Raw genomic sequence first — 72,089 nt, forward strand, 5'->3', positions numbered from 1 at the left:
AAAGGGGAGTGGGAATGGGAACTACAGTTGCCACCCAGCCTGTATTATGCTGTGTTGCCAGTTTTTTTAGTAGGAAAGACACCATCAGGGCTGGTATTTTTTCACACACCCCTGTTGTATCAGGAAGACTGAGACTCAGATGATGCAGGGCCATCCACAGACTCAACCAATGCTCAAAAAGTGACTTTTCAGTGGACGGACACTTTTTTGTTGTGTATGTTAGATGGCAGTTATGTTTTTTGCACCATAATACAAATGACCATATGAAAGCAAATTCTCCATATATAGTTTTTATTTAAAATCAGACATGAAGAGAACAAACACAAGGATATCACAAAGAGGACACACGAATTACACACTGGTGTGGTATATTTACTTATTTAAAGACATATTATTTCTTTTTGGCAGTGTTATGCTGTAGAGTTCACAGGTCAAAAGACAAAACAGTTTTTGCTACAAAGGCCCCAGAGGTCTTCAGTATTTTTCCTATCGTTGAAATACGTGTGGGCTTATTTATTGAAACAGCACAAAAATAATGGTTTGTGGAAAACACAAACTAGTCCAATCAGACCATTTATAGCTATTTTGAGCTTGGCATCTGTTAGTCACTGCTTCTTGGATTTTGGCTTATCTCAAAAAAGTGAAAACTCTAAAGCCTGTAGCCACCAATCAAATTGTTCCTTTCGTTTCAGAACCTGAGCTAGAGAAATGAACAGAAGAATCTGATTGGTTGCCAAGAGGGTCAATGTTTTGGATGCTTTCTGTCATGAAGCATTAATAAGAAACTGGTTTAGAACTGCATTATCGACACCCAAATGCTACATGGGTTTGACCCCAAGCACCCTAAGGAATATCTGTCTCAGGAAACAAGTAGAGAGCTCTAAGTCAAAAGTGGACAAAAAGTAAAATGTCAGTGTTGGCTTATATCATATATTCCAGCTGAAAGAAGGAATTTGATTGGATGGCTGTCATGTACAGCAAAGACAGGTATATTTTTTAGAAATGTCTGATAAGTAAACTGGTAAATGTGGACTTAGCCAGAGGCAACCCTTGCATTAATAGATGCTCATGATTGGCAATTTTAAGGAACCAAAACCTTAAAAAAGTAATAAAAAACCTGAAAGCTAAGCCTTAGCAGTTATAAAATCTGAAATTGGGACTTCCCAAATATGACTGAATCCTGCCCAAATGTGATGATACTTTGTAAACCAAACAAATTGGTTTAAAAAGTTCAAACACGAGAATGTTGCTTTAATACTTGTTCAGAAGTGTAGTTAAAACGGTTAAGAAACAAAATAGTCTTTAACTAATCCTATGTGCTTTTATCAGTACAATGTAATCATTCTCCGCTTTACTCTGAAGAGCCGGTCCATCCAAAAGTACTATATCACCTACTGGTTTTTATACCTCTTGGGTACTGGGTACTCCAGTGGTGAACTCTTTTTGCCATCATTCTTGGTTTTCTTCCTATCTATCGTAGGGTTCTCCTGACCAGTTTGGCATATTTATACTTCCTCTATAGCGTTCGTAATGTAGAATAAATTATACAATAAGATCAAAGGAACTCCTCATGAAGATCGTTAAACATATGCTGGCTTGAGAACCCGGTCATGTAAACCTCATCATTGGTTGACCTAAGAGTTATGAGATCTTTAGTAGGTTCAGTTCTCCAACATCTGCCATAAACTGAAATATCAGTTTTAAACAGCCTGACCCTTGAAACATCTGTCATAATACTATTAATACAGTGATTTCATATTCATCATCAGCATAAAAAACAATACAGTTCAGGTTAGTTTCTCCAAAAAACATCTTTAATATTCCTGTAAAGAAATTTGTTGGGTATTTACGTGTAAAAGTGTACAATCTGCACAGGTTTTGCCTATAGTAGACATAGACAAACTTGGTCTGTAGCACTCTAGCAGGCAAAACCAATGTTTTTGGAGAAACAAGGGTCTTATAGCCTGGTCTACGTCAGAATCTGATCTATAATTATTATATTTATAACCAACACAACAATTCCCAGATAATCAATGTACAACATGAATAAATATATGTATAGACTCTCTTTAAATATTAGTTTCTCTATATATACAAAATAATTTACTTCCCAATATTCACTGACAATAGCATTTATACCTCCCCTATACAAAGACATTGCTCAAACATTTTTGCCTGTTTGCTATAGGCTAGTCCATGTTATTGGTAAGCTGAAAGGCATACCTTTTAAAAGTACCTCATAAAGGCAGTAATGTTGAGTTCTCATTCTGTATTCTGTGAATAATTGTTCCAGGTAGGGTTTCCACCTGTTAGTAAGGCCAGGTTTTAAGTTTCCACTGTCTGGTTTTACAGTTTCTATGGAAAGTATTAGTCTGGGCAAAACGGGACCAATCCCCTGCCACCATGCTCAGTCTGTTTGACTCCCACTCCCTGAATCAGGAACACTGGCAGTATCTTATCTGTGAATGAAGTTTGCAAACTTTTGCAGACTTCACTCATAAATCCATTAATACAATCTTGTTTGTTATTTAGGTCAGGTTTTTTTTTATCTGCATGTGTCAGTTCTGTCAAACCTGCAAATGTAAAAAGAAACTTTTTTTTTTAAATAAAAGATGTTTCTTTTTAACCCATAATTACTTCTTAGTTAACCCTATTTATCCCTTAACATCTTACTAACCTTTTCCTTCAGCCTTTTATGCAGATTTTAACTTTTTTTTTTTACTCTTTTGCATTTAAACTCTGTTTTTTGTACATGTTGTAGTATTGCTTTAAAAAAATTAAAGACAAAAGTTTACATAATTTAAAGGGGAAGATATCTCAGAATAATATTTGCACTTTTGCAAATGAAACGGAGACTATAATTACTTTAGTTTCCAGACTGCAGAAAAAAAAGTTTATTATACTGTTAATAAAACCTTGTGCCTGTTTGGCCTCGCTCACATGCTTTTTATGACTATATCACATTTGTTTATCCCACTTTAGGTAAGCTACATCCAGTGGTCACTATGACATGCATGGACCAAAAGATAGCAACCCTAGGTCCATCCAACAAAATGGCTTCCTTCACAAGTAAGTAACTCTGACCTTGCCTAAAATGTTTTGGAATTAACAATAGTGCTGTAGTGCATGGCTCTTGTTTAGTTTGCAAGTACCGGTGTTAGTCTTCTAATCAATACCTGTGTCTCTGGGGAACCAACTTGAATACAAGGTTCTAGCTGCACATGGAGCCTGAGCTCCTGCCTAAATCAACATTATCCCCACCCTGGTATTAAGCCTTGCCCTTGTAATTTATCAACACTTTATCATTAGATGTTCTAGCATTTGACTTTTGAATGACAGTGGGTGGTGCTTAATCTTGACTTGGACAAAGTGCAGCCTTGGCCATGGATACAAGGAGCTTACAAGGTATGCAGGAATTAATCTGAAGCCTAGCTCAGGGACCTGTAGACACAATAAGATGCGTGCACTTGAGCCCTGTTTTATGTTTATGGAACGGTCATGTTCACATTAATACAAGTGAGAGACCTTTAATGAAAATGTTTTTTATTTACCTGTATAGTGGTTTTTTTTGGGGGGGGGAATAGGGATCTTGTCAGCTGCTGGGTTTTAAGTGCACAGAGAGCCCATAGTTCTAGGTTTCCCTTCCAGCATGACAGCTGGTGAAATCTGGTATTGCCATGAACTCATCCATAACAATGGGTCGTTATGGGTACTCATTCATTACAATGGGTCATTATGTGTACTGCTGTCCTTTTGCCTTTTTTATATCTAGTAACTCAAGCAATGAAGGGACAGAAACGATGGTCCACCTGTTGTTTACTAAGGGGCTATGTGGGCCCTACATTTCTACACCCGTGTTCTTATGCAGGGAGTCCCGAAATAAATCATGATTTTTAACTTTTCTTTAACCCCTTTATCCCACCTTTCATAAAAGGCCATATTTAGAAAAGTAGCTGAATGAGGAACATTTTTAGATGCAACCAGAATCTTCCTTGCATAGTGCGATTCCTTGCTCTGTTCCCCATTTAGACAATGATCTATACAGCCCAATGTGCCAAGCCTATTCACCCAGCAAAGATCAATGTCAACAAACCCTCCATATCTGCTTTGAATCCCACAGTTGCCCTGCCTATCCAGTTGGACAATATTTTAAGCAAATGTCTACACATGTCAGAGTCTACAACACAATTCTAAAAGAAAACACTGGAAAAAAATATGGTACTTATAATGGGGTATTTACCAATTTGTAAGGATGAGTGCTGCCTGGGGCAAAATGAAAGGCCAACACAAACGGATTAGAAACTACAACTCCTAACATGCTCTGCTTGTTCTTGGTCTTATACTAAAAAGATGACTCCCAAAGTTTACATTGCAGTGCAACATCATACAACTTTTCACTGAAAAACGTCTTAATATATCTGTTGTTTTTTTTATGGTTGTTCATTTTCAACACACAACCTTTTTAAACTCTTCTATAACCAAAAACTGGAAGATGCAAACCATGTGTAGGACGGAATAGTATGCAAAAGACATTTGAAGTGATGAATTAGCTGTATTTCCTTTTAAAGTGGAAGTTCACCTTTTGTTAGGATAACACTTTGCTATCAACCTTGCTAGGAAGGATAAATAAAGAATAATGCAACGTAGAAGGACCAATTTCTGACCTTTCTTGGGGAAAAGGCTGTTACTGGTTCTGTTTAGTGTTGGCCACAAATATCGGGGCCTAAGCACTGGGTCATGTGACCTCTACTGATGGACAAGGTCAGAGTTCAGGTTAAATGATGCTTTACTTACTTTATACAATATGTGACATTTTAGTATACTGTAGGTCTACTTTATAGGCCAAACTTCTAATAGACTTTGCTCTTCCATACTTTAAAATGATATATGCTTGGGTCTGTTCTATTTTTTATATTATGTAATTATGGGTAGGCCTTAAATTTTTGGCAAATTACACAATCGTATTGTGTAATTTCTTCTTTTAGAGAACCGGCCTTTAAATAAACATTCAATTATTTAGGGCTAGCTGTGGCCAACTTTAGTGTAAAATAAAATCATCACATTTTCCTGCAAGTAATATTTCCCTCTTGAGCATTTACAGTCAGGTCAGGGTGATTCCAAAGGCCGTTTTTTCTGCGCATACAGGAGCTCCATGTACTGATCCCCTACTGCGACCAGCAAAATTTAAAACCATTATGAGAAGAACAAAATTACTTGGTATGAAAAAGGAGATAAAAAGGGTAATAATCCAGAACTGAGATAATACACGAAAATTATGTTGCAGGTAAAAAGATCATAAAAGTGAACTTGCCTTTTTAAAGGAACCTTTGGCACCCTTTAATACAGCTTATCACCCTTTCATAAGCTCACATGTGCAGTTGATAAGCAGGAAAACTGGAGAAACTCCAGAATATTAACAAGAGAATGGAAGAAATACATGGTAAAAAAATGCACATGGTAACAGTTGATCAGGTAGGAGTTGTGTAGAATGAATTACAAGATGGGTAATATGGGGGAAAAGGGAACATCTAAGTTGTACCCAGATGTCTGTCCATGTTTTATACACTGCTGTCTGGCTCTGAGGTCCTAGAGGTAATACGAGGACATTCGGTCATCTAGTAGACCCAGCTGACGGGAACCCACTGGGGCTCAGTGCGCAGTTTCTCAAGAGCCACCTGCAGCTCATGGAAACTTTTCTCCAGATCTGAGTTCACCAGACTAAGGTCAAAGTAATGGCCATAGGCTTGCTGGAGCCGTTCACTTTCCTCCACAATGCGTAGGAGCTCACTATCCTGTAGGAAAAGGGAAGGCATCACCCAGTATCACATAAAAGCAGGCATACACTAAACATCTCAGAAGCATCAAAAAAGGGTTCACCAAAAGCACGTTTGTAAAATATCTCTTTTCTTGGGTACATTGGTGCTACAGGGGAGATACTTTAGGCAAAATGAAGTCACGGATTTAGTTTGTAGATAATAATAAGACCATCAGGGTTTTCACAGTTAACAGTAATAGATGATCCAACCCGGGAGCTTCATAACTTATGAAATTTACTTGGACATCCTGTAGCTTCATATGTAAGGGGAAAAATAACAGTTAATCGGGTAAATCCATTGTGATAGGACCATTTGAAGTTTCCACTTACTATTTTCTTTCTGGCATAGAAAAAATAATACCTTGACACAGTTCTAAGGTGTGTACTAAGCATTAATACTGAACAAAAGACTGAATTCCACCCTACTGTAACCACAATTGTCAACTACAAGTACCGTATATACTCGAGTATAAGCCGACCCGAATATAAGCCGAGGTACCTAATTTTACCACAAAAAACTGAGAAAAACTATTGACTCGAGTATAAGCCGAGGGTGGGAACACCAGTGGGAAGCATCCTGCCTCATCATTGGTGTCAGTGGGAGGAATAGTGCCCCATCATTGGTGTCAGTGGGAGGAATAGTGCCCCATCATTGGTATCAGTGGGAGGAATAGTGCCCCATCATTGGTATCAGTGGGAGGAATAGTGCCCCATCATTGGTATCAGTGGGAGGAATAGTGCCCCATCATTGGTATCAGTGGGAGGAATAGTGCCCCATCATTGGTGTCAGTGGGAGGAATAGTGCCCCATCATTGGTGTCAGTGGGAGGAATAGTGTCCCAACATTGGTGTCAGTGGGTTGAATAGTGCCCCATCATTGGTGTCAGTGGGGGGGAGGAAAAGTGCCCCATCGTTGGTGTCAGTGGGGGGGGGAATAGTATCCCATGATTGGTGTCAGTGGGGGGTGGAATAGTGCTCGATGATTGGTGTCAGTGGGGGGTGGAATAGTGCCCAATCGTTGGTGTCAGTGGGGGGGAGGAAAAGTGCCCCATCGTTGGTGTCAGTGGGAGGAATAATGCCCCATCATTGGTATCAGTGACACCAATGATGGGGCACTATTCCTCCCACTGACACTTGCTGACCCCTGTTCCAGTATGGTGCTGCTGCAGCCTGCATATGTGATTGCAGCAGCACCTAAGCACGGCACACTTACCTGCATCTCCTTCCCTCGATTTTCGCGGGGCCGCTCAGCTCCGCCTCCTCGGTGATTGGCCGCCTGTGTGCCTTTCCTGAGCTACAGTTCTGGCGGCCAATCACCGGTGAGAAGGCGGAGCCGAGCAGCCGCACGAACATCCAGTGGACGAACCGAATGAAGGAGCAGCCGCGCTTCCTGGACCGGATCGTCATGGGACCGGAGCCAGGTAAGAGACAGCAGCCCCCTGCCCACCGCTGTACTTACCGTAGTTTCCCTTCTGTTGGAAGGGGGGGGGGAGCCATCTGCAGACGTTGACTCGAGTATAAGCCAAGGGGGCCGTTTTTCAGCACAAAAAATGTGCTGAAAAACTCGGCTTATACTCGAGTATATACGGTATCTTATAAAATTGCAAAACCACCATAGTGGTAGGACTGTGCATCTTTTATGACCCAGACCATACTAGTTTACGGCTCAGAGTGAGTTCCTTTTTTTAGCTGGACACTATTTGGCATATTTTGACTGGAACCATATTTGGCAGGTGTGTTTTCTGCAGATTTTAATGAGTTATATCTGTAAGGGTATTACAGATGTGTTTAAATAGCCTTAAACACAGAAGTTGTTTTACTTTTTTATATGACAATTGTAGTTTATCATAAAAAATTGATGTTACGTATATCTATGCAGTGATGCATTTTTTTCAGGGACAATTTTAGTTGTAGTAGTGTACTTAGCAGTCATTGTTCTGCTAACTCAGTTGTGCCGGTTAATTTTTGGTATTTTTTTGTAATTTAAAAGACTGAATTAAACAAGACAAATAAGAGCAGTTTTTAAATCAAACACTGAGACCAGAATCCCTGCATCTTGTAGCATTCCCCAATGGTATGAAAGAAAAAGCTAAATATTCAGGGGCATTTATATTATTTTCCATAATCACTGGCCCCTGTTCTAACAGCTGCACTGGGGTATGTCCTATCCTAGTTACATCTCTTTACAGCAGTGGTTCTCAACCTGTGGGTCGCGACCCCTTTGGGGGTCGAACAACCCTTTCACAGGGGTCGCCTATGACCATCGGAAAACACATTTCCGATGTGTAAAGAGCAGCTACTGTGTAGAAAGCAGCTGCTGTGTTGAAAGCAGCTACTCTGTTAAAAGCAGCTACTGTGTTGAAAGCAGCAGTATTGGAGGTAAAACGACACTCATGAATTATAATTACTGGGTAAATAATTTTATGGTTGGGGGTCACCACAACATGAGGAACTGTATTAAAGGGTCACGGCTAGAGATGAGCGAATCGAACCAGGCGAACCGGAATTCGAGTCGAATTTCAGGAAATATTCGATTCGCGGCGAAACCGAAATTTTGCCTACTTCGGGTGCGCGAATCGAACATTTCCCGATCAGCCGGCAAAAGTGTCCCTGCAGTGAGCTCCGCTATTTCTGACAGTTCTCTGACAGAAGGAACACATGTTTAGCGGTTGAAACATTGTATCTATTAGTTTACATTTAGGATACAGATGTTTCAACCACTGTTCATGTGAAGAAGCTGTGAGAGAACTGTCAGAAATAGAGGAACTCTGCACATACACTTTTTGCCGGCTTGGAATTATTCTTCTTTTCATCCTACTTCTTCTTCTTCTTCATCTTCATCCTCAGAGGAAGAGGATGAGGATGAGGATGAAGAAGAAGAAGAAGAAGTAGGATGAAAAGAAGAATAATTCCAAGCCGGTAAAAAGTGTATGTGCAGAGTTCCTCTATTTCTGACAGTTCTCTCACAGCTTCTTCACATGTACAGCGGTTGAAACATCTGTATCCTAAATGGAAACTAATAGATACAATTTGTATCTATTAGTTTCCATTTAGGATACAGATGTTTCAACCGCTGTACATGTGAAGCAGCTGTGAGAGAACTGTCAGAAATAGAGGAACTCTGCACATACACTTTTTGCCGGCTTGGAATTATTCTTCTTTTCATCCTACTTCTTCTTCTTCTTCTTCTTCATCCTCATCCTCATCCTCTTCTTCTGAGGATGAGGATGAGGATGAAGAAGAAGAAGAAGCAGTAGGATGAAAATAAGAATAATTCCAAGCCGGCAAAAAGTGTATGTGCAGAGTTCCTCTATTCTGCAGATACACTTAGAGGAGCTCTGCACATACACTTTTTGCCTGTTTGGAATTAATCTTATTTTCATCCTACTTCTTCTTCTTCTTCTTCTTCTTTATCCTCATCCTCAGAAGAAGAAGAAGAGGATGAAGAAGAGGAAGAAGAAGTAGGATGAAAATAAGAATAATTGCAAGCCGGCAAAAAGTGTATGTGCAGAGTTCCTCTATTCTGCAGATACACTTAGAGGAGCTCTGCACATACACTTTTTGCCGGCTTGGAATTAATCTTATTTTCATCCTACTTCTTCTTCTTCTTCTTCATCCTCATCCTCATCCTCAGAAGAAGAAGAAGAGGATGAGGATGAAGAAGAAGAAGAAGAAGAAGAAGAAGAAGAAGGATGAAAATAAGAATAATTCCAAGCCGGCAAAAAGTGTATGTGCAGAGCTCCTCTAAGTGTATCTGCAGAGCTCCTCTAAGTGTATCTGCAGAATAGAGGAACTCTGCACATACACTTTTTGCCGGAAACCGCTGTATGGAGGGAATGTCATGGAACTGTCAGAAATAGACTATTAATGACAGTTCTGGGACTGTCCTTCCATACAGCGGTTGAAACATTGTATGTATTTGTTTCCATAAATGGATCCATTTATGGAAACAAATACATACAATGTTTCAACCGCTGTATGGAAGGACAGTCCCAGAACTGTCATTAATAGTCTATTTCTGACAGTTCTATGACATTCCCTCCATACAGCGGTTGAAACAGCTGTATGGAGTGAATGTCCCAGAACTGTCAGAAATAGACTATTTATGACAGTTCTGGGACATTCACTCCATACAGCGGTTGAAACATTGTATCTATTTTTTTCCATAAATGACATTCTGCAGATACACTTAGAGGAGCGCTGCAGATACACTTTTTGCCGGCTTGGAATTATTCTTATTTTCATCCTACTTCTTCTTTTTCTTCTTATGAGGATGAAGAAGAAGAAGTAGGATGAAAATAAGATTAATTCCAAGCCGGCAAAAAGTGTATCTGCAGCGCTCCTCTAAGTGTATTTGCAGAATGTCATTTATGGAAAAAAATAGATGCAATGTTTCAACCGCTGTATGGAAGGACAGTCCCAGAACTGTCATAAATAGTCTATTTCTGACAGTTCTGGGACATTCACTCCATACAGCTGTTTCAACCGCTGTATGGAGGGAATGTCATAGAACTGTCAGAAATAGACTATTAATGACAGTTCTGGGACTGTCCTTCCATGCAGCGGTTGAAACATTGTATGTATTTGTTTCCATAAATGGATCCATTTATGGAAACAAATACATACAATGTTTCAACCGCTGCATGGAAGGACAGTCCCAGAACTGTCATTAATAGTCTATTTCTGACAGTTCCATGACATTCCCTCCATACAGCGGTTGAAACAGCTGTATGGAGTGAATGTCCCAGAACTGTCAGAAATAGACAGAAACTGTCACAGAACTGTCCTTCTTCTCATCCTTCTTCTTCTCATCCTTCTTCTCATCCTTCTTCTTCTTCTCATCCTTCTCCTTCTTCTCATCCTTCTCCTTCTCCTTCTTCTCATCCTTCTCCTTCTCCTTCTTCTCATCCTTCTCCTTCTTCTCATCCTTCTCCTTCTCCTTCTTCTCATCCTTCTCCTTCTCCTTCTTCTCATCCTTCTCCTTCTCCTTCTTCTCATCCTTCTCCTTCTCCTTCTTCTCATCCTTCTCCTTCTCCTTCTTCTCATCCTTCTCCTTCTCCTTCTTCTCATCCTTCTCCTTCTCCATCTTCTCATCCTTCTCCTTCTTCTCATCCTTCTCCTTCTTCTCATCCTTCTCCTTCTCCATCTTCTCATCCTTCTCCTTTTCCTTCTTCTCATCCTTCTCCTTCTGCTTCTCCTTCTCCTTCTCCTTCTTCTCATCCTTCTCCTTCTTCTCATCCTTCTCCTTCTTCTCATCCTTCTCCTTCTCCTTCTTCTCATCCTTCTCCTTCTTCTCATCCTTCTCCTTCTTCTCATCCTTCTCCTTCTCCTCATCCTTCTCCTTCTTCTCATCCTTCTCCTTCTCCTTCTTCTCATCCTTCTCCTTCTCCTTCTTCTCATCCTTCTCCTTCTCCATCTTCTCATCCTTCTCCTTCTCCTTCTTCTCATCCTTCTCCTTCTCCTTCTTCTCATCCTTCTCCTTCTTCTCATCCTTCTCCTTCTCCTTCTTCTCATCCTTCTCCTTCTTCTCATCCTTCTCCTTCTCCTCATCCTTCTCCTTCTCCTTCTTCTCATCCTTCTCCTTCTCCTTCTTCTCATCCTTCTCCTTCTCCTTCTTCTCATCCTTCTCCTTCTCCTTCTTCTCATCCTTCTCCTTCTTCTCATCCTTCTCCTTCTCCTTCTCCTTCTCTTTCCTCATCTCCAAGGGCATTTAAATTAAAGGTACAGTGTTCTGCACTAATTTAAAGGCTCTCTGAAGCCTAGAAACCCTTTTTATAAGTCATCTTCGTAGCGAAGAAATTCGCATCGAATCGAATTTCACACTGGAATTCGCCGAATCAGCCGAATCGAATTTTTGAGAAATTCGCTCATCTCTAGTCACGGCATTAGGAAGGTTGAGAACCACTGCTTTACAGAGCTTTCTTGACTTTAAAGGGCAGCAAGGCTGATAGACAGCATATGAGCCCTTCTGCATCCCAATGAAATTTACCTTTTTTGACATGTCTGTCTGTTAGCAGCCCCATTATAATGATCCAAACAGGTGTGGAAGCCATCAACCCTATAAACCTATGTAGATTCCCTTGTCCCAGGGGCGGACTGACCATTCGAGTACTCGGGCACTGCCTGAGGGCCCGGGGTCAGTAGGGGGCCCCATGAAGTGCCCCTGGCACCTTTTTTATAGGCTTTTTGGGTGTGCTTTGAGTGTGGGAAAGGACACAGGGGCCCCATGATCCCCTATTGCCAGGGGGCCCCTTGAGTTGTCAGTCCGCCCCTGCCTAGTCCATTAAAAAATAATCAGATTAACACTTACAGACAATTGTTTTGCTGTCAGACCGGCATGAACTGCTGCCTGGTTGTTGGTTTTTAGGGTTTGGAAATCTGGAGCTCCAATGAACACAACATATGGCACAAACTCTGCAGTCCTGAGGACTTTCACTGCCTGTTGAGAAATCCAAGAGTTAGAAAAGCTAGATCACAGATCTACAGCTACATATTTGTGTTTTCTTGTTTATTCCTGCTCCCTAGCAATGCAGCATATTCAGTTCAGGTCGTAAAACGTGTATGTGCTACATGCGATAATGCTAAGACATTGAATTGGTAAAGCCCAGCTACAGCCAAAACTTGTTCTACTTTGGGATAGAGTAGTGAAGATATACATATAACCTCTATATTATTTTTATTTGTATGTTTATGTTGGTTTAATCAGGTCTCATTGTATCATAGTTGTGGTTATCCTTTTATGGAGGAGAGAGCGAGACACTGTGTGCTGGCAGCCTTATAAGTAATAAAACCTTTAAGACACAAGGATCAATTCCTTGACAAAGATGAACTTCTATTTGTAGTGTATTTACAATCAGGCTAGGATTATATTGTATTTTATGGGTTTTTTTTCTCACCTGAGGGTTGACATCCAACACACACATCTTTCCTGATGCCACCACTTCCTGTATGGAGCTAATTTTGGTGCCGTACAGATTGCTCTCATATTCTCCATGCTCCAGATAGCGGCCAGCTTTTATGTCTTGTTCCATCTCTGCACGCGACACGAAGATGTAGGACTGACCATCCCACTCTCCTTCTTTCCTCTTCCGTGAGGTATCTGTAATGAGATCAGAAAGTCCGGATGAGCATATGTAGTTATTGTTATCCTAGTACACCAGCTGGTTCTACAAAGGCGTCATTTTGAAAGTTTAAATGTTGATCCAAGGTTTGGCCTGTCCGTTTAATGAGAATAGAAGTAGAGTCCCACTCAGGTGATATCAGCATGGGTGAAAAGATGTATAGTTTGATTCCCCACTGGGTCCATGTATCCCCACTCCCACCACAGCACAACTACAGGCTACACTTGGCCAATAGGATGAACTTGCAAGTCTGCAAGACAAAGTGGGTTCTCCATATATTCCTTAGCAAAATCGACATATGTTCCAATAAAGATTTCACTAGAGGTCTGGTGATACAGCGCCGGCATTCAATTCTCTCTTCAAGAAATATTCACCAAAAGTGAACATTCTCTTGAGGTTATACTGTAAATATGTTGCATCACAATGTACAAGCAAATATGGGCCTACAGAAACTCACATGGTGTTGTGGTGCCATATCTCAATGGGTCCGAAGTCAGCAGTTTATTCTTCAGGCTCCTCCTCCCAACTCCCTGGGCACCAATAAGAATAAGGGTCTTTCTTCGAAATGGGGGCATTTTTGCTACTTCTTCGTATATGAGAAGCTCATGGCGGTCGAACTCTACAAAACAGGAATCAGGTGATATTTTTATTGCTGTGTGTTTGATTAGAACAATTGATGCCCATTCTTTTGGTGAAGTCAATGCTCATTAATGACATTCTAATGCTATCAAGGACACATTTTGAGTAGAATTAGATTTTTTATGTGGGCTCTTATATTTCCTTTCACAAACCAACATTTTTTTAGGAAGGTCAGTCTAGTGTATGTCTGTATGACTGTAAAAAGAGAAGGTAAAGGAATATAATATACAGGGTGCCAACATCCCTAAAGAATACAAGGAGGGGAGTCCTCTTTTGGACAGGACTTTAACGGCACAATTCTCTTATATAATACATTTAAACAGTTCAATAAATATTTTTTTTTATAAAAACAATATGCAGTTTTATTATTAGAATCTTAAAAAAAAAAAAAAAAAAACCCCAAACATAGAGCTACAATACAGATTGCGGCGGTGTCATTAAAGATGGTATTGCAAATCTAGTCATGGATCATGCGTAATTCGCACTTGACGTGTTTCAAGATCAACAGAAATCTCTTCCTCAGAAGTGCTCAGAATTGTGCCATCAAAGTCCCATCCAGAAGAGGACTCCCCTCCTTGTATGACTGTAAAAGGATGTAAGAAGGAAAGTCCTTTCAGGGGAGAGCCTGAAATAAATGTCTCTAATTGGCCAGCTTTGGGTGGAATGATACATTTAAGGAATTGATAAGACACGATATATTCTCAGGGCTGAAAGATTTTGTACCTTATTCATATCCCCCGTACCCACATATATACCTATGAATACAATGACCCCCTATGTTTATGAACATTTTACCTGCATTTTTGGTGGTTACATACATTATCCTCTTCTTTTTTTTTCCTCCGATACTTCCGCAAAGAGCACCTATCAACACCAACAATTTGTTACAAAATTCAGGTCCATAATTATATACTGTACATATAACTTGTATAACACACTAGCAGTAATAGCGCACTATTACTGCTTCTGAACTACCTTCAGATGCACATAAGGATTTTTTGTTGAGAATGATAGGCAATTAGAAATGAGCAAATCACCTGCCGTGCCTTTTTTTCCTAATTTTGCCAGAATCCAAATACAATGCATGCGTGAAAAAGGGACTATGTCTTCTTTGAGTGAATAAACCCTTTACCACAGACTTAACATGCATTGGAAGAGAGAAAGTCAAGGCAAATGTACTTATGGAAAAAAAGACTTGGGGTTGACACCTCAAAACTGGACACATACAAACTACATAAGTTCTATAACTAATTAAAAACAGGTAACTGAATCTAAGTTATAGGTTATAGGAGGATGTGGCAACCCAAGTTGAATTCCATCAGCTAAACGCACATTTGAAAAAGGTATTTTACCTGGCAAAGGATTTGTGCTGCTGGTCTTATGATCTGAGAACTGCTGCTAGCCAGTTTCCTAAACTTCCCAGTAGTAGCCCAGCTTGGTCAAGAACCATCCCCAGCCTCCTGTTTGAGCAATGAAGGACTAGCAGAAGACTATAGATTTCAGCATATGTGCACAGCAAAATCTGATTGCTTATGGCTCTCCCTCCCCTTTCCAGCCTTTTCAGCCTTTGCAGTGCTGCTGGACATGGGATTACAGGAGGCTGACATCTATACAGGTTTAGATACTTAAATTAGCTGTGTTTTAGATATAAATTGTTTTAATCAACCCATAACTACCACTGATAATTTTAGATCTGCCTGGAGTTCAACTTTAATAGGGTTTAAAATGAAATGTAAAGTGCAGTAACCTACAAGAACCAATGAGTAACCTTTAAACTGATGAAAGTTGAAAAAAAGAGTGCTTGTGTGTACAGCACGTCAGTGCTGCCCAGGCATACCTTACTAAAAAGGCCCAGTGTGCTCAAACTGCATTTAGGCAGAAGCGGAAGGTTACTCACTAGAGTTTGGAGTCAGCTCACCATCTCTTTTAACAAATGCTTTTCTTTTCTCCTCCAGTAGCTGGCTGGGAATGAGACCTGCAGAGCCACCTTTCACTAGACACGCCTGGACAAGAGAGATAGTGAACAGAGAAATTTCAATAAGCCCTGAAGTGGCCCTCTGCAAAACAGTTGTATTCTAGCACAATCAGGACTGCTGTTAGAAACCACGGGATCCCATACAGCCAACTTGACAGTAACCCCCCCCCCCAAAAAACAAAAAACAAAGCACATTTTATGAATGAACACAGTGAGTGATTGGTGCTTGTCACTCATTGTGTTCATTCAGCAAAGGAAGGGGCTGGTAAATGTGACATATTTATCAGGCCTTCCTCCACTCTCCATCTGTGAGGATCCTATTGTATGCTTGCAACTGCCACTGGAAAGGAGAGGAGGGAAGCCGGCAGTACTGTGGGGTGGGGGCACATGGGGGCCTGGGCAGCAGAGGGAAGCATATGGTGCACAGGGAGGATGATAGATGAGGTGAAGGTCAATTACTGGAAACAATCCCCTGTATGACTTTCTCTGCAACAGCTGAAAGCCAGTGGGAGGGAGAGGAGAAGAAGCCAGCTTTCAGCTGCTGCAGATAGAGCCATACAGGGGATCAGTTTCAGTAATTGACCCCTGCTGTGCTGATCAACCTCCCTACCCACATCCAATTTACCCAGCTGCATGCCCCACCCCCTGCTGGCTTGGGCCCCGTACAGAAGGACTGGTGGTACCCCCTTATCCACGGCCCTGAGCACAATACATCTGATCGAATTTCAGATGGTTCCTAACGAACTGGGAAAATTTTGCTTAGTGGGTCTTCTTTTCAGAGCCCTCTTGCCTGACATTCTTCAACTGAAAAATCAAAGGGGAAAAATGATTGCTTGAACAGCAGCTGCATCCAGTCAGATGCAGTCGCTATTTAAATATTCTGACCATATTTGTCCATCTGCACTGTTTACCGTGGATGGAGTAATCCATTTCATTTTTTTTCATTCACCATGCAGGCTGAATGCAAAAATCTAATATTGCATGGCCAGCATTGCATACAATATGTTGAAAAAATATGCATCTATTGATTTTAACCAAAAATTAAAAAAAATGCATCCCCTGAACCCTCAACCTGCAGTTGGCCCAGACGATTCTTATAAAACCTAGAAAATTTGCAGTAACAGGGAAAAAAATTCTCCCTGGTCCAAAACTCATACTCCTGGGATCAAGAAAGATACCCCTTGGATCAACAATCTTATTTTTTTTATAACTCTAAATAACCAGTTGTTTTGCATTTAGAAACCTATCCATCACTTTTTTGAAGCAATATACTGAGCTGGCTCGAGCCTCCCCTGTGGAAGGTGTTTCTGAATATTCCCTGCTCTTACAGTTTCCGTTGTGGAGGTTAAACTGCTTTTATTCCAGGTATAAGAAGTGTCCCCTTGTCTTTTGCAACATTGTGAGATCAGATCCAGCATTTCAGATTTGGATTGTCTGAACCATACAGTGGCAGGCAGGAAGATATCTGCCTGTCATGCAGATCTGAGACCACCACCATACTGGGCCAATGTGAGACAATAATTATATTCATATTAGCTCTTTGAAATTGAAGAGAGAAAGATCAGAGCTTCTGGAAAGGCAATTTTACAATACACTGCAAAATCAGTGTGTGTGATAACATCTGGTGGCTGAGCTGCTCATTATGACCTTCTAGGCAGGTCATAAATGGTCCAATTATTGCATATTTTTTTTACTCTTGAACATTTCTTGCAAAAATTACTCTTTCTGGCCATACTTGTGTCTGTCAACTCTGTTAATTCTTTATATCCTAAAAGCCATCCGATGTCTATGGGTTTAATATGAGAGGTAGAACACATCCATAGATGAATTTTTGTTGTTACTGACCTGCCACCAGTTGGGGTCTTCCTGGTTGACAATCTGCAGGAGGTCCCCTGCACGGAAAGCCAACCCTGCCTCCTTACAAGGAATCAGACTGTCATTTGACGGGTCGTAGCTGAAGTGACACTTCACAAACACCTGAAACGTAAGAGACGTGTTTTTTATTATGTATGTTGTAATGAACCTCAATTTTCTTACAATATGTAAATGAATAAACATGGATGTAATGAAGGTGGGCTGGTGATATCAGGTTCTTCATGCACAATGAAAGTGTAAGCAACATTGTAAATTCTATTAGACCTGTACCAGATCCACCAACACCACGATGCACCACAGAGCAACACAAGTCATTTTTGCCTATGGCCATCCAATGATATAATTCTTCTCTGTGAGCGCTAAATGTGAGGATTTCATCTGGTCTATGATCCAGATTTTTATGAATTTTTTACAGTACGTTGGTATTAGGTTAATTATGATTTTGGGTAATGCTAGAGAAAGTGGTGTACTGTGCATTTTGGTAGTTGGATTTTCTCAATCTGTGTTATTTATTCTATGTTGTATTTTAGCAGTATGGATGTTTTAGTAGTAGTTTAGTAGTTTTATTCGGTACTAATTGTTATTGGTAATATTTGTGTCATTTTGGTGTCATTTTGTTTGTTATTTTGCTTATGTGTTGACTTTGTTGAATGCAACTGTATCTTAATCATTTCCCTTTGGGATTACTAAGGTTTTCTGAATCGGAAGAGATCCTTGCTGTATGTACTTCTGGTTTTCTTCTGCATACCTGTCTTAGAGGATGCTGCTCCTGATAGCTTGGGAGTATTTTCAGCACCACACTCCCGCTGGCCTCCCGCAGCATCTCCTGTAGAGCTTGAGGGTCGCTTCCTACCTCCCGTCCATTCACCTCCCTTATGACATCTCCCACATGAAGAAGACCTTGCTGATCTATAACACCACCATGCAGGATGCGTGCAATCACCAGCTCACCACCCTCCACACGGAAAGTCACACCCTGATGGAAGAGATGGAAAAAAGGTACTCTTAACAACAAAAAGAAAGTAATGGCAGCAGTAGAAATTGGCAAAGAACAGGGATTATTTTCTAGCTTACCAAATGCTCCCCTGCATTCTTCCTGACACCCACCATACGCACAGCATCAGGTGGAACGGGCTGGTTGCTCAGGGTAGGATCCAGAAGTGGGCTTGGTGGAGGAGTCTCATAGTTCTTGGAAGCCACTGAGTCATGAGTTTGTAAAAGAGACTATAAAAGAAGAAGATAAAAACAACTAAAAGTTCATTAGGATTCATTATAGCCAATACTTGATAATGTGTTTATGCCTCCACTGCTGTAATTTCAGATGAAATATGGAAACATAATACATACAGTGGCTTTAAAAAGTATTCATACCCCTTGAAATTTTTCACATTTTGTCATGTTACAACCAAAAACGTAAATGAATTTTATTGGGATTTTATGTGATAGACCAACACAAAGAGGCACCTAATTGTGAAGTGGAAGGAAAATGATAAATGGTGTTAAAAATTTTTTTACAAATAAATATCTGAAAATTGTGGCATGCATTTGTATTCAGCCTCCTTTACTCTGATACCCCTAACTAAAATCTAGTGGAACCAATTGCCTTCAGAAGTCACCTAATTAGTAAATAGAGTCCACCTGCGTGTAATTTAATGTCAGTGTGACCCAGGAGGGGGTGGAACAGAATACATGCGGAGAGCAGTGGGACACACAAGACTTTTATTGACTGATAGTGAGGGCACACGATTAGTATAGCAGATTTCTGGTAGAAAAAAAGGGTTACGTCCGTAACGCAGGGTGGGGCACACAGCAAGGATAACCGAGTTCTGGCAGGCAAAAGGGGGTTAAATCTGTAACACAGGTTGGGCACGCAGCAGGGGGCAGAAGTCCAGTAGACAAAGGGGGTTAGTCCGTAGCACAGTCTGGGCCCACAACAGGGAGGCAGGACTCTAGCGGGCAAGGGTTAAGTTCTCGGTACAGCAATTGGCACACAGCAAAAAGGCAGAACTTTGGTGGGCAAGGGTTAGGTCCTCAGCATGGGGTCAGCACAGCAAGGAGACAGAAGTCTGGTGGGCAAGATTTAAGTCTGGGTTAAATCCTCAGCGCATGGGTGGGCATACAGCAAAGAGGCAGAACTCTTGTGGGCATGGGTTAAGTCCAGGTTAAATCTTCAGTGCAGGGATTGGCACACAGCAAGGAGGCAGAACTCTGGCAGGCAAGGGTTAAGTCTGGGTTAAATCCTCAGTGCAAGGGTCGGCACACAGCAAGGAGGCAGAGCTCTGGTGAGCAAGGGTTAAGTCCGGGTTAAATCAGCGCAAGGGTCGGCACACAGCAAGGAGGAAGAACTCTGGTGGGCAAGGGTTAAGTCTGGGTTAAATCCTCGGCGCAGGGATCGGCACACAGCAAGGAGACAGAACTCTGGCGAGTGGTGGAGAGAGCAAGGGGCCAGTAGCAGTGGCAGGCCAGCCAGGCCTCTCAGAGGTCCAAGGGTCCGGGGATGGAGAGGGGGCTGTAGGATCTGGCTGCAGCACAAGATCTCTCATAGCACAACAGCAGGGGAGGAGAAGAGCGAGCAGGGGGGGAGTCCCAGTGTCCAGGAAGCCACATAGACAATATGAAACTACAAGTCCCAGTAGCTTAGAAAGCAGAGCACAGCCCATACAAGACGATCTTTCTCAGCAGTTCTGCTTATCTTCTAACTTCCTTCTAGGAAGACATGCAGCCCTCAGCTCCTGTGTGTCCATCACAGGAGTAAACTCAGGAAAAGGTCTGAGCCTTTCTGCCAAAATATAAGGCAAAATATATTGTCCCTTCAATTCAACTAAACCTCAAACACCCGGTGCCGACACATCTGGCTTTATCCAGCTACAGGACTCTGTGCTGTCTGTGCCTTCCGCTGAGATCAACCTCATCTCCAACCCCCTGCGGGGCACAGGAACTCCTACATTTAATTAAGCAGACAAGCTGACTGCTTGACACACTGTTGAGTTCAACAAAACAGCACAAAAATAAAATAATAATTCTGCTGTCCGTCACAGTCAGTATAAATACAGCTGTTCTGTGAAGCCCTCAGAGGCTTGTTAGAGTACATTAGTGAACAAACATCATGAAGGCCAAGGAACACACCAGACAGGTCAGGGATAAAGTTGTGGAGAAGTTTAAAGCAGGGTTAGGTTATAAAAAAAATCCCAAGCTTTGAACATCTCATAGAGCACTGTTCAATCCATCATCTGACAATGGAAAGAGTATGGTACAACTGCAAACCTACCAAGACATGGCCGTCCACCTAAACTGACAAGCCTGGCAAGGAGAGCATCAATCAGAGAAGCAGCCAAGAGGCCCATGGTAACTGGAGGAGCTGCAGAGATCCACAGCTCAGGTGGGAGAATCTGTCCACAGGACAACTATTAGTCATGCACTCCACAAATCCGCCCTTTATGGAAGAGTGACAAGAAGAAAGCCATTGTTGAAAGAAAGCTATAAGAAGTCCCATTTGCAGTTTGCAAGAAACCATGTGGGGGACACAGAAAACATGTGGAAGAAGGTGCTCTACAATGGAATGGTTTACACCAAAGCATATTCATGTGTTAGAATGGCCCAGCCCAAATCCAGACCTAAATCCAATTGAGAATCTGTGGCAAGACTTGAAATTTGCTGTTCACAGAGTCTCTCCATCCAATCTGACAGAGCTTGAGCAATTTTACAAAGAAGAATGGGCAAAAATTTCACTCTCTAGATGTGCAAAGCTGGTAGAGACATCCCCAAAAAGACTTGAAGCTGTAATTGCAGCGAAAGGTGGTTCTGCAAAGTATATACTCAGGGAGGCTGAATACAAATGCACACCACACTTTTCAGATATATATTTGTAAAAAATGTTGAAAACCATTTATCATTTTCCTCCCACTTCACAATTATGTGCCACTTTGTGTTGGTCTATCACATCAAATCCCAATAAAATACATTTACGTTTTTGGTTGTAACATGACAAAATGTGGAAAATTTCAATGGGGATGAATACTTTTTTCAAGGCACTCTATTAGACATTAAATGTAACTGTATGGATATCCCATAACATTGGCGTTAAGGAACCACCAAAACTGGTTGTGCTCCGGTCAAGAGATGGGAAGGAGAAGCTTTGTATAGGTAAAATTGGAATTTTTCTTCCAAGAGGATTTCCTGAAAAAAAAAATGTGAAAACTGCATCATGGAGGGGTTTACTCCACCTACACCTCTTTCCAGAGATGCTTTTTTATTTTACAGTGCTGCCAGGGGACCGTAATCCAAAATTGGAATTAGATTTTAATTAGTCCCCCCAAAAATGATGTTTTTATTATATGTAGGACAATGTCTTCTATCTCATGGAGACTATTGGTGAGACCTCCACTCTGAGTTCCTGGGTCTGCACACCTGCCGTGATCCATATAAAGGGTTCCCACTTTCTCTGCTAGATTACTTTTATATTATGAGTAAAGTACCAGGAGAACCTGGAATACAAAGAGCTGGGCATGAATACGCAACATTTACAGGTGAAATAATGGTAGAAAGATCTTACTGTTGGCGTATTCAAGACATATAAGAAGCCAGGGAATGACTCACCAGGCCCCAGCAATATCAGTTTTGGGTGGACTGATCCTGGTCACAGCCAGTGCATAGATATTAAACATGTTTAAATGATTATTTTATAAATATAAAAGGTGAAAGTGTGACAAATAAAATGAAAAGAAGAGATGTTAGTGCTACCTGGAAATGTGGCTCCTGCAGAATCTTTTTCAGCTCAGCTGCTGTTCCACTGGGATCTCTGATTACAGTCTGCAGATCTTGGAGGATCTCCTGGACCAGCTGCAGATTATTTTCCCTTACAGCTTCCAACCGGGTTTCCTCAATTCGCTCATGAGGCTATGGCAGAGGAAAGGGCAGTTTTGGTTAAATAACTGAAAACACATAATAAAAGAACATAGTAGTCAGTGAAAAATTATGTTACTGGAAAACCACTAGGGAGTTAATTTGTTATATACAATGCAAATGGGACTTCAAGCAGAGCAATTCCAGGCAGCAAGTGAAACCGACCAGTGACATGCTTTTTCTGTTTTATCTAGCAATTGTGCTAAACGTTAGAACGTTCATTTAATATACTTACATCAATTCAGGGGAATCCATGCCAGCTGGAATGCAGGGAGCACCTCACATGGTAACTGGGAGTGAAATTCCTGAATCCTGCACAATTTAGCTTCCTTTATCTGCTCTTTCTTGTCCTTTTTAGATTTTAACGTTCACCATGGTTTGGACATTCCTCATTCAGTTTACTTACATCTGAGTTCAGGGTAATCCATGTCAGCTGAAATGCAGGTAGCACCTCACATGGTCCCTGAGAGTGGAATTCCCAAATCCTGCATGCTTTAACTTCCTTTAATCTGCTCCTTTGTGTTCCCATGAATCACTATGGTTTGGACGTATCTGTTCCCCTAAATTATTTATGTGGCGCACCCCCTAAAGATCCGATGGTGAATTAAGTCCTGTTTCCCCTTACAGCACACACAGCCGGATATGCAACGTTTTTGGTATTCTTCCTCTGGCTGAAAAGATTGGTCTAGAGGTTTCTTTTTGTGTTTTTATTAGGGAACAATGAACTTGGATGGGGATAGGGAGCATGGGATACACTGGATCTGTAAAAAACAGAACAATTTGAGGACTGCACTACACAATTCTCAGTTGTATTGAACAACTGCTGGCTATGCTGCACAACTTCTGGCTGCACTTTCCCAAAGTAATGTCCCACAGGATCTCCTGGCTGTCTGTGACCTGTACTCCTCCCAGAGTCTTAAAGTGCCACACTGTTACACTCTGCAGCAATAGGGTCTTGTACTCACATTGCCACAGGATCATCAGTTGCCTCCTGCCAACATTCACCAGGTTCTTCCTAGTGAGAGAGATGTAGACTCACACCATCTCTGAATAACTTGGGCTCTCTCCCACAGCTTCCTCCCAGCTCCTTCCCATGACTTTTCTTCTGACCCAACTGGATCCTTGGACTGGATTTGCGAATATGCCCCTAAGCTAAGCCTAGCTGGGACCTTGTTGTCTTCAGACTGGATTCCTCCAAGACTTCTGTCCAAGGGGGCAGAGGCCCTCAACAGGGGTCTCTTCCTGCAGAACTAGACCCAGGAACACTGCCTCCAGGCCTCAAACTATTTATGGGCTCTTCACCACCTTTTGGGCACACCTCCCCAGGGATTGGCTGGAGTCCCATAAATATTGAGGTTGCAGGCTCTGTGCTTTCTCCCACTATGTTCTAGGAATCTCTGGAAGACAGGGGGAAGTAACCTGTGAAACACTAAGCTAGCCACCCCTGCCCCTCAGATTACAGTGGAGCTAAACTAAATTTGGCCTAGCAGCCTACTCTAAATTAGGAGGGTGCTACATTTATGTCTAGTATATAATTTTAGAACCCTACTTATCCTGATGTCATTATGCACCCAGTGCCAGCACTAGGTCCTCTGGCACACAAGGCTAAGATTTTCAGAGGGCACCTACCCCATTACTTGAGCTGAAAAAGATGGCGCTTATACATCTAGTGGTGCGACCAGTGCAGGGTGTAGAAATGGCAGAAACTGTCCACTTGCACTAGGGTTACTACCATTTGGTCCAAGGACAGCAGACTGGGATGGGGGTTGGTGTTGCGACATGGTAAAGCCATTGTGATTTAGTCATAATCATCATGTTAAACCAGAGCCAGATTTACATGAACATTATACTAGCAAAATTTTGTTTCTCCATCTTGTAACTCAAGTAGCCTATAAGTCATCATAAGTCTCAATTTTGTTTTGTGACTTGTCCTTTTATTTACAAGTACTAAAATGATATTTTTGAAAATTTTATTTTTTAATGTGACCTTAAACTAACAAATTGAAATGTAAAAAAGAAAAGCAAACAAATGAAAATAACTAAGGGATAAAAGGGTTAATAAAAACGAATTAGCTTTAACTTAATAATGGCCCCAGCTGCCCCCCTTCCTCGCCAACACCACAGAGCCTGAGGCTAAAGCCTTTCCTGTCTGTGCATACATCCTATGTAACATCCAGCACAAGATAAACTCTGCTATTTGGGAAGCCCTCTAAGCGCCATATCTTGCTATGAATGTTTAGTCGATCTATCTGAGCGACAGAAAAAAAGGAAGAGGATTATTTAATGGTGGGGACACAGGTGTGGCTCCTGACTCAGGATCAAAGTTGAGATTTTCATATGGAGCTTGCTGATTTCTCAGGAAATTTAGAATTCGAGGAATAATAGTTCATGTACAGGACTATGCAGCCTTTCAATTATCTTAAGAAACCCAGATCTTGCCGGATTTACCTGTCCAAGACAAAGATCTACCTGTTTCCTATAGCTCTCATACTGTAATCTGCCTTCTTCAAAGCATTCACTATATCTCATCTCCAGTTCTTCATCCTTATTACTTACCGTAGGGCTTTCCATGATGCCTTTGAGGAAAATGAGATCCAGATCAGAGGATGGAGGGAGATCAGAAAACGGCTGCAGGACTTGCTGCATCCCTAGAAGACAGACAGCATTAGAAGCATCTCAGTGACTGCAGCAACGCGATATGACCAAACATTTGTGGACATCATCACATCTCTATGAGCTTGTTGGACATCCAGTTCTAAAATTATAGACATTAATATGACGTTGACCCCCTTTAGAGGTTATAATAGCCTCCACCCTTCTGGGAAGGTTTTCCACCAGATTTTGGAGTGTCTGTGTGAATAAATGTAGAGTATTCAGCCAAAAGAGCATTTGTGAGGACAGGTACTTGGAGAAGATGACTTGGCTTCTTCTGCAAGTGATAATTGACTCATTTTGCTTTTTCTATGGGACTTTATACCATGGCTTTGGTTATATTCATGTGGGTCATGGTGGCAATTTAAATCCTTTCAACTTGCTCTGGATTTATCTATTAGGTAGGGTGTGCCAACACTACAACCATAATTGATGTGAATCTTCACCCATCTACTATATAACTTTTCGCTTTTCTGGGCACTGGGGTTACTTTGCAGCCCATTCACAATGAATCGGAAAAGACATGTTCCATTAGAAAGAGTGTCAGGCTTAATGATAAAAGAGTCCAAAATGATTTATTGGTCTGCACTAAAAAAAAATCTGACACGTTATGGGGTCAGAAAACACTCTGCTCTTCATCAGGGCTACATCTGTACTGCTGTGCACACAGATGCTGCTGGTTAGTAACTTCCATACATAGGCTTACACAGGAAAGTCCTATTTTCTATTTCAATGGTTTTTATTAATTTTTTAAACAATATAAAGCAGAGGCAATAAAACACGCCCACGCAGGGGCTATCAATTGCACAGATAAAAAAAAATGCAAAATAAAAAAAAGGAAAAACAGTGCTCTAACGCCAACAGGGCAAAAGGTACGCCCGCGCAGGGGCTATCAATGGCACATAAGTTGCAAAACATTAATGTAACTGTCTATAACCACTAAATGCAGCTGTCCAGTCACACCAAAAACAGAGAGAGAGAGAAAAAGGAAGAAAGAGGAAAGAAAAAAAAAAGGGGGGGGGGCAAAGAGCAGGGGTCCAAGAGCGCCAATACCGAACGCCATTACATCCCCAGACTAGCCGGGGGGGGGGTGAGGGAAAGGCATATCGCAACCACGGCTCCCATATTTTCAAAAATTTATGTTGGGAGTCGTTGCAGATACTCGACATCTGTTCGTTGAGCATCATAGTGGTCATACGATCCCGCACCCCCTGAAGAGGAACAAACGGACTCCTCCAGGCCTGGAAAGTCCTATTTTAAGTCCAATCAAGTGTCTTACTGCAGCCCTGTTGAAGGGTGGAGTGTTTTCTGATCCCTGAAAAGCGTTAGCTGTTTTATTTATTTATTTATAAACCAGTAAATCAGATTGGACTCTTATCATTTGGTATGGAGCTTTTCTATTGGTACAAGTTTTTTTTTTCTAGTAACCTGTTATGCACCCACTGGAGGGTAGCCCTGTCTGTTGCAAGCAGCCCAACCTGAGCCAGTGAGCTCTCTGAATGTTTTTTTTTTTTTTTCTATCTTCTCACTACCTTCTATGAACCAAGAATAAAGTCCCAGCAACTCCTGGGTTTGTTTTTTGTTGGTGCATTAAAAATGAATGGGTCGTAGCACAAAGCACGTCAACGCACAGCGTAACTCACGTTACCATGTGTATGTTAATGCACCGCACAGACGTGAAGCCAGCTTAGAGGATAGGCAGAGCTATTACCTGTCCCTACATTTCCACCTTTGGTCACTTGGCCCAACAAACAGTTAAGTGGAACTGCTGGCTGCTGCTTCAAGTAGTTGCCCTAGGAACGTAGGGTGAAACTTGAGTGGCTTTTCTAATGTTTTATTAGTTTAACCAATTTCTGCAAAGTAGGCAAACATTTGTAATATCTAACTACCATTCTTAGAAAAAAAAATTACCTTCCTGGTGTAAATCAGACTCCCTTGTAGAATCCATAGGTACCCCCTCTTTGGGCAGCTCAGGGCTGTTCATAATGTCTCCTCTGCTCTTCCCTCTTACTGATCTTCTCTCTGTTGCACTCTTTCTGACTTTATTCCATTGCCACTACCACTCTGCCTCTGCTGGTTCTCTCTCTCTCTGCTTTCTACGCCCATCCCTGTCCTCACATGTTGGATGAGGAGCATGAACAGGGATGGAAAGCCACGGTGACAGCATCAAGCTAACCAGTGGTGATAAAAACCATCAAACACAATCCACAGCCTTTCACTGAACCCTCCAAAGGGTTAAAAAAAAGGGCCAATAAGAGAAATGTTCAACCAGTAGAAACACAGGGCAAGAGGCATGCTACCTCTCGATTGGTCAGGTCCAAAAAGTGTGCATACTATGGAATGGGAAGGCAGGGAGGAACTGGTGGGTTTTCTGCTTTACGGGAAGCAAAGCCCACCATCCTTTGTCCCCCTATCACCAAGCCCCCTTTAAGGCTTGGTGCTTTGAGCATCCCTCTCTAGTTTCCATGGTAACCGGAGGATTACCTAGGATGGGTACCAGCCATGATGCTGCCTTGGTTAACCCTTGCACCACTGAAACCAAAAGAGCTACAGGAGTTATTGCACGCTGCCATATTGCTGACCTACTTTGCATGCAGTGCTGTCATACATAACATCGTAATGTCATGGATGATAAATCTACGATTGATAGTTTGATTGATACATATATATATATATATATATATATATATATATATATATATGTATTTTTTTTTCCTAAGGCTAGGTTGCACATTTAGCATTGTCTGCTATGTTTTATTTATATATATATATATATATATATATATATATATATAAAATACTACATAGCATACAATAATAAATGTAACCTAGCCTTAAAAACCTAGCCATATATCCATATTCCATATGGATTTATATATATACATATATATATATGTACACACACACACTGTATATTACATACCATACAATAATAATTGTAATCTATCTATATTAGATTTTTGTACAACATACAATAATACATGTAATCTATCCTTTAAATTTATATATATATATATAACATAACATAATCAATAATACATGTAATATATCCATCTATAGAGATATATACACTCTATATTATGTAGTGTGTGTCTTTCCATATGGATATATATATATATATATATATATATATATATATATATACACACACACTGTATATTACATACCATACAATAATAATTGTAATCTATCTATATTATATTTTTGTACAACATACAATAATACATGTAATCTATCCTTTAAATGTTATTTTTTCTTCATATATCTATCTATCTATAATTTATTTACACGTACACACACACATATACACACACGTACACACACACATATACACACACGTACACACACACATATACACACACGTACACACATACACGTACACACACACCATACAATAATAAATGTAACCTTTCCTTTAAATGATATCTTTATATTTAGATAGTGATGATGTAATCCGTTCTATTTAGGGACAGGTGATGTCACTGTAAATATGAAATATATATATATTCTCACAATCAGTTAAAAGCATTTATTGGCAGAGTGTATATACAGTGTATATACCTGGATTTAGTTGACGCTAAAACATTATAAAGGATGTAGAAGAATATTAAAGGTCACATCTGAGATATAAAATGTTCTATTTAGGTAACATGGCGTTCACGATTAATAAAGAGCACCGGTTCTGGCGATCGTCTTCTATGGTGCTGTGTATACCGTTACGACAAACGCACTTTATGGAACACGAAGGGCGATGTACATGCCTGGTACTGATGTAACTAGGGCAGATGTATTAATATGTGCTGCCAGCCCCACCTACCATCTAGTGAAGGGGAGGAGGGGGACGGTGTCACACAGAGAGGCTGTATAGTGTGACAGGCGCACAGGAAGAGGCAGAGGTTATCACAGAGATAATAATAAGCCACAAAGAACGCAGACGGGGAGCGGAGAGAGGAATGGCTACACTAACAAAAGACCTGAGGACGGATGTATATGATTCAGGGGTGGACTGACCATTTGGAAACTAGCCCGGGGTCAGTAGGGGGCCCCATGAGATGCCCCTGGTACCTTTTTCATAGGCTTTTTTGAGTTTGGGCCCCATGATCCACTATTGCCCGGGGGCCCCATGAGTTGTCAGTCCGCCCCGATATGATTGCTTCATATTTATCATTGTGCATACAGTAGGAGATGTACATGTACTGTATGTGTGACAGTCATAAGATGCCATGTATGGTTTCAGCACTGGGTATCTCTAAGAATGGGACATTTAGCGCCGAACGCAGATCTTACATTACAAGTATCGCCTGTCTCCAGTGTCGGGACAAGGGCATCTAGAGCCCAGGACGAGCATACCAAATTGCGCCCCCCCCCCCCCAAATGTATGAATATTATGTGTCGGCAAAAATCTCACCCCCCCCCCCAAAAAAAAAGAAACCGAGCATGAATCTGCATCTTACCACTTAAGCAAAAATTCCTCCTCCTCCCAGTACAAATCTGCCCCCTTCTGAAATCCCCCCTCCCAGTACATATCTTTAACCCTCCATCCCCACAAACTCAAATCCCCTTTCTCCCCATATGTCCCATCTTAATCCCCCCCCTCCAAAAAAAATGGCCACTTCCTAGCACAAATCCGCTGTCGTTCAAATTTCCTCTCCAAACACAAATACTCCACCCCCACTCCAAATCCCCTCTCCCAAACAAATTCCCCTCCCCAATGCCCTATCTTAGCACAAATCCCCCCGTACCAAAAACAAAATTCCCCTCCTAGCACAATAATCCCCAATCATCCCTACTAGCACAATTCTTCCCCTCCAAAAAAAAAACCCTTCTAGCACAAATCCCTTCCCCCCACCATATTTCTTTTTCTAACATCACTTTCCCCCCTACTTGCACAAATCCTCTTCCCCCATCCCCCCTCCCTACACAATATCCCCCCAAAACACCGCTCCTAGCACATCTACCAACAATTTTATTCCCGGATGCTGTCCAAATTCCTCCTCCCAGCATTCTCCCAGCACAATTTCCGCCTTCCAGCACAACTTCCCCCTACTTGCACAAATCCTCTTCCCCCATCCCAACACAATTTTCCCCCCAAAACACTGTTCCTAGCACATCTACCTACAATTTTACTCCCTGATGCTGCCCAAATTCCTCCTCCCAATATCCTCCCAGCACAACTTCCCCCTTTCAGCACAACTTCCCCCTACTTGCACAAATCCTCTTCCCCCATTTGCCCTCCCAACACAATATCCCCCCCAAAACACTGTTCCTAGCACATCTACCTACAATTTTTCTCCCTGATGCTGCCCAAATTCCTCCTCCCAACATCCTCCCAGCACAATTTCCCCCTCCCAGCACAGCTTCCCAATACTTGCACAAAACCTTTTCCCCCATCCCCCCTTCCCAACACAATATCCCTCCAAAAGACTACTCCTAGCACATATACCTACAATGTTACTCCCTGATGCTGCCCAAATTCCTCCTTCCAACATCCTCCCAGCACAGTTTCCTTCTTCCAGCACAACTTCCCCCTACTTGCACAAATCCTTTACCCCCATCCCCCCTTCCCAACACAATATCCCCCCAAAACACCACTCCTATCACATATACCTACAATTTTACCCCCTGATGCTGCCCAAATTCCTCCTCCCAGCACAAATCCCTTCCCTGCAATCTCCTTGTGGTGCCTCCCCCCACCTCGCATGATACCACAGTGCCCAGGGCAGCCGCCCCTCCTGCCCACCCCTTGTCCCGTCCCTGTCTGTCTCTAAAAGTGACTATACATGCTTCAATTTTAATATCTGATGTATGAGTGATTTAATCAAAACAATCAAATTTGCAAACAATCAAATAGTCGTAACTTCGCTTCCAGTCAATTTCGATTGCATTTGAGCCAAGATGGAAAATGATCGATCGTTACAATTGTATTTTAATCAATCAAATTATAAGGCTACATTGTGGAAACAGAAATGCAATCGATCATTTACAATCATAAGTTAGAATCGCATCTCCACAATCGATCGAAATCCACTTCCTGATCTTGGCATATCGAATGGGTTCTTGACTATAGATCGATTATTAACATCAGAAGGGATTAGTCAGAAAATAAACAGATCGTTTATCAAAGCGTGTAATTATTGCCAATGTAAGAGAAGACTGTACCAGGGAATCATTTAAGCTTTTTCAGCCTCATTCACACTCTCTGCTTAACAGCTGTTGAAATAAGATATCAGCTGCACAGGGAGTGCATTGTTTTTATTGAGTCAGCCAACTAATAGACTTGTATGGTGAGAAGGAGCTGTAAAGCGCAACCATTGTGCAGCACTACAGCCCTGGCCAAAAGGTTTGAGAATGACACAAATATACATTTTTACAAAATCCGCTGCCTCAGTTTTTATGATGGCAATTGGCATATACTCCAGAATGTTATGAAGACTGATCAGATGAGTTGGAATTCATTTCAAAGTCATGAAAATGAACTTAAACCCCCCAAAAAAACATTTCCACTGCATTTCAGCCCTGCCACAAAAGGACCGGCTGACATCATGTCAGTGATTCTCTCGTTAACACAGGTGTCAGTGTTGAGGAGGACAAGGTTGGAGATCACTGATTGAGTTAGAATAACAGACTGGAAGCTTTAATAGGAGGGTGGTGCTTAAAAACATTGTTCTTCCTCTGTTAACCATGGTTACCTGCATGGAAACGTGCAGTCATCATTGCTTTGCACAAAAAGGGATTCACAGGCAAGGATATTGCTGCTACTAAGATTGCACCTAAATCAACTATCGGATCATCAAGAACTTCAAGGAGAGAGGTTCATTTGTTGTGAAGAAGGCTTTAAGGCACCATAGAAAGTCCAGCAAGCGCCAGGACCGTCTCCTAAAGTTGATTCAGTTGCAGGATCAGGACACCACCAGTGCAGAGCTTGCTCAGGAATGGCAGCAGGTAGGTGTGACGCATCTCCACGCACAGTGAGGCGAAGACTTTTGGAGGATGGCCTGGTGTCAAGAAGGACGGCAAAGAAGCCAGGAACAACATCAGGAACAGACTGATATTCTGCAAAAGGCAGAGAGAATGGACTGTGGAGGACTTTGGACAAAGTCATTTTCTCTTATGAATCCCCTTTCCAATTGTTTGGGGCATCCAGAAGAAACCTTGTCTGGAGAAGAAAAGGTGAGCACTACCATCAGTCTTGTGACATGCCAACAGTAAAGCATCCTGAGACCATTCATGTGTGGGGTTTCTTCTCAGCCAAGGGAGTGGGCTCACTAACAATTTTGTCTAAGAACACAACCATGAATGAAGAATGGTCCAAAAACATCCTCCGAGAGCAACTTCTCCCCACCATCCAAGAACAGTTTGGTGACGAACATTGCCTTTTCCAGCATGATATAGCACCTTTCCATAGGGAAAACGTGAGAACTTGAGTGGCTTGGAGAACAAAACAGAGACATTTTGGGTCCATGGCCAGGAAACTCCCCAGACCCTAATCCCATTGAGAACTTGTGGTCAATCCTCAAGAGGCCGGTGAACAAAAAACCCCACAAATTCCACCAAACTCCAAGCATTGATTATGCAAGAATGGACTGCCATCAGTCAGGATGTGGCCCAGAAGTTGACTGACAACATGCCAGGGTGGATTGCAGAGGTCTTGAAAAAGAAGGGTCAACTCTGCAAATATTGACTCTGTATAAACTTCATGTCATTGTCAATAAAAGCCTTGGACACTTCTGAAATGCTTGTAATTATACTTCACTATATCATAGTAACATCTGACAAAAAGATCTCAAAACACTGAAGCTGCAGACTTTGTGAAATGTAATATTTGTGACGTTCTCAAAAGTTTTGTCCTCGGTTATACAAAGCAATGTACCCATTTAACAAATAATATATACAAACAATATTAGTACTTTAGCATTCATGGGCTTCATGATTGATATCAAGCTGATCTCATTTACATGTACAGCATACCTAAAGAATCATTGAAGTTAAATTCCAAGCAAACAAATATATATATAAGGGAGCTGTTTTACCTGTCAAAATTTCTGTCCATCCAGTCCTGGGATTTATGCAGCTCTGCCACACAGAACAGCCCTGTCTGGCAGGGTACGGGAGCTGACTTTTCTCTGCTGCAGTTTCACTTTCACTTACAGGCCCTGTCCCTTCCTAGGTCTTGGCCCAAACAGGAATAGAACAAGCAGCAGGCTGATGAGCTCATCTGTCTGTCACTCTGCCTTTTCCCCCTATCAGTATGCTGCTAACAGTGCAGCACACCTGGCTAGCTCCTTGTTCTGCTTCTTCACTCCCTTTCTGAGTTCTGCTGTACAGCAGCTATATTCATTTTTGCCTTGTATCTGCCTAAAAGACCGTACATAATAAACTCTCGCTCTACCAACAAGCACAGAAACGCGTTGCCCTTTAGCAGACACACAGCGTTACCTTTAAGGGTAATGGCACCCCCCCGCGGCTCGGTACAACACGTTATTGAAACAAATGGGCTGTCCGATGTGCAACACGCAGGAACACGTGAAAAAATGCCTGGCAATGCTCTTGCACTTGGTCACACCTGTAGGAGTGATCCAAGCCTTAAAGTGTTACTAAACCCAAACCCTGCATTCACTATATCTGGTCTCCCCGGACCCTGCATTCACTATATCCGGTCTTCCTGTACCCTGCATTCACTATATCTGGTCTCCCCGGACCCTGCATTCACTATATCCGGTCTCCCCGGACCCTGCATTCACTATATCTGGTCTCCCCGGACCCTGCATTCACTATATCCGGTCTTCCTGTACCCTGCATCCACTATATCTGATCTCCCCGGACCCTGCATTTACTATATCTGGTCTCCCCGGACCCTGCATTCACTATATCTGGTCTTCCTGTACCCTGCATTCACTATATCTGATCTCCCCGGACCCTGCATTCACTATATCCGGTCTCCCCGGACCCTGCATTCACTATATCTAGTCTCCCCGGACCCTGCATTCACTATATCCAGTCTCCCCGGACCCTGCATTCACTATATCCGGTCTCCCCGGACCCTGCATTCACTATATCCGGTCTCCCTGGACCCTGCATTCACTATATCCGGTCTCCCCGGACCCTGCATTCAATATATCTGGTCTCCCCGGACCCCGCATTCACTATGTCTTATCTCCCTGGACCCTGCCTTCACTATATCCGGTCTTCCCGGATTCTGAATTCACTATATCCGTTCTCCCAGGACCCTGCTTTCACTATATCCGGTCTCCCCGAACCCTGCATTCACTATATCCGGTCTCCCCGGACCCTGCATTCACTATATCCGGTCTCCCCGGACCCTGCATTCACTATATCTGGTCTCCCGGGACCCTGCATTCACTATATCTGGTCTCCCGGGACCCTGCATCCACTATATCTGGTCTCCCTTGGACCCTGCGTCTACTATATCCGGTCTCCCCGGACCCTGCGTCTACTATATCCGGTCTCCCCGGACCCTGCATCTACTATATCTGGTCTCCCCGGACCCTGCATTCACTATATCTGGTCTCCCAGGACCCTGCATTCACTATATCTGGTCTCCCCGGACCCTGCATCCACTGTATCTGGTCTCCCCGGACCCTGCGTCTACTATATCTGGTCTCCCCGGACCCTGCGTCTACTATATCTGGTCTCCCCGGACCCTGCGTCTACTATATCCGGTCTCCCCAGACCCTGCATCTACTATATCTGGTCTCCCCGGACTCTGCATTCACTATATCCGGTCTCCCCGGACGCTGCATTCACTATATCTGGTCTCCCCGGACCCTGCATTCACTATATCTGGTCTCCCCGGACCCTGCATTCACTATATCCGGTCTCCCCGGACCCTGCATCCACTATATCTGGTCTCCCCGGACGCTGCATTCACTATATCTGGTCTCCCCGGACGCTGCATTCACTATATCTGGTCTCCCCGGACGCTGCATTCACTATATCTGGTCTCCCTGGACCCTGAATTTTCGTTTTCAGTATCGGCACCAGAATTTTCATGTCACTACTGCATATACAGACTGATTTTACTGTTGTGGGTTTAGTAACACTTTAAATGAAGACCCTTGACATGCCATTGGAAAATGTCACCATTCAACTCCTCATACCCGGCCGTACTCTAGTAGATTTACAAACGTTTTGCAAGAACATTCATACAAAAGTTTTTACGCTAATTCTCAGAACGTCCGATATGGTGACGAAGGTCACCGGAAAGTACTTCATCATTTCAGATTTCATCATCTGAATTTGAAACCTTGCATTTTTGGAACAGTCTAGCTTTTAAAATTCAATTGTGGAATGAATGGACTTTCCTGAAAGAAATCCACCTTCACTGTTAGACATTTGGTCTCCCAAGAAACCATTCCTTCGAAACACCCTAAGAAACATCACTGCGGTCGAAAACAAACGCTGATTTGACCCCATTAAGCATTAAAAAAAATCAAACTGAACATTCTTAAAGAAAAAGTTTTGAAGGAGATGTCTACTAGGGTATGGCCAGCTATAGGAGTCCATAGAATGGAGAGGTCAATTGGGGGCCTACTGGAGGGATGTGAAGTGGTAGGTCCTGCTTCATTCCATACAGCTGGCTAATCATACAACGGTTGTGCTGGAATCTTCTCTAAAGCTGAATATTTGACACCTTCTACAACCTGTGAAGACTGGAAGTGCAAGTGTTTTACCGAGGGAAACCCCAAATCATGTTATAATTATTTTCAATGAATGAGAACATCTGGGAAAACCCTGAAATTCGGCATTTCTTGCAGCTGGAACATTTCTAGAACCACTTCAAGCCAAGACAACTTACCAGAATCAGAGTGGATAGACGGCACCGCCACAGGCATTGAGGGCCCCAAAAAATATTCAGTGCTTGCCCTGGGAAACTGCTGAAGAAAAGGCTTGAAGTACAATTGCAGAGTTCTGAAATGCAAGAAAACACATACAGGGCATTTTCAGTAGAAGACCGTCAGCCTGACCTTCATTCTTTTCTGTACTAAGATTCAGATTTCACTACACACTGTGTGAATTAGAAGTTGTAGCAAGTCAGAACCTGCCTCTTTTCCTGGATGGAGGATGCCCATTTTCATTTAGCTCTTTTCTTCTCGTCCTGTCCCTGGCCCGCTGTTCAGCATCACATGTGGGTGATACCTTCATGCTAGTGTAGCTGGGTGTGCTTCTGACTGCATGTGCCTCTCTCCTTTCGTTTCCCTCTCTCCATTGTCATTGTGCTGCAGCAGCTACCTCTCATCCTTAGCTTCCCTGCTGTGTGCTACAGCAGCTGCCTCTCACCCTTAGCTTCCCTGCTGTGTGCTACAGCAGCTGTCTCTTACCCTTATCTTCCCTGCTGTGTGCTGCAGCAGCTGCCTCTCACCCTTAGCTTCCCTGCTGTGTGCTGCAGCAGCTGCCTCTCACCCTTAGCTTCCCTGCTGTGTGCTGCAGCAGCTGCCTCTCACCCTTAGCTTCCCTGCTGCTCCTGGCAGTGAACTTCAATCAGAGAGCAGGAGAGCTTGAGCCGATGGGAGTATCAGTGAGAACTTGCTGTGCAGCAGTGGATCATGGGATATGTAGTCTCTAAAGGGGCACTGCTCAATACAAGTGAATGGAGACTAATGGCTGCAGAACTACATGAACACAATCCCCTGCAGAAAGCGAGGATACAGTGTTTTTCTGGGGCAAAATTATCTGAGCTAGGGCAGACCAGTGTGGAGAGCGAACAGAGGCAGACTTGTGCTGGGGTCTGTGCCTGGCATCTGTGAATATGGATCCTGCAAGGACTAGAGAAAGACAGAGCCACAGAGACAGCTCTGAGACCCAGGTTGGGAAAGCATGTTACTGTGAGCCACCACCTCGGAGAGGACCTCAGCGCAACAATCTGACCATGAGGGGCCAATGATGCAGACTGAGACTTCTGGTACAACTGGTCGCTAAGCAGACTGGAACTAATGAGGGGCCAATCATACAGACTGAGACTTCTGGAACAACTGGTAGCTAAGCAGACTGGAACTGATGAGGGGCCAATCATACGGACTGAGACTTCTGGGACAACTGGTAGCTAAGGAGACTGGAACGAATCTGTTGCCTACCGGGAATGGTGAGCAGAACTATTGCACTTAACCCCTTGTTGCCCACAGTTAATACTTACTGAGATTGCCCATTTTTTAACAGGCCATAAGCCATCCTTTGTGTACAGGTTACATGTGCACCACTGACAGAAGAGCCCCAACAAAATCAGCCAACATTGACATTTAGATACCAGGTACATTGCATACTTCACCTCCAGGGGTACCCCTTTGTCAGTAACGCATACACCCACCCACTGTAGGAGCTGTATGTATAGAGTGAACATTGAGTGTAATAAATACAATGAGGATTATTTTATGCCATTCATGGGGCTTAGCCTTATTGCGGTGTAAGTTAATGGCTGTAGGTGAGGCTAACCTGCCAGTCAGATCATCGAACATATTCTGTTGTCTTGTTTACTCATTTTTTGCATTGCAATTGCTTACTCTTCATTAATACACTCACCTCTTTAATCCTCAAGTTGCTTGTGGTCGCACCATCATAGACTGGTAGAATATTAAAACTTCGGCTATGCAGGAGAGAGTAACTTACAACTAGGTATTTTGATGGGGGCCAAGTGGGTTATTAATATTATACAGGATTGATATGGTGCCACCAGTTTACGCAGAACTTTACAACATAAGGCCAGACAGTAGATTTACAATACAATTTACAGTTACAGAGTTAGGGCTAGTTCACACCAGATGCAGTCCAGTGCGTTTTTTTTTTCTACATCAAAAATGCACGCACAGTGTTTTCCATGTATTCCAATGGCCCTAGTTCACACCAGTGCAGTCAGTTTCCAGTGCAGAACAAAAAGTAGAAAATGTTGCATTTTTTCTGCACAGAACTGTACTGGAACATAGCAAACTGCACCGGATTGGAGTGTGGTGGGAACTGTGAGCGTATCTGGAACGCACCCGAAGTGCGTTTTTGTGGTGTTAACTGGCCCTTAGGGTTATAGATTTGTTGCAGAGAGCACAGGACCCATCATACCAAGTGGCTCCTGCGGGGGTAACGTTACACTAGGAATGGCCACACCTCCAGACTGACATCCAACCATCAAGGCATTTTGATATTTGAGTAACTCCACCCCAAGACCCAGCCACCTGCTTGCATCATTAGAGAGGAGGCAGGGTGCTGGGATGTCTTAAAGCCGAACTTCACCCAAAAGGGTTCCCAGGAGAGTTAAAAAAAAAAGGGGGGGCAGAGAGCTGAAATTACACTTTGCAGAGCTCAGTGAGGAGAGCTTCGGGAGCTGATTGGAAGGAAGAGACACGCCCCCCCTCCACTCCACACAGGAACAGAGCTAAGACTGTCTGTCAGCTGGAGGTCCCTCCCCTGTCACCATTTTTCTCTTGGTGTCAGGAAAATTTGTCAGAAGTGACTCTGCTAATAGCAGAGGAATGAAGCAGCAGACAGAAATGACACTTAGTGCTTGTTCACACTTGACTACATTTTTTACTCTTACCAAACGCTCCTATAGCTTTAGTATGGGTATTAGACTGGCTTTTTACAGGCATTAAAAATGCTCCCAAATGCCCTATGTGCAGTTTTCAAGCGTTTTACAAGTGTTAAAACCGCACCACAAATTAAATAAGCTGTACTGTTATTAACGCACAGCAAATGCCCCGCAAACGCCTGCTAGCGCATTTGAGGAGCGTCACCATAGACTTGAATGAGAGGCGTTGAAAGGCTTCAAACTCCTCCAGACTCAACATGAGGCTTCATGTTTTGATCATGTGAACAGCACTGTTTACTGCCCATAGTATTATTTGCATGGGGGTTTGAGGAGCGTTAAAAAAAATGTCTGCTTTCAATGCCAGTGTGAACTAGGCCTTAGATTGTTGTCCAGCGAGCTGGAAAATCTCAGTGCTGGGGGAGACTGGCAGTACAATGTTCACATTCTGGGACGGGAGTAGGATTTAACTGTGTAACTGTGCAATCATGTAGTGTGCGGGTCAGGTGTGTGTGTTCAAATGAGTGTGTGAGTGAATAGGTGTGTATGTGAGTGAACGCATGAGTGTGTGAGGGAGTGAAAGAGTGTGTGTGAATGCACAATTGTGTGAGTGAATGTGTGTTTGAGTTAATGCATGAGTGAGTGAATGTGTGAATGAATACGTAAGTGAATGCATGAGTGTGTGTGTGAAAGTGTGTATGTGAATGGAAGAATAAGTGTGTGTGTGAATGGAAGAATGTGTTTGTGTGAGTGATTGTATGAGTGTGAGTAAATGTGTGTATATGATCAAAGTGAATGTATGTGTGTGTGAGTGAACGAGTATGTGAGTGAATGCGTGTAAATGCACGAGCGTTTGAGTGAATAAGCGTGTATGTAAGTAAATGAATGGGTGAGGGAGTGAAAGAGTGTGTGAGTGAATGTATGAGTGTGTGTGTGTGGGGGGGAGGGCAGAAAAAGTGTGTGTGAATGTATGTGTGTGTTTGAGTGAATGTGTGCGTGTGTGTATAAATGTGTGTGTGTCTGTATGTGTGTGTTTGAGTGAATGTATGAGTGTGTGTGTGTGTGGGGGGGGCAGAAAAAGTGTGTGTGAATGTATGTGTGTGTTTGAGTGAATGTGTGTGTATAAATGTGTGTGTGTGTGGGGGGGGGGGGGGGGGGGGGCAGAAAAAGTGTGTGTGAATGTATGTGTGTGTTTGAGTGAATGTGTGCGTGTGTGTATAAATGTGTGTGTGTCTGTGTGTAAGTGAATACATGAGTGTGTGTGTGAGTGAGTGTGTATGAGTGAATGCATGAATGTGTGAGTGAATGCATGTGTGTGTGAAAGAGAGTGTGTGAGTGAATGTATGTGTGTTTGAGAGAAAGTGTGTGTGTAAGTGAATGCATGAGCATGTGAGTGAAAGTGTGTATGTAAGTGAATGTATGATTGTGTGATTGAACGAGTCTGTATGCGAGTGAATGAGTGTGTATGAAAAAGTATATGAGTTTGTGTGTGTAAATGCATGAGAGTTTGAGTGAATAAGTGTATGTGAGTGAATGAATAAATGAGTGTGTATGTATGTGTGAGGAAATGAGTGAGTGTGTGAATGAGTATCTGAGTTTGTTAGTGAGTGAGTGAATGTGTGTGTATAGTATGTTTACATATTTGTAACTATACAAGGTATATTGATTTAAAACAAGTGAATGAGTGTGAATGAGATAACTGTCACTAATGATACACACACAGGCAGATGATCCCAGATAATAATAAATGCACACATTATGTGTGTGTATGTATATATATATATGTGTGTATGTATATATGTGTGTGTGTGTGTATATATGTGTGTGTGTATATATATATATGTGTGTGTGTGTATATATGTGTGTGTGTATATATATATATGTGTGTGTGTGTGTGTGTGTGTACATACATGTGTGTGTGTGTGTACATACATATATATTTTTATACACAGACATATAATGGGCTCAATTCATTTGCCATAACAATGTTGTTTTTAGCAACACAAATCCCAGGCAGTGAACATAGCGGTGACTCTGGCACACACCACATTCCCTGTAGCTGGGATTGAATCGTATCCATCCTATTCTGCTCGACCATGGAAGAAATCGTGATCTCCAAATTTCAGTGACCAATCCGATTCATTCTACATTAGTCAGATCACTGAAATAATTATTCTGATTGGTCACTACGAGCTCTTGCATTTTGCATTTGCCCTACCAAATGCTGCCAGGCACATATAAAGTAGAAGGCAGATAAACATACGGACACGTATGGCTCACACATATACCATAGCGCACACCCCTCAGTCACGTCTCAGTGGACCCATTCCACATATTGCACACATTTCTGCGCTCTCTACCCACCTGGGCTCTCTGATGATGTCAGGATATGCGGGATTTGGATGTCTATGTTGTGATATATTGCTTATCACCAGCTGTGGCTCAGCTTAGACGCCACTGGCTCTTAAAAGGGTAACGATGGCGAGCGGGCCCACCGGGGGGGAATTGGAGGGGTACTGTGACATCCCACACCGAGGACTTCATGTCCTCCAATGCAGGGAATATTCACCAAATGATAAACCCAAGCCGGATGTCGTGTTTGGATTTTATAATCTCCAAGAGAAATTCATGTCCTGTTTATTAAGATGATTGTCCAACGACTGGAATAATAATATAATAAAATGACTAATAACAACAACAATACAAAAATAATAATAATACATTAATCATGATGATAATGATAGTAGTAGTAATAAAAATAATAATACAATATTAATGATAATAATACATTAATCATGATGATAATATTAATGATGATAATGATAGTAGTAGTAAAAATAATAATAATAATACATTAATCATGATGATAATAATATTAATGATAATAATAATACATTAATCATGATGATAATGATAGTAGTAGAAATAAAAATAATACAATATTAATGATAATACATAATACATTAATCATGATGATAATATTAATGATGATAATGATAGTAGTAGTAGTAGTAAAAATAATAATACATTAATCATGATGATAATATTAATGATAATAATAATACATTAATCATGATGATAATATTAATAATGATAATAATACATTAATCATGATGATAATATTAATGATAATAATACATTAATCATGATGATAATGATAGTAGTAGTAATAAAAATAATAATACAATATTAATGATAATAATACATAATACAATAATAATAACCATTTAAGATTGTATGTGATTCTTTCATTTTCCATGATAAAGTTATTGTTTGAAAGTTCCATATTTACATATATTACTTTATACTTCTGAATGCTGTGAATCTTCTCACTCATCATATGTAACTGCAACAGTTATTATTTTCTTTATGTCAATAATCAATAAAAATTTATTGGAAAACAATGATGATAATTAATAATACAATAATAAGAATAACAATAATAATAGTAAAAGTAAAAATACAATAATATTATTACCATACAAAAATAATAATGGTAATAGTAATAATAGTACAATAATAATAATGATAGTAATATAATAATAACTATAATAATAGTAAAAGTAAAAATACAAGAATATTATTAATCATGCAAAATAATATTAATGATAATACTAATAGTAATAATAATACAATAATAAAATGAATAATGATAATAACAGTACAATAATAATAAGAACTTTAATATTATTGTATTTTTACTTTTACTATTATTAATCATACAAAAATAATGATAATCCTAATAGTAATAATAATACAATAATATTAATGATAATAACAATACCATAAGAACTATAACAATAATAATAATAAAAGTAAAAATACAATAATATTATTATTCGTATAAAAATAATATTAATGATAATACTAATAGTAATAATAATACAGTAATAATATTAATGATCATAATAACAATACAATAATAATAAGAACAATACTAGTAAAAGTAAAAATACAATAATATTATTAATCATACAAAAATATTAATGATAATAGTAATAATAATAATATTAATGATAATAATACTAACAATACAATAATAACTATAATAATAATAGTAAAAGTAAATATACAATAGTATTAACCATAGAATAATAATATTAATGATGATACTATAATAAGAACAATAATAATGCAAAAATCATATTAATTATGATAATGATAATATTATTACAATACTAATAAAATAATAGTGCCATGGATTTCTCCTCTCTACAGTTCAAGCGCAGACCTGGAATTACCAGAATATTTTATTGTTATAAGTAGAGATCCAGCTTTTTTTAAGTTTTGCAAGCAGCAGAACAGCAGAGAAGGGTTAGACCCTCTGCCATGCTTATATGTAAAGTCAGTTATCTGTCAGACAGACTGAGGCTGCATTCACACCTGAGCATTCCATGAACACATACAAAAGTGCTTTTTTTTTTTTTTTTTTTTTTTGTGCGTTTATGAAACGTGTCGCGCTTGTGCCTTTCATAGTTTATTGGCATCCCAAAAGTACAAACAAATGTGTTTTTAGACATGTCTTGTTCTGTGCTGTTTGTGTGTTAGTGTATCTATTAGTGGCCAGCAATATCTTTTGTCTTTAGGAACACATCCAGCCTTTCTTTTGAAGGGACCCACTGAGTTGGCTAGAACCAGCTCTTGGGAAAGAACACTTCACACATTTACAGCTCTTACTGTAAAGAAGCCTTTCTGAATTCATAGGTTAAATCCAAATACAGACTCGCCATGCCTTGTTCTGCACTGTTTCACTGAGCATTAGTATACATATTAGCGGCCGGCAATATATTGTCGCTTTAGGAACACGTCCAGACTTTTTTTTTTGAAGAAGAAGAATCCATTGAGTTGGTCAGAAGCAGCTCCAGCAAAAGGCTAATTCACACATTTACAGCTTTAACTGTAAATAAGCCTTTATGTATGTGTGGTTTAAACCCCATTACTGTCTTGCATGCCTTGCTCTGCACTATTTCTCTGTGTATTAGTATACATATTAGTAGCCAAAAATATCTTGTGCCTTTAGGAACACATCCAACCTTTTCTGAAGGAACCCACTGAGTTGGCAAGAACTAGCTCAAAGGAAAACACTTGACATATTTACAGCTCTTACTGTAAAGAAGCCTTTCTGTATGTGTAGGCTAAACCTAATTACTGACTCACCATGCCTTGTTCTCCACTTCTGTGTGTTAGTATACCTATGAGTGGCCAGCAATTTCCTTTGCCTTTGGGACCACATCCAGCCCTTTTTTTTAAGGAACCAGCTCCGGGGAAAGGCTAATTCACACATTTACAGCTTTTACTGTAAAGAAGCCTTTCTGTATGTGTAGATTAAACCCCATTACTGACTCACATGCCTTGCTCTGCACTGTTCTCTGTGTATTAGTATAAATATTAGTAGTCAGAAATATCTTGTGCCTTTAGGAACACATCCAGCCTTTTTTGAAGGAACCCACTGAGTTGGCTAGAACCAGCTCTTGGGAAAGAACACTTCACACATTTACAACTCTTACTGTAAAGAAGCCTTTCTGTATATGTAGGTTAAACCTCAATACTGACTCACCATGCCTTGTTCTGCACTTCTCTGTGTGTTAGTATACCTATGAGTGGCCAGCAATTTCTTTTGCCTTTAGGACCACATCCAGTCCTTCTTTTGAAGGAACCCACTGCATTGGCTAGAACCAGCTCATAAGAAAGAACACTTCACACATTTACAGCTCTTACTGTAAAGAAGCCTTTCTGAATACATAGGTTAAACCCCATTACAGACTCACAGTGCCTTGTTCTGTGCTGTTTCTCTGTGTCTTAGTATATATATTAGTGGTCAGCAATATATTGTGCCTTTAGGAAACACATCCAGCCTTTTTTTAAGGAATCCACTGAGTTGGCCGAAACTAGCTCCATGGAAAGGCTACTGCACACATTTACAGCTTTTACTGTAAAGAAGCCTTTCTGTATGTGTGGCTTAAACCCCATTAGGCTACGTTCACACTAGCCTTGTGTGCAGGCGGCAGAGAGGCGTTTGGGAAGCGTTTTTACCGCTTCCCAAAAGCCTCTGCCAATTCTGCACATTACAGCACATGGTGCTGTTCTAACGGGAGCGTTTGCGTCGCGGCAAAACGGACGCCTCTGGTCGAGTCAGGAGGCTTTGAAGCCTCCTATTCTCGTTTATGGTGCCGCTCCGCAAACGCCCGGCCGGCGTTTGCGGTGCGGTTGCGACGCGGTTGCGGGGCGTTTGCGGAGTGGTAACACCACTCAAACTGTATTATAGGCATTTGTGGGGCGTTATTAATGCTCGGCAAACGCCTAGCAACCTCCACTAAACCGCGCATGCGGCGTTTGCGGAGCATTTGCCGAGCGTTAAAAAAGCTCCGCAAGCACCGGACCAACGCTTGCCAAACGCTATAGGGGCGTTTGGCAAGCGTTGGTAAAACAGCCAAGAGTGAAGGAGCCCTTACTGACTCACATGCCTTGCTCTGCACGGTTTCTCTGTGTATTAGTATAAATATTAGTAGCCATAAATATCTTGTGCCGTTAGGAACATATCCAGCCTTTTTTGAAGGAACCCACTGAGTTGGCTAGAACCAGCTCAAAGGAGAGAACACTTCACACATTTACAGCTCTTACTGTAAAGAAGTCTTTCTGAATACATAGATTAAACCCCATTAGAGACTCACCATGCCTTGTTCTGTGCTGTTTCTCTGTGTGTTAGTATACATATTAGTGGCCAGCAATAGCTTGAGCCTTTGGGAACACATCCAGCCTTCCTTTTGAAGGAATCCACTGAGTTGGCCAGGGCTGGCTCTGGGAAAAGGCTACTTCACGAGTTTACAGGTGAAGGTTAAACCTTTTTTCCTCAAGGTGCAGGAGTGCTCCCTTGTCTTTTGACCCAACAAATCCATGAACAATTTTTCACCAAGTCTATTTTAGGGTGTGCCTTGTGGGTCGGTGTTGGGAGTGTGGGTCTGTGTTGGGAGTGTGGGTCTGTGTTGGGAGTGTGGGTCTGTGTTGGGAGTGTGGGTCTCCGTTGGGAGTGTGGGTCTCCGTTGGGAGTGTGGGTCTGCGTTGGGAGTGTGGGTCTGCGTTGGGAGTGTGGGTCTGCGTTGGGAGTGTGGGTCTGCGTTGGGAGTGTGGGTCGGCGTTGGGAGTGTGGGTCGGCGTTGGGAGTGTGGGTCGGCGTTGGGAGTGTTGGGAGTGTGGGTTGGAGTTGGCAGTGTGGGTCTCCGTTGGGAGTGTGGTCGGCGTTGGGGGTGTGGGTTGGAGTTGGCAGTGTGGGTCTGCGTTGGCAGTGTGGGTCTGCGTTGGGAGTGTGGGTCTGCGTTGGGAGTGTGGGTCTGCGTTGGGAGTGTGGGTCGGCGTTGGGAGTGTTGGGGGTGTGGGTTGGAGTTGGCAGTGTGGGTCTCCGTTGGGAGTGTGGTCGGCGTTGGGAGTGTTGGGGGTGTGGGTTGGAGTTGGCAGTGTGGGTCTGCGTTGGGAGAGTGGGTCGGCGTTGGGGGTGTGGGTCGGCGTTGGGGGTGTGGGTCTCCGTTGGCAGTGTAGGTCTCCGTTGGCAGTGTGGGTCTCCGTTGGGAGTGTGGGTCGGTGTTGGGGGTGTGGGTTGGAGTTGGCTGTGTGGGTCTGCTTTTGGAGTGTGGGTCTACGTTGGGAGTGTTGGGGGTGTGGGTCTGCATTGGGAGTGTGGGTCAACGTTGGGAGTGTGAGTCGATGTTGGGAGTGTTGGGGGTGTGGGTCTGCATTGGGAGTGTGGGTCGGCGTTGGCAGTGTGGGTCGGCGTTGGCAGTGTGGGTCTGCGTTGGCAGTGTGGGTCTGCGTTGGGAGTGTGGGTCTGCGTTGGGAGTGTGGGTCTGCGTTGGGAGTGTGGGTCTGCGTTGGGAGTGTGGGTCTGCGTTGGGAGTGTGGGTCTGCGTTGGGAGTGTGGGTCGGCGTTGGGAGTGTGGGTCTGCGTTGGGAGTGTGGGTCGGCGTTGGCGGTGTGGGTCGGCGTTGGGGGTGTGGGTCTCCGTTGGGAGTGTTGGGGGTGTGGGTCTCCGTTGGGAGTGTGGGTCGGCGTTGGGGGTGTGGGTTGGAGTTGGCTGTGTGGGTCTGCTTTGGGAGTGTGGGTCTGCGTTGGGAGTGTGGGTCTGCGTTGGGAGTGTGGGTCTGCGTTGGGAGTGTGGGTCTGCGTTGGGAGTGTGGGTCTGCGTTGGGAGTGTGGGTCTGCGTTGGGAGTGTGGGTCTGCGTTGGGAGTGTGGGTCGATGTTGGAAGTGTTGGGGGTGTGGGTCTGCGTTGGGAGTGTGGGTCTGCGTTGGGAGTGTGGGTCGGCGTTGGGAGTGTGGGTCGGCGTTGGGAGTGTGGGTCGGCGTTGGCAGTGTGGGTCGGCGTTGGCAGTGTGGGTCGGCGTTGGCAGTGTGGGTCGGCGTTGGGAGTGTGGGTCGGCGTTGGGAGTGTGGGTCGGCGTTGGGAGTGTGGGTCGGCGTTGGGAGTGTGGGTCGGCGTTGGGAGTGTGGGTCGGCGTTGGGAGTGTGAGTCTGCGTTGGGAGTGTGGGTCTCCGTTGGGAGTGTGGGTCTCCGTTGGGAGTGTGGGTCTCCGTTGGGAGTGTGGGTCGGCGTTGGGAGTGTTGGGGGTGTGGGTCTGCGTTGGGAGTGTGGGTCTGCGTTGGGAGTGTGGGTCTGCGTTGGGAGTGTGAGTCTGCGTTGGGAGTGTGGGTCTCCGTTGGGAGTGTGGGTCTGCGTTGGGAGTGTGGGTCTGCGTTGGGAGTGTGGGTCTGCGTTGGGAGTGTGTGTCGGCGTTGGGAGTGTGTGTCGGCGTTGGGAGTGTGTGTCGGCGTTGGGAGTGTGTGTCGGCGTTGGGAGTGTGTGTCTCCGTTGGGAGTGTGGGTCGGCGTTGGGAGTGTGGGTCGGCGTTGGCAGTGTGGGTCGGCGTTGGCAGTGTGGGTCGGCGTTGGGAGTGTGGGTCGGTCCTCACCAAGGCACTCTGATGGTAAGTACCACCACCTCTGTAGTTATATGTTCATAGAAAATTGAAAGTATAATATACTTTAGGATTTTTAAGTTGCCCCTAAATTTGGTTGAGGGGGAGAACTGAGCGACACAGAAGACCTCTATGGACGAGGACATCTGTGTTTTCTGGAAATCCATTCCACGTAATACAGGGACAGACGGGACCTGTCTGCCTAGAAAGCAGCACTCCAAGTTTTTACATTGTCATCAGACCCCAATCTACTCAGACGCAGCTGTGGCCTTTCATCCAGCACACCCCCATACTCTGAACAAACACGGCTGAAAGGTCGGACTGACTGGCTCCATAATCAGTCACAAACTTGCCAACTGTGTCTGCCTTTCAAGGACAACCTCAATAGACCCCTCAGTCACTGGTATGAGTGGCCGGTCTTAAAGCGGAACTAAACCCTCCGACTTCACTGATTCCCAAAACAGTTCAATTCAAAGCGTGTTGTACCCCTTGATAACGAAACGCATGTCAGGGTCGGGCCACACGACGTATTCTGTAATGAGACATCTACCTTACATCCCCCGCTGGAAGTGACGTATCGCTAGCGAGCAGTGAGGAGGATCGGTTGAGACGCGCACTCCATGTGATATACGGATACCCTTATCGGCTATTGTGGATATTTTGGCATGCTTTCATTTATTTTATGTGAGTGCAATACTTTCTGTCCAATAAATGGTTTTTAACCACTTCAAGTCCGGACACTTTCACCTCCTTCCTGTTCAGGCCAATTTTCAGCTTTTTGAAAATTTTGAAAAAAAAGTGTTTTGCAAATAAATAAATCTTGGCCAAAATGTATTCATCTATCTTTTTAGTAAAAAAAAAAAACCCAAATTAGTTTATATCCAAAAATTATAATTTTTCTAAAACATTTTTTACATTTTAATTTTTTTTTATATTATTGTTTTGTTTTTTTACATACTGTCACCATACTGTCACCCTAGCAGTACAGTGTCACCATAGTGACACTATACTACTTGTGGGGGGTGATGAAGATTTTTTTTTTACACTGATTGCTTTTACACCCATAAAGGCTGTAAAATCAATAATTTCTCATTCTCTCTGGCTGCATTCTTGCAGCCATTGAGAAATACTGTGAGAGCTGTGACTTTCCTTTCACATCTCTCCCTGATTATGGAGTGTAATAGTTTGGAGGATGTACCACCATCATATCAGTCTCATTGATAAAGGGCTTGTTGATTGATGATCTGTACTACGCTGACACTCACCACAAGTACTATTGCCTATCAGGTTTGGATGGGCCACAATATCTGGTGAGTGCCACTGAATTGGGGAAGGTTTTCCTCTGGAGCGCTTGGTGATATCTGAGTGCATCCACTATATCTGGTCTCCCCGGACCCTGCATTCACTATATCTGGTCTCCCCGGACCCTTCATTCACTATATCCGGTCTCCCCGAACCCTGCATTCACTATATCCGGTCTCTCCATACCCTGCATTCACTATATCTGGTCTCCCCGGACCCTGCATTCACTATATCTGGTCTCCCCAGACCCTGCACTCACTATATCTGGTCTCCCCAGGACCCTTCATTCACTATATCTGGTCTCCCCGGACCCTGCATTCACTATATCTGGTCTCCCCAGGACCCTTCATTCACTATATCTGGTCTCCCCGGACCCTGCATTCACTATATCCGGTCTCCCCGGACCCTGCATTTACTATATCCACTCTCCCCGGACCCTGCATTCACTATATCTGGTCTCCCCGGACCCTTCATTCACTATATCCGGTCTCCCCGAACCCTGCATTCACTATATCCGGTCTCTCCATACCCTGCATTCACTATATCTGGTCTCCCCGGACCCTGCATCCACTATATCTGGTCTCCCCAGACCCTGCACTCACTATATCCGGTCTCCCCAGGACCCTTCATTCACTATATCTGGTCTCCCCGGACCCTGCATTCACTATATCTGGTCTCCCCAGGACCCTTCATTCACTATATCTGGTCTCCCTGGGCCCTGCATTCACTATATCCGGTCTCCCCGGACCCTTCATTCACTATATCCGGTCTCCCCGAACCCTGCATTCACTATATCCGGTCTCTCCATACCCTGCATTCACTATATCTGGTCTCCCCGGACCCTGCATTCACTATATCTGGTCTCCCCAGACCCTGCACTCACTATATCTGGTCTCCCTAGGACCCTTCATTCACTATATCTGGTCTCCCCGGACCCTGCATTCACTATATCTGGTCTCCCCAGGACCCTTCATTCACTATATCTGGTCTCCCCGGGCCCTGCATTCACTATATCCGGTCTCCCCGGACCCTGCATTCACTATATCCAGTCTCCCCGGACCCTGCATTTACTATATCCACTCTCCCCGGACCCTGCAGTCACTATATCCGGTCTCCCCGGACCCTGCATTCACTATATCTGGTCTCCCCGCACCCTTCATTCACTATATCCGGTCTCCCCAGGACCCTGCATTCACTATATCCGGTCTCCCCAGGACCCTGCATTCACTATATCCGGTCTCCCCAGGACCCTGCATTCACTATATCTGGTCTCCCCGGACCCTGCATTCACTATATCCGGTCTCCCCGGACCCTGCATTCACTATATCTGGTCTCCCAGGACCCTGCATCCACTATATCTGGTCTCCCCGGACCCTGCATTCACTATATCTGGTCTCCCCGGACTATGCATTCACTATATCTGGTTTCCCCGGACCCTGCATTCACTGTATCTGGTCTCCGCGGACCCTGCATTCACTGTATCCGGTCTCCCCGGACCCTGCATTCACTATATCCGGTCTCCACGGACCCTACATTCCCTATATCTGGTCTCCCCGGACCCTGCATTCCCTATATCTGGTCTCCCCGGACCCTGCATTCACTATATCCGGTCTCCCCGGACCCTGCATTCACTATATCTGGTCTCCCCGGACCCTGCATTCACTATATCCGGTCTCCCCGGACCCTGCATTCACTATATCTGGTCTCCCAGGACCCTGCATTCACTGTATCCGGTCTCCCACAGTACACAGAACATGGAAATGCAATTATTTTAGTAAATATAAATAGCTAAATACCTTTTCTCTTTAGCAGTATATATCAGTCTTGGGACTTCTATCAGTGTCCAGCTGAGCACTGGTTAAAGCTTGTAGGAGAAGTTTTCTAAAGGAAGATGCAGAACCCCTGATCTGTGTCTGGACAGTGCTGATCACATGCACTCTCCCAAGAAAAAAAAAAACCCTCTCTAGAAATACACCCCAAACTGAGCATGTGCATAGTATCTAAAAGGTGATAAAAGGGGGGCACTGGAAGAAGGGGAGGATCAGAGAAGACAGGATCAAACCGCATTTTTACACAATGCAGAGGATTAACACCTTAGGTTCCACAGTGAGTATAACAAGCATGCTTTACTGCATATACAGACTGATTTTACTGTTGTGGGTTTAGTACGCCCTTGTGAACGTGGCCTAAGTAGTGATACAGCCCACAACCGCTTGTTACATTTCTGTTTATGTTTTTGTAGCCTACGTCAAAAGCAGGAGGAACATTTTTTTTTTCTTGCGTGTGTTATATTTCCAAAAACGATGTTTCCATTATGATGAGGATGTGACATCACATGTCAGGTTTATCCTACGGCTAAAGAAAATTTAGAAAGTGAGGATTGTACAATCAGAGTTTAGAGTATATGGTCATCCTTAGAAAAGTCGACACTGAATAATGACCTTGTGATGCGATATCTAATTGGGTAGCTGAGATACCCCGCTGGATGGTGGGGTGATTGATTGGTGGTGCGACTTTAAAATGAATGGCAGGTAGGGGCGGACTGACCATTCGGAAACTCGGGCACTGCCCGAGGGCCTGGGATCAGTAGGGGGCCCCACGAGATGCCCCTGGTACCTTTTTCATAGGCTTTTTTGAGTTTGGGCAAGGACACAGGGGCCCCATGATCCCCTATTGCCCGGGGGCCCCATGAGTTGTCAGTCCAGATTTTTCTGCATTTCTGACTCCAATCGTGTACCTGTGAAACTTGGACATGCGACTCCAAAAATGCACCACAGGTGTGCTTTTGATGCGTTTCCATTCATTTTCATGGGGAGGCATGTTTTTGGTGCAGGTTTTAAACATGCGCCAAAAATGCAGCATCGCACCTACAGCGCAATGGTGTAAAATGTTAAATAGGATTTAAAGGGATACATTTTTCTTTTGCTTTTACCCCAAAAACACATCAAAAACGGATCGGTGAGAAAAGGCCCTAATTCTGCCCCCCAAAAAAATCTCATGTAGTTTTTAAGAATCAAATGACAGGTGACAGGCAACACAACACTCAGGTGAGAATGAGCCCCTTGAGAAAATTGGGAGTCAGGCTTTGGGAATCGCACAACAAAACGCTTACATGTGAAAGGGGTCTATTACAATGGGAAATGTTCTACTAATGTTGGTTGGAAAGCATGCTGTATATATGCTGTATGTGTGTGTGTGTGTGTATATATATATATATATATATTCTTACTATTTTATTTTTTATATATACATATATATATAATTTTTTTAAATATATATATATATATAATTTTTTTATTTTTCATATATACCGGTATATATATATATATATATATATATATATATATATAAAATTTATTTTTATATATATAAAATGAAACCAGTGCTTGGGGGGGGGGGGCTGCCATTGGTAACCTTCCCCTGAAAATGCTAGTTGCTTGGCTGACCCAGTACAAAGCATGCACACTTGGCTATTGTATCATCATGACAACCAAGCAGCTTTGATCTTCAAATGGAAATTCCACAATGGCAGCTGGCATACGCAGGTCCATAAAGTAGAACTGTGAGCTCAATAAAAAATTACATATAGGACAGTCCATCACGTTTTTTTTTTTTTTTATTTTGTTTTTTGTGTTTTGTTTTATTTTGTTTTTTGTGTTTTTTTTTTTTTGTTTTTTTACAAAAAGATAGACTTAGCCTTTAAATAAGCTATTGGCCTTTAGCAAGCTTCAAAAAAAATCTTAATGCATATCAAAGGTCTCCTATCAATCACGACACATGATTTTATTTGTAACATAGAGGGTTTTATTTTATTCAGCTGGATATTAAAAGATCTGTTTACAGCACACAGCTGAGAGACGTGACACCTGGATTGGAGGTCTTTCATCTTCTGCCCCGTATGTAGTCACTGACCTAGGAGAAGGAAGAGACTTTGATGTAGTGTTGTATACTTGGTAGTAGAGATTTACATAATATAGAATTTGCATTTCCTCAAAGTTTGGGGAAATTTTCCATTTCTGTATTATAACCTATGGGGAAGAAGAAATGATGGTGTTTTTAATGCTGCATTGGGCTTTACATGGCTTCTGAGGGTTGGCAAGGCTCCTTTTAAGTATCCTGGACCTGTTCTTGTGCCCAAAAATGAAATGAGAACAAAAACAGAGATTAAATAAACTAAGCTACCCTAAATATGCCCTCTACAAATAAAAAATGTAGACTAAATTTTAATTTTTTTTTATTTTAATTAAATTTCACCTAAGCAGCTCATCCCTGTGGCCTCATTCACACAAGTGTGGAGGTCCATAGACTTGTCCATGTGTATATGGAGCTTGAGCTGCCAGGTGCGGCATGCATGTAGTCTGTATCAGTGTATGGTGATGTAGGGGCTGCATGGATACAGCTGCCAATCCTGAATTACCAGGCATGCAGATGAGAGGCCTCGAACGCACATTGTCTGCTCGCCCACGGCCATACACCTGTCAAATCAGGATGACTGGCCTTGTCCATTAGGGTTGCTACCTCATCCCTTTAAAACTGAACACATATTCATTACACGGGTTCTGTGGCTGATTAAGTTGGCAATTAAACTCATTTAGTGCCTTATCTGCATTAAAATAGCCCCAGAACCTGTGCAAAAAATGTGTTCGGTTTTAAAGGGATGAGGTGGCAACCCTATTGTCCATGCAGATGCTTCATCCCCATATGCTTTCTTAGGCTGCCTGCATGAACACATAACCCATTCCTGATCTATGGGCCTTAGTGTCCATGTGAATCAGGCCCTTTTTACAGCAACAATTTTAACCTTTTAAATTCTTGCATCTGTGTTCCCCTTATGGACTAGAGTGATGTTCACGTCTTCTATGGTCCTATTGATTGGAAAACTCACATCTTCTATGGTCCTATTGATTGGACAACTCACATCTTCTATGGTCCTATTAATTGGACAACTCACATCTTCTATGTTCCTATTGATTGGACCATTCATGTCTTCTATGGTCCTATTGATTGGACCATTCACGTCTTCAATGGTCCTATTGATTGGACCATTCACGTCTTCTATGGTCCTATTGATCCTATTGAATTGATTGTCTGTATGCACAGTGTGTGTGTGTGTGTGTGTGTGTGTATGTATTGTCAATGGCATCCCAAAGCACTTGAGTTGAAGCTCAATGTGTGGTAATACGCAACCATGAGCTGTGCTACCAAAAAATGCCACAAGTGCCTTAGTCAACCTATTCAGACTAAAAGCCTTAAGTTGACACGTGTGCATTAGTTGCACTACAACAAACCACCCTGGAGTAGACCGGTCCTTAGGGTGACAAAAGAAGGGTGTTTTGGCAGTATTTCTGCATATTTTATGCATTTTTGTAGTTTGACCAGCGTTGGATATAAAGCAATGTTACTGTAAATAAAAGGACATTTTCTTCACTTCAAGTGTTCAGGTAGAGTACCATTAAGGTCCTATTTGCGTTATACAATGCTGGAACATGTGCAATATCATGCGTGTTCCCAGGGGGCATGTAAATGCGCTATGTTTTTCGACATGAGCGCTGTGATTTTATTCATTTTTGAAGGCACCCCAAACCTACCAGCCAACGTGCATGCACCAAGTCGCATTGTAGTGCAATATGATGCACCTAAACTCATGCCACCATCGCACCTAAATTGGTGTGAATGAAGCCCAAGTGTTCAGATGAGAGATCCTCTATAATAGATTAGTAAATTGTGATAAACACAAGGACAGGATGATACTCACCCTGCAGGTTTAGTAGCTGGGAACGTCTTCCACTCCAACCTCATCCCACCTCTTCCCAAATCTATGGGGTGAACACACAGAGTTATTACCAGAAAATCTGTTAAGGTCTTAAATACAACAGAAGCCTCTGATGGAAGCTGCCACTTTGCTTCTTAGTTGTACCATAGTTCCAATGATCTAGAAACAGAATACTCAAATGTGAGGCCATTTGATGCCCTGGATCTAGGAATCAGAGAATAGCAGCTTCCATCAGAAGATAGTCTTGTGGCCATGAATGTAGGTGAGTAAAAAGAGCATTTAGGTGAAGGGCAGCCCCAATAGATCTCTCTGCACTCAGAGGGGAGGGGGGCATAACCATTGGGTATTATAATATATATGGCATCAGTTTTTGTACCACGAGTTGGCTCAATCCCTAAGTTGGTTTCTCCAGGCAGGGTGTCTAACCATTGTTGCCAAAGTTTGTAAAATTTTCGAGGGGCAGGCTCTGTTAGATAGAATTTGAACTTCTAATGACAAATCATTTAATATTCTTACCCAGTGGATAATTTTGGTGTAGCACCCTCCTGGAGTTATGTGGTCTATTTGGTAACTTTAGTTAGCTCCTCTGTAATCAGTGGAGCAGGGGTTGATTATTTAGTGTAGCTCAGTGTCTCAAAGGCTGCTGCCCTGATTACTTCCCCTAGATTCTAGAAGATTCTGGAATTATATTGGCAGAGAGTACACAGTGGGCAGCCTCAATATTTATGATCCAATCCCTGGGGAGGTGTACCCAGCAGGTGGTTGAAGAACCCATCAACAGTTTAAGGCTTGAGGCAGGGGGCTGAGTGTTGTTGGGTCCAGTCCTGCACCTGGGGCAGGAGTGCTAAAGAAGCCTTTGTGAATACACCGAGGTCCCAGCTAGGCTTAGCTGAGGAGCCTATTTGCAAACTTAGTCCTAGAATCAATTTGGGCCAGGAGAGAGCCAGGAGGAAGTTGGAGGAAACTGTCTCCAACTGTCCTATGGTGGTGTGAGCTTACATCTCCCTCACTGGAAAGAGCCTGGTGGATATCAGAAGGAGGCAACCAATGATCCCGTGGCTGTGTGGCTGGAGAGTCAGAGACTTGTGTGCAGCTTATGATCTCTGGAAGAATTCATAGTCACTGTCAGCATTAGAGATTCTGTGGGACACTTTTTTGTACAGTGCAGCAAGATAATTAAGGAATCCTCCAAGTGTTCACTTCTGGGGTATCTTATGCTCCCTCACCCCATCCAAGTTCTATTTTTCAATAAAACCCTAAAAAGACACCCCTTGACTGTTCCTTTGTGCCAGTGGAGTAGCAAAGAAAATGCCATGTGCCTGGATGTGTGTGCTCTAACTGAGGCAGTATGGCTACGTTCAGCAGCGGCTGTATAGGGGGTGCACACCTTCTGGTTTAGAAGAATAACGTTTGGCCATGGAGGAGTATCAAGAGTCATAGATTTGAAAGACAAAGACCAGGTATAAATCCATCAACCTCAGCAAGCAGACCTTCTGGGTTTTGGGGTCTGTGTATCTATATCAAGTCTAGAGACCAAAAGGTTGTATGCCTGAGCCCTGTATGAAGAAACATATGAACATGTCCAGACCAAATGAAGAATATTAGCTGGCCAATTAGAGCTCCCATGGCACACAAACACCGGAAAGCAGGCCAATGCAGTGTAGTTCCGCTAGAGTGAACTATTATAGGTATTTTTATTTTTTGCTTTATCTTTGGTTGAACTTGATGGACTTTTTTTCTAGCTGACTCCCCATGTAATGTTGTGCAGCACTGAAGACTATAATCTTGTATATTTTGGTAATTTGTGACTTGGCATGCATAACCAGATCTGTATCTGATCTCTGTGAAACGTCCATCCTCCTATCTTGGTAACAAATTCATTAATGAGGATAGGAATTTAGCATCTGCTGCCCAATACTTGTTTTCTTAAGATGTATGCTCCAGTGCTATCATTATCTTTGTCATCTTTATCATCCCTTCATTTCTTGGCAAGTCACTGGCCTGCAAGCTACAGGGCTGTCAAGTAGTGAAGGGAAGAAAAGGTGACAACCCCCTTGCTTACAGGTCAACAACGTGCCAAGAAGTGAAGGAAGGATAAAGATGACAACCCCATAGCTTGCAGATCAGTGACATGCCAAACAGAGTAAGATTCAAAGAAGTTTAAAGATATCGGGTCAACATTTTACAGATTAGCAACTTGTCAGATGGTGAAGGAAAGGTAATGATTGATGGCAAGTCACTGACCTGCATGCTATGGGGCTGTCATCTATATCTTTGATTCACTACTTGGCTGTTCATCGACCTGCAAGCTGCAGGATGGAGGAAAGGATGATATCTACCTAGATTACAGGCCATTGGCTTACCAAGTAGTAAAGGAAGGATAAAAATGACTTCTTGTAGCTTTGAGGTCATTGACGTGCAAAGTAGAGATAGAAGGATAATGATGCCAAGCCAACATTTTACAGAATAGTGACTTGATCAGTAGTGAAGGATGGATGAAGATGTCAGCCCCAAAGCTTCCAGGTCTATGACTTGCCAAGTAGAGAGAAAGGATAAAGATGTCAGCCTTGCAGTTTCCAGGTCAATGGCTTGCCAAGTAGAGAAGAAAGGATAAAGATGACAGGCCAGAATTGAAACTTGCCCATCAGTGAAAGACAGGATGGCAGCCTCTTAGCTTTCACCTTCAATCCCAAGTGGGTAGTGACATCTCCCATACCTCTCTCCTTTCAGGTTCCATTTAAAAGTTGTAGAGCCAGTTTCAGATGTTTTCCAGGAAGCTGGACAATTTGTAGGACCAAACCTTCAGAGGACCGTTTCTTTTCCACTTTCCACAGAGAAAAAGCTATCCTGATACAATAAGAATGGACAGTATGATATACCTGAGGTAGGTGTACTCTGTATTCTCCACTGCAGGTGGCACTTGACCACAGCAGCAATGCAGATGGGGGGGGGGAATGGAAAGGAACTGGGTTCCTCCTATGATTTCCTCGATCACATGGGGTAGTGGTCAGATTGGATATTTGTACCCCTGTGACTCTGGTGGCCATCTTGGGTTGGTAGAGTCTATTTAAGGCTCCGACCACTGGGTTTGGCGCGCTTTATGCAAGTGGCTAGTGAAAGGACAGGTTCCCTGTCAGGGACAGTGCTAGTGATAGGAAAAGGTTCTGGAGGAGAAGAGAAAGAAAGCAGGGACCATGTCTACCTCTGCAGGAAGTTTCTCTTTTTGGGTTTGACCAGCCAGACAGCATTCCGTTATTGGCATCTTCAGGTCTTCAGACCACTGTCTCACTGCTGTGTTGTTGTAAATGTCACTGGATGAGCAAGCCTCCCTGACGGGCCTGCTGTACCTACCAAACTTCTTTTATAATTCCTTGCTGTTGACAAACTGGAACTCTGCATTTTTACTGCCCACCAAACCACACTGCCCACCAAACCACACTGCCCCTACCCCACATATTTATGGCAGAAAGTGAAACTTATACTGCGGGTGAAACAATTGGCTGGAGAATCTCTCAGACCGGCTTTACAGAATTGTTTCATCACAATTGATTTGTATTTCTAGATGGCAACTTCAAACCTTTTTGTGTTAAACCTGACAGTCTACCACAGAATATTGTGTAAATCATAATATATTGGTTCTCATTGTGTGCATTTGTGCAGTTTTGGGCCCTTGGTAAATTCTCAAGGAAGCTACTATCAATATTTTTTATTAAGATCCCCCAAAATGAAGGTGGTGGTCAGATGTAAAGGTAGGATCCAGATATACTTTGGTATCTGTGAGATACCAATAAAGAAGAAGTTTCAGGTCAGCCAAAGGTTCCTGTTTATGCTAAAGGAAAGGGGGTAGGAAAGTGGTTCCCTCTTATCCAAGGGTGAACAATAGTGATCAATACAAGTTCTCTAAGTTGTCTACCTAATGTCCACCCAAACACTGTTGGCTGATGAGCAATGAAGAGTAATAGGGACCAAAACCTCTTACCTTGGGCGGGTGATGAAGGTGATATACTGATACAGATCTGAATAGTACTGTGCCAGCTGATCTTGGGTCGCTTGGTCTCCAGGGTGCTGCGGCTCACTGGGAGCTGCTGATGTGGCTAAGCTCAGAGCCAGGAGAATGAAGACAAAGGCAAAGAGGTATCTAAGCGGGGAGGTCATCTGTATAGAAAGATGCAAACAAATTACTATTATTTATTGTCTTGACCCTCTATATTGTGTCATAAAACAAGAGGTTGATGTTCATTTCATGTGTTAGGATATTACTGGAAATAGCAATACCTGTAGACTCTGGACTGGGGTCAAGGGGCCATCATAATTTCCCATTTCATGTTGTCTCCAAAGTATTTAGCCAACATGGTGAAATTTTACCAAATTTTCTAGAACAAATTCAGTGCCTGAACACAAATGCATGTGTGCCCACGGCCCTCATCCCCATGTCCATGTTACCAAGGTTTGGGTGACATTCTTCTAAGAAGAATTTTGATCTTATTGAAAAGATGTATAATATTGGAGGCCAGAATGGGGACCATCCCTTGTCCATGGTTCCTGGAGACACAGGGCATATAATCATTCAGAAAGGTTTGCAAACCTTGTGTGATTTCTATTATTCTCCTAGAGATTAGAGATCAGCAAAATTGGGAGTTTGCATTTCCCCCGAATTGTAACGAAAAGCTGAAAATGTTAAGGGTGCACTAGGCTTTAACTGGCTACTTTTGCGTTCGAGAAGCTTCTCTGCCAAAAAAACAGACGTTTAGCTTTTTTTTCAGAAAGGGAGAAAAACAGGCAGTAAAAAATTGTAATAAAAATTAAACATTTAACGCAACAACACGCAACTAACAATTAAATACATAAATACAAAGAACACTAATAAACCAACATATACTGTAAAAAAAAAAAAATACCCTCGTTCCCTCGAACAAAATAGAAAAGACAAGTAGTTAAAAAATTTTTTCACTTCATCAGCTCAACAAGGGAAATTCTAAACTTCCACTTCAGTTAATTTCACTGATTGGTGAAACTGGTAATTATGTTGAAATCGCTGTGTTCATCCCTACTGTTAACCCAGCATAGGAACTATCTGCCTTACCCTCCGTCCTCTCCTCTTTACATGTATAAAGGTGTGTTTGTGGCTGACATACATGTATATGGCATGCTCACAATGGTTTTGCCTGAAAATGGCCAAATGAATCCAGCATGCTAGGCTTCCCCTCTACCTATACCTTTTGGGCACTTCACAGGCTGTTAAAATGTCCTTTATCTGCATAGCATATCTTTTGGATTTTTGTTTGTTCTTGCCCCCCAGATGCCATCTAATAAAAAGTGAACAGAGTCAAAAAGTTCAGTCCACACTTCTAAGCTCACAGGGTATGTCTTTGCTTTGTGTTACCCCAAACACTGAATGCAGGGAATGCGGAAAGCCAAACAGCAAATCCATATCTAGCTTTAAATCTCAGCATGCTAGAAAAGCTCTGCCAATTTACTTCTTTTTCTCTAAGCCAGTGGTCCCCAAACTGCAGCCCATGGGCCAGATGCGACCCTTTGCTTTTATCTGGCCCTTGGTGCACTATTTTATCCACTGATACTAACAATGGAGCATACTTCCTCCCACTGGCATCAATGATGGGGCATAATTCCTTCCAATGATACCAATGATGGGGCACAATTCCCCCCAAAGTCTCCAATGATGGGGCACAATTCCCCCCAAAGTCTCCAATGATGGGGCACAATTCCCCCCAAAGTCTCCAATGATGGGGCACAATTCCCCCCAAAGTCTCCAATGATGGGGCACAATTCCCCCCAAAGTCTCCAATGATGGGGCACAGTTCCTTCCAATGGCACCAACAATGGGGCACAACTCCCCCCAAAGTCTCCAATGATGGGGCACAATTCCTTCCAATGGCACCAACAATGGGGCCCAATGACACCAATGATGGGGCACAATTCCTTTCATTGACACCAATGATGGGGCACAATTCCCACTGGCACCAAGGATGGGGCATAATTCTTCCCACTGACACCAACGGTGGGGCACAATTCCTACCACTGTCACCAACGGTGGGGCATTGTTGCTGGGACCTTTTCTGCTCCCAGTGGCCAAAGTCTGGCCCCCCTTAAAGTCTGAAGGACAGTAAACTGGCCCTTTGTTTAAAAAGTTTACAGACCCATGCTGTAAGCCAACAAAATCCTTTTATTGTGCTCATAGTTTTATCCACGACACAAACAGGTGACATTTTTGGAGAAGGACAGATAATGTAACATAGTTGGTAAGGTTGAATAAAGACACTAGTCCATCCAGCTCAACCTAAGAGAGAGAGTGTATGAGTGTGCGTCACCACCATTTTTCCATTGTGTTTTCTAAGAGACAAATCTAAAAGTTTTTTTTTTTTTTAACTTCTCTACACTCTTCTCTGACACCACCAACTGTAGAAGGGAATTCCACATTCTTACCAACTTAACAGTAAAGAACCCTTACACAGTTTAAGATTGAACCACTTCTTGTCCAACTTCATTGTGTGGCCACCTGTCTTCTTTGGAGACCCAAGATTAAAAAGTTTCTTCCCAGTGCTAGAGTAAAGGATTTTTACATCATTATCGTATCTCCTCTTAAGTGTCTTTTCTCCAACTTTAAAGTTTGTGATAGTTCCTCATACCTGAGGTCCTTCAGCCTCCTTATTAGATTTGTTGTCCTTCTTTGGACTGTCTGGTTCCAGCACATCCTTCCTGAGGATCAATGACCAGAACTGGATGGCATACCCAAGATGTGACCAAACCAGTTTATCTCTTGAGTAAATACCATTTTTAATGCATTCTAGTTAATGCAATAGTCTGCTAGACTTGCCGCAGTTTGGCATTGCATGCTATTGCTGAGCCTGTGATCTGCTAGGACCCCCAGATCCTCTTTCATCCTCAGTTCCCCCAGAGGTTCTCCACCCATTGAGCAACATACATGCATATTTTTAGCTCCCAAAATGCATTACTTTACATTTTCCTACATTGAACCTTATCAGCCATATAGCTGACCACTCCTCTCTTTAACTAGGTCTACTTGAATTTAATGCATTCTTACGGTCTGATCAAATACATGCTAACCAGCCTTTCCTAAAAGTTGTGGAAGAGTTGATTGGTAATGAAAGTATCATTAATTTTTGTCCTCTGTGTATTTATAATGGGTCTCCTTTGATCTGTATAGTTCCTGCCTCCTGCTGTCACCAACCTAGAAAAATGACCCAATTAATACAGCGCTAAATGTATTCCCAAGGACTGCAACCTTGGCTGTGGAAGCAGATGGTCGATATTCCTCTGTGATAAGCAGGCGCTCTTACCTTGGTCAGTATGCTGGCTGGAGTCTGGAATGATGACCCTGAAACCCCACGTAGATTATATCACTGTTCCAGCGCCCTCCCAAAGTTTCGTCATCGTAGGAGACCACCCATGCCTTATCTCCAGGCTGCTACCCCCTCCATTACGCACCATTAATATGTCAACTGTTCACACTGGTGACTCAGATTTCCCGATTAGCAGCTTGGAAAATTCAACTTTTTGGATTGTCCTGAACATCAAACAAGACCGTTACCCAGCATATTAGTCAGAGTCTCCAGGAGAGAAGTAGCTTCCAGTTATTTAGAGAGGGTGCCAATCATCGAGTCTGCAGCCCTCATTTCCAACGAAGGGTTGTGTGAAGTCCTTGCCTGAAACCAGCTGTGCCAAGGAAGACTTGGGGGTGCAACCACAGATAATGAGTAAAAGTATACACCATATAAAACTAGAAACAAAGCTTTAGAAGGGAAACTGGGAACATTTGATCAGTTTTTCTCCCTCCTTTGATATACTTCACTTGCCTACCTCACTGCTTTAGTTATCTGATGATCTGGGCACTGGTATGGTTACTTGTTTGTAATGCAGGCGAGGTGTTGCCACTCGCATGCAAAGATTCAAACTTGCATTAAAAGCCTAAATATTTTTGGTGATTCTGGGGGATAGGCATCCTGTCCATCCAGTCTTCATAATGAAACAGTTCAAAAAACTATTTTTTTCCAGAAACTATTTTTTTCATAAAATATTTTTTTCCAGAAAAATGGAAATGTTCTGAAAAATTGAAAAGAAAATTGAGAAAAAAATGGAAATGTTCTGAAAAGTTAAAACAAAAATTAGAATAAAATGGAAATGTTCTGAAATTTTTTAAAAAAATTGAGAAAAAAATTGAAATTTTCTGAAAAGTTAAAAAAATTTGAATAAAATGGAAATGTTCTGAAAAATTAAAAAAAAAATTGAGAAAAAAATGGAAAAGTTCTGAAAAGTTAAAAAAAAATTAGAATAAAATGGAAATGTTCTGAAAAATTGAAAAAAATTGAGAAAAAAATGGAAATGTTCTGAAAAACTGAAATACAAAATTGAGAGTGGAGTAGTTTTACAAATTGAAAGTAATTTATTTACACTGGAACGAGAAATGTATTGTATATAAAAGTATTATGCTTAAATAAAAGTACAGCTTATTTAGTAAATAAACTTGTCTACTGCTCTGAGCAGATATGGCACTGTGGAAATTTTCCCAAAGTCTAGATGTTGGTCTCACCATTTTACTGAGAGGAGGAAAGGAAAAACCAATTTACTGACCAGACATTAGGGAAATATTATTCTGTGAAGGTACAAAATATTAGTAGGAATCATTTAAAGGTTACAAAGATAAACTAATTTAGTCAGACAAATTTACCCTCTTACTTGTTAATTAAGGCCTGAGACTATCATCTACTGTATGTCCAACAATCACCCAACTATAGGAGGTACAAGATGAAGCCCACAAGTCAAAAGGTACAAGTCAAAAAGTGGTTACAACTGAATGGACTTTATAGGCACTTAAACATCAAGTCCATAATGTCCATTCAGTTGCAACCACTTTTTGACTAGTTTTCATAGGATGAGGCACAGTTTATGAGTAATGCATCCATAGTACCACCCTATGGACATACGTTTTATAGGAGGTACAAGATGGAGCCTAAAAGCAAAGTTAACCTGGAGACTTTCCCCTGCAGTGCACCCTGGTAGCAAAAATGTATATTTCACTTATTGAGACATACAGTGTTACTTGAATTGTGTTCCAGGTTAGCTGACAGAACTGAATTCAATCTAAGACTTATATAAACACTCAGAAATCTTTCATAAATGTATATTTCACTTATTGAGACATACAGTGTTACTTGAATTGTGTTCCAGGTTAGCTGACAGAACTGAATTCAATCTAAGACTTATATAAACACTCAGAAATCTTTCATAAAGGTCTTCATGCTATATAGTTTGAATACCTTATCATAGATATATTATTACCTTTGTAAAATAATTTATTCCACACTCCTTTTGTTTTGTTCTGAACCCCCCCCCCAAAAAAAACAGCTTTGGAAAAAAAACTTTTTTTTCTTCCCAAATTTTTCCATTTTTTCTTTTCTAGGCCTTCCCATCTCTAGTCACTGTCCTGCCCCCAGCCTGTGATTGGACAATAAAGATGCAGCAGCAGGTTGATGAGCCCCTGTCGCTGCTTACCCTGCCCTCTTCCCCATCACTATTTTACTTGTTAGCACATGAGCAGTACAACTAATTGGCTGCCAGTTATGCCCCCCCCCCCAGTCCTATTGCATAGGGGAAGAGCTTCCTGTTCCCAAGCTAAGTTCAGGTACTTGCACTGGCTGCATTAAAAATGACAATTAACAATTTTTTAATAAAAATGTAATTGTATTCATTGGTACTTTTTACATCTGCCTGAAGTTCATCCCAAGGCTCCATGCACACTAGCCTTTTTTTAAGCTCCTAGAAGCTATTATCAGCATCTTTTTTTGTGATCCTAGAAAAATGCAGGCTACTGTAGGTTAAAATAGCATTTTTTGAGCTTCAGCCCGGGTTCACACTTCTGCGGTGCGGCATAACGCATGGGATTCACACAGGAACTGCAATGCATTCCCTGCAAATAACATGCAAATTCTGTGCAGTGCAATTTGAGCCATACATTCTGTATAGCTCTAATCGCACCGCACCAAAAAGGTGTAGGACCCTTTTTTCTGTCCGCACTAGAATCGGATCGCATGGGTATTCACACCTATGCGATCTAATTCTGCAAATCGCACCGCGTTTTGCAAACCAATTTTGGGGTGTTGTTAATTTAACATACACACACGCAGCGTTTTGCAGGAACGGGGTGCGATTCTGATACGGTGAGGAATTTGCACAGAAAAAACCTTTTTCTTTTTTTTTGTAGAGGTTTTTTTTAAGCGTTTTTCCAGCAGAAATGTTGCTAAATGCTACTAAAATGCTTCTAACCACTTTTTTTGAAAATTTTTCTTCTATACATGTACTGTAAAAACACTAATAAAACACTAATGCTTGTGAACGCTACTAAAATGCTACAAAAATTGCTATTCCCAGCGTTTTTTTTATCCAGCATTTTGTCCAGTACTTTTTTGAGCTTAAAAAAAAAATACTAGTGTGCATGGTGCATAAAAGTGTATGTCTGGACAAAGCACATATAGTACATATCTACAATACATACAGGCTCCTCCATGTTTCATCTCTTTAAAAATTCTGCAAGAACAGAAAAATACCCATTGATCCTGCCAGAAATTCAATGAGCTCCTAATTTCCTGTAGTACGGTGGCTAAATGGTTAGCACTTCCACCTGGCAGTACTAGGGTCGTTGGTTCGAATCCCAACCAAAGCACCACCTGCCTGGAGTTTGCATGTCCTCCCTGTGACTGCGTGGGTTTCCTCCGGGTACTCTGGTTTCCTCCCACACTCCGAAGACATGCTGGTAGGTAATTGGATCCTGTCTAAATTGGCCCTAGTATGTGTATGTATGAATGTGAGTTAGGGACCTTAGATTGTACGCCCCTTGAGGGTTAGGGACTGATGTGAATGTACAATATATATGTAGAGCGCTGTGTAAATTGACGGCGCTATATAAGTATGCATTTTCACAACAATCTACACATTCTAGGAGGATGGAATATTCTGCATTCTCCCCTGCAGACTATTCCTTGGATTCAGACTTGAGGCGAGCCTTCTTCTCCAGGTTTATTCTGGCAAGGGTCTTGTGTCGGCCGGCGGGCTGTTTTCCAGAAATGATCATTCCAATACAGCCCATGATGGTGATAATAATAATAGTGAGCTGACAACTCTGCCACTGCTGCAGCAAAATCACAAGCAGTGTTGTCAACCCTGCTTAGGTTCCTCCCCAGGGGCGGACTGACAACTCATGGGGCCCCCGGGCAATAGGGGATCATGGGGCCCCTGTGTTCTTGCCCAAACTCAAAAAAGCCTATGAAAAAGGTACCAGGGACCCCGGGTCCTCGGGCAGTGCCTGAGTTTCCAAATGGTCAGTCCGCCCCTGTTCCTCCCAGTTTGACTTTGTCTTTGCTGTATTCTCTATTTTAGCAAAGATCCAAGTAGCAAATAAAACTTTGGACATCATTTCTTGTCTACAGAGCTGACGAAAAAAAAAAAAAAATACAGTAGTGGTGTTACCAATGTCTAACCAAAACTGGTTTTCTTTTTCTACGAGTGTAGTTTGTGTTTTAATAATTCGGTAAATCACTGATCTAGAACAAAAATGTGGATATCAGGTGTCTGAATTCGTAGCTGTATGCTTGTGTGGGTCAGTCACTGAGCAGGTAGTGAAGGATTTAGAGCAGACCCCCCCTGCTCCTTATGTCTGACAGGTTCTCTTTAGGAAGCCATGCATTATCTCATGGTAACACTAGAGGGCACTGTAGGAGTAGTATTTGCACGTTGCATTGTCCTCATTCTAGGGTTGTCATGCTGTTCTATGGCACTATGAAAGCTGTTTCCATTTCCATTGTCTTTCATCTGCGGGTATTGGGGATTCTGACAATTGTTATACCCCTGATGCTGCTATTGATAGCCTGGGTCTCAGACTAGGTACAAGTCAATGACTTCACTCCTAGTGAAGCTGAGTCGGTCAGCTTTACTGCTTTGGGGGTAGCATTTGGTTTATCACTCAAGGGCAGGGGCGGACTGACCATTTGGAAACTCGGGCACTGCCCGAGGGCCCGGGGTCAGTAGGGAGCCCCATGAGATGCCCCTGGTACCTTTTTCATAGGCTTTTTTGAGTTTGGGTAAGGACACAGGGGCCCCATGATCCCCTATTGCCCGGGGGCCCCATGAGTTGTCAGTCCGCCCCTGCTCAAGGGACGTCTGATTCTGGCAGGGTGTTTGGATGCAGGGGCGGACTGACCATTTGGAAACTTGGGCACTGCCCGAGGGCCCGGGGTCAGTAGGGGGCCCCATGAGATGCCCCTGGTACCTTTTTCATAGGCTTTTTTGAGTTTGGGTAAGGACACAGGGGCCCCATGATCCCCTATTGCCCGGGGGCCCCATGAGTTGTCAGTCCACCCCTGTTTGGATGCTAAATTTAATCCAGTCCTTCTGCCTAAATGGGTTTATTTATGGTGCTATATGCTCCATAGGAATATATGGAGAAAACTGGAGTGACTTCTCCGCAAGGGAGACTCAAGGAGGATGCAGCCAAGTCCCAACCCACAAAAAATCGCAGTTGTTTTTTTAATTACAGGCGTACCTCAGTGTATGAATTTAATTCGTTCTGCGGGACTTTTTGTATTGCGAAAACTTCATAAACCAAAACGCAGTTTCCCATAGGAATGCATTGAAAACTAATTATTCCGTTCTGGAGGCCAGAAAAAAGTTAAAAAAAAGTATTTTATCTGTTCAAAACTCTTTATAAAGTGCACTTTAGAGGATTAAATACTGTACAGGGACATGATTAAAAATTAATTAGTAAATGCATTGAAAACTAATTAATCCATTCCGGAAGTCAGAAAAAAGTTAAAACATTTTTATCTGTTAAAAACTCTTTATAAAGTGCACTTTAAAGGCATAAATACTTTACAGGGACATGATAAAAAAAAAATTGTAAATGAATTGAAAACCAATTAATCTGCTCCAGAGGTCAGAAAAAAGTAAAAAAAATTGTATCTGTTCAAAACTCTTTATCAGGGGCAGACTGACAACTCAAGGGGCCCCCAGGCAATAGGGGATCATGGGGCCTCTGTGTCCTTGCCCAAACTCCAAAAAGCCTATGAAAAAGGTACCAGGGGCATCTCATGGGGCCCCCTACTGACCCCGGGCCCTCAGGCAGTGCCCGAGTTTCCAAATGGTCAGTCCGCCCCTGCTCTTTATAAAGTGCACTTTAAAGGCATAAAGGGACATGATAAAAAAAAAAAAAATTAAATGCATTGAAAACCAATGAATCCGTTCCCGAGGTCAGAAAAAAGTCAAAAAAATTTTGTGTTCAAAACTCTTTATAAAGTGCACTTTAAAGGCATAAATACTGTACAGGGACATGAGTTAAAAAAAAATTGTAAATGCATTGAAAACCAATCAATCCGTTCGTATTGCAAAAAAAATTCATAAACCGAGGCATTATTTTCAATGGATTTTCATTCGTAAACCGAAAATTACGTTAACCGAGGCGTTTGTAAACTGAGGTACGCCTGTATTTGGATTACTTACTGCACTGATTATAGCAGCACGTGTATGACAGAATTACACCAATCCATATTTAACTTCCCACATCTGACCACTTCTAGGACAAGCATAGACCTGAGATAATTATCCTTCATGTCTGATTACATGGCATGTAATCCATGTTGTCTGCTCAGCACACAAACATGGCACACTCCACCAGATTGAGTATGTATGTTGACCACTTCAGCTTCGGAAGATTTACCCCCCCCCTTTACGACCAGGACATTTTTTGCTATATGGTACTGCATTACTGTAACAATTGCGCAGTCGTGCAACACCGTACCTAGATTGTAAGCTCCACAAGCAGAGCCTTCCTAATCCTTCTGTACTGAAATGTATTGTAATTGTACTGTCTCCATTATATTGTAAAGTGCTGAGCAAATTGTTGGCGCTATATAAATCCTGTATAATAATAATAAGTGAAATTTATGTCATTTTGTTCCCCCACAAATAGAGCTTTCTTTTGGTGGTATTTGGTCACCTCTGGGTTTTTGGGGGTTTTTTCGCTATAAACAAAAAAAGGCAATTTTGAAAAACATGTAATATTTTTTACTTTCTGCTATAAAACATATCCAATAAAAAAAAATTTTAAAAATCAGATTTTTTCATAATTTTAGGCCAAAATGTATTCTACTACATATAAAAAAAAATCCCAATAATCATATATTGACTGGTTTGTGCGGACGTTATAGCATCTATAGCGTCCAATATATTAATTCATATATAATATATTTGCTACAAATCAAACAAAACTAAAAAAAATTGCAGAAGTCTTGAGGGTGTACAACTAAAATGTGAAAAAATGTGTATATTTAGACCACGCATCTAAATTAAACATTACATACGGGCAGCACAGTGGCTAAGTGGTTAGCACTTCCGCCTGGCAGTACTAGGGTCGCCGGTTCGAATCCCAACCATGGCACCAACTGCCTGGAGTTTGCATGTTCTCCCTGTGACTGCGTGGGTTTCCTCTGGGTACTCCGGTTTCCTCCCACACTCCAAAGACATGCTTGTAGGTTAATTGGCTCCTGTGTAAATTGTCCCTAGTATGTGTATGTATGAATGTGAGTTAGGGACCTTAGATTGTACGCCCTTTGAGGGTTAGGGACTGATGTGAATGTACAATATACATGTAAAGCGCTGTGTAAATTGACAGCGCTATATAAGTACCTGAAATAAATAATAATAAATAAATCTATAGGTTCAATGTACTTGAGAATAAAAGCCCCTAATAATATTAAGACAGTGGAATGTAATGAAAAGAGAAAGGCTCCATGTACGCGGGACACTTCTGAACAATGGAAACTGACTGATGGAGAACATAGGTTAAAAAAGTCTGTTTAGCAGCGTTTGCATACCGTTGTTATGAGCGTTTGCATTTAGAAGCGTTTTTTAAAGATAACATCAGGAGACCTTCCAAAATGAAAAACAGTACAAAATTAACTATTTCAGACATTTTGAGAGAAATAGAGAGAGCAGAAGCAGAGAGAGCAGTATTTGTTGAGATTAGCTGTCTTTTTTTTTTTGTGGTGTTTGGATGTGTTCCAGCTCATTTCTGTGCAGAAATGATTGCAGCAGTGTCTAACATATTTTCTTTCATGCGAAACCTCAAAGTATGGTGTACCAGGTCCATTTGAGTACTGGGAAAACGCTTTGCATGTATTTTTCAGGGTGAAAAAAAGGCTCTGGACAGCATCTGGAAATGGAAGAGTTAAAAAAAAATTTCCAAACGCTTATAAATGCGGTTAGCCACGTTTACAAGCGTTTGACGTTTGAAACGCTGATAAAATCTACTCCTGAACGCAAGTTTGGTGCATTAAAAAAAAAACACTGTAAACTCAACTGCCTGTAAACGATGATGTGTACTCGGACACATAGGAAAACATTAGGGAGAGTTCAGGGGCTGCTGAGAAAAACTCAGAAAAGCTCCTAAACATGAGATTATTAGCTGCAGTGTTCATGGAGCCTAATGGTAAGGAGAAGCTTTAACCGCTTGCCACCCTGCCACTGTGTATATACGTGTGCAGGGCGGCAGCGGAGCGCAAAACCACGTTTAGAAACGGGTTCCGCGCTCCCGACACTTTCGCCCGCAGGGGGCGCGCGCGCGCTCCCGCCGACCCGCGGGTGATCCGATTTGATCCAGGAGGGATCAATCATTAGATTTCAGCCAGTGATTTCTGGCTGAAATCACATGATCGGTCCCTGTCCTATCCTGTCCTGTGTTGACAAATACACAGGGCAGGATATGATGTCATTCTTCTCTGCCTGGACACATTCCGTTCCAGACAGAGAAGAAGACATCCAAAAAGTGAGTACACAAGCACTACACTACAGTTAGAACACTCTAGGACACATTTAACCCCCTGATCGCCCCCCCCAGTTAACCCTTCACTGCCCTGTCACCAGTGTCACTGATCAGTGAAGCGATTTTTACTGATCAGTGTCGCTGGCGACTTCCGATAGTGTTAGCGCCCCTCCCAGATAGCGCCAGATTGCCCGCCAGTACACCAGTAATCCCGTTTAACCCCTTGATCGCCCCCCCTCCAGTTAACCCCTTCACTGCCCTGTCACCAGTGTCACTGATCAGTGAACCAATTTTTACTGATCACTGTATCAGTGTCGCTTGCGACTTCCGATAGAGTTAGCGCCCCTCCCAGATAGCGCCAGTTTGCCCGCCAGTACACCAGTAATCCCATTTAACCCCTTGATCGCCCCCCCCCCAGTTAACCCCTGCACTGCCCTGTCACCAGTGTCACTGATCAGTGAAGCGATTTTTACTGATCAGTGTCACTGGCGACTTCCGATAGAGTTAGCGCCCCTCCCAGATAGCGCCAGATTGCCCGCCAGTACACCAGTAATCCCGTTTAACCCCCTTGATCGCCCCCCCCCCCTCCAGTTAACCCCTTCACTGCCCTGTCACCAGTGTCACTGATCAGTGAACCAATTTTTACTGATCACTGTATCAGTGTCGCTGGCGACTTCCGATAGAGTTAGCGCCCCTCCCAGATAGCGCCAGTTTGCCCGCCAGTACACCAGTAATCCCGTTTAACCCCTTGATCGCCCCCCCCCCCCAGTTAACCCATTCACTGCCCTGTCACCAGTGTCACTGATCAGTGAACCAATTTTTACTGATCACTGTATCAGTGTCGCTGGCGACTTCCGATAGTGTTAGCGCCCCTCCCAGATAGCGTCAGATTGCCCGCTAGTACACCAGTAATCCCATTTAACCCCTTAATCCCCCCCCAGTTAATCCCTTCACTGCCCTGTCACCAGTGTCACTGATCCGTGAACCGATTTTTACTGATCACTGTATCAGTGTTGCTGGCGACTTTCGATAGTGTTAGCGCCCCTCCCAGATAGCGCCAGATTGCCCGCTAATATACCAATAATCCTGTCTAACCCCTTGATCGCCCCCCCCTGAGTTGACCCCTTCACTGCCCTGTCACCAGTGTCATTGATCAGTGAACAGATTTTTACTGATCACTGTATCAGTGTCGCTGGCGACTTACGATAGTGTTAGCGCCCCTCCCAGATAGCGCCAGTTTGCCCGCTAGTGCACCAGAAATCCCATTTAACCCCTTGATCGCCCCCCTCCCCCCCCCAGTTAACCCCTTCACTGCCCTGTCACCAGTGTCATTGATTACAGTGAACAGATTTTTACTGATCACTGTATTAGTGTCACTGGTGACTTCCGATAGTGTTAGCGCCCCTCCTAGATAGCGCCAGTTTGCCCGCTAATGCACGGGATTTTTTTTACCAAAAACATGTAGCAGAATACATTTTGGCTTAAAGTTATGACTAACTTTGAGTTTACGATATATTTTTTATAGCTGAAAGTAGAAAATATTGTTTTTTTTCAAAATTTTTGTGGTTTTTTTGTTTATAGCGCAAAAAATAAAAAGCGCACAGGTGATCAAATACCACCAAAAGAAAGCTCTATTTGTGTGAAAAAAGGACGTAATTTTCGTTTGGGTACAGCATTGCATGACCGCGCAATTATTATTTGAGTTAGTGCAGCGCT

General features: G+C 42.5%; 2 protein-coding genes across 4 annotated transcripts; both read right to left on the reverse strand.

Annotated features, from left to right (window-relative positions):
- Positions 1-274: 274 nt before the first annotated feature.
- Positions 275-41,024, reverse strand: MPP2 (MAGUK p55 scaffold protein 2). Of its 3 annotated transcripts, XM_089674544.1 has the most exons (13): positions 40,871-41,024; positions 35,795-35,907; positions 24,883-24,974; positions 22,165-22,320; positions 18,499-18,648; positions 18,173-18,400; positions 17,395-17,526; positions 15,472-15,577; positions 14,370-14,438; positions 13,393-13,554; positions 12,711-12,913; positions 12,125-12,253; positions 275-5,792 (listed from the first exon to the last, which is right to left on the reverse strand). In XM_089674544.1, exons 2-13 carry the CDS (start codon positions 35,829-35,831, stop codon positions 5,616-5,618), a joined length of 1,641 nt encoding a protein of 546 aa, XP_089530670.1. In that variant the 5' UTR covers positions 35,832-35,907; positions 40,871-41,024; the 3' UTR covers positions 275-5,615. The 3 variants fall into 3 exon arrangements, with proteins under 3 accessions (XP_089530670.1, XP_089530668.1, XP_089530669.1); XM_089674542.1 differs by lacking the exons at positions 35,795-35,907; positions 40,871-41,024 and adding an exon at positions 26,890-27,297; XM_089674543.1 differs by lacking the exons at positions 35,795-35,907; positions 40,871-41,024 and adding an exon at positions 26,890-27,195 and having other exon boundaries at positions 15,493-15,577.
- An 11,510-nt stretch (positions 41,025-52,534) lies between these two features.
- Positions 52,535-61,921, reverse strand: PPY (pancreatic polypeptide). Its single transcript, XM_089674736.1, has 4 exons — positions 61,846-61,921; positions 58,506-58,681; positions 54,509-54,569; positions 52,535-52,665 (listed from the first exon to the last, which is right to left on the reverse strand). Exons 2-3 carry the CDS (start codon positions 58,679-58,681, stop codon positions 54,518-54,520), a joined length of 228 nt encoding a protein of 75 aa, XP_089530862.1. The 5' UTR covers positions 61,846-61,921; the 3' UTR covers positions 52,535-52,665; positions 54,509-54,517.
- Between the last annotated feature and the right edge of the window lie 10,168 nt (positions 61,922-72,089).

This window comes from Staurois parvus, unplaced genomic scaffold (assembly GCF_062004578.1).
Source record: "Staurois parvus isolate SC_StPar_1 unplaced genomic scaffold, SC_StPar_1.0 ptg000151l, whole genome shotgun sequence".
Lineage (NCBI taxonomy): Eukaryota > Metazoa > Chordata > Amphibia > Anura > Ranidae > Staurois > Staurois parvus.

Coding starts and splice junctions, on each gene's coding strand:
- PPY (XM_089674736.1), bottom strand. CDS start 58,681: ATGACCTCCCCGCTTAGATACCTCTTTGCCTTTGTCTTCATTCTCCTG. Junction 54,570..58,505: donor ACCTTCATCACCCGCCCAAG/GTAAGAGGTTTT, acceptor TTCACCCCATAG/ATTTGGGAAGAGGTGGGATG.
- MPP2 (XM_089674542.1), bottom strand. CDS start 26,962: ATGAACAGCCCTGAGCTGCCCAAAGAGGGGGTACCTATGGATTCTACA. Junction 13,555..14,369: donor TGTAACCACCAAAAATGCAG/GTAAAATGTTCA, acceptor CCTGTTTTGTAG/AGTTCGACCGCCATGAGCTT. Junction 12,914..13,392: donor ATATGGCACCACAACACCAT/GTGAGTTTCTGT, acceptor ATCTCATTACAG/ATACCTCACGGAAGAGGAAA.